The sequence below is a fragment of the Spinacia oleracea genome, chromosome 1, assembly GCF_020520425.1.
Source record: "Spinacia oleracea cultivar Varoflay chromosome 1, BTI_SOV_V1, whole genome shotgun sequence".
Taxonomy (NCBI): Eukaryota; Viridiplantae; Streptophyta; class Magnoliopsida; order Caryophyllales; family Amaranthaceae; genus Spinacia; species Spinacia oleracea.
Window position 1 is genome coordinate 89,623,877 of NC_079487.1, and position 72,089 is coordinate 89,695,965.

Sequence of the window (72,089 nt, forward strand, 5' to 3'; positions counted from 1 at the left end):
AGAACATAGAAATTAATATTTTAATTTCCTACGCAACAACTCATGGTCTCCAACCCATGTTGCCATTTCAAAACACGATGCTCTATAGCTCGTCCTTATCAATGGTTAACTCCAAGGGAATCTTGCTTGATCCTTTGCCAGTGTTTATGCGTGTAGCATCAATATTTAGCATATCTTTATTTCCTTGAATCAAGAACTATTCCTATGTACCTTTTTAAGTACCATAAGTTTTTCTTGATCTCAATCTAGTTGATCTTTACTTAGATCAATAGAGATTGGTATATGTTCGTCATGCCTAAAGTCATACGATACGTTTTTGGCGATCCTCATATTATATCATACATGATAAATTCTTTTGCAGAATAATTCCCAATTGAATTCTATTCATGTAACTTTAGCTTATCTAGTTTCAGTAGATACTAAATTCAGCTAAATTCTTTGACATATAATATAGGTTAAGAATCTCATTTAGACTCTTTGATGTTTAACTTAGTAAATGCTTATACATAGTTCAAACATCCTTTACTTAGATTTATTCACATGGGTCGAATATCTCCAATGGAGACTTTCGTGTTTGATTTAGTAAATGCCATTACTTAATCTAAAACAATATTATAAGATCTTTGTAAATAGATCTTAATACCCAATATGTACTAAGTTTCGCCATGGTCCATTATTGATGAATAATTTCAAATCTAAGTCATTAGCATTTGAATGTTATTTCACAATAGAGAGATATGTGTGATACACATAGGACCAATTAAGTTTTACGTACTCCCACTAAACTTCTTATATATCTATAAGAATCATGTACATTTTATGAAACTAAAATGCTTATTAGCTTCACTAAAATACAGTTCCAATTCCCAATTGCTTGCTTAAATCTGTACTTAGATTTCATAAGTTAGCTTTCTCTTTCAAGCATTTATTTGGATCCACAAATCCTATGACATACCATGTACATAGTTTTCTTCCAACGTTTGACTGAGGAAGATGTTTTGTCATCCAATTGCCATATGTACCAATATGCAATCCTTGCTTGAATTATAGACTTGAGCATTACGATTATGCATGAGGTTTCAACACAATCCACATCGTGAATTTGCTTGTAACCTTTAGCAACTAATCTAGCTTTGTGTGTGAACACAATTTCATGTTTGATGGTTTTCATCTTTAAAACAAACTTTGCAACCAATAGGTGTGAAACTATTCTTGCAAATCAACAAAATTTCAATTTTGTCATCAAAACATTGGTTATGTTTTATGGCCTTTAACCATCTAAAACATTTGAGTCTATATATGGCCTCTAACCATTTTAGGGAATCTGGGTTTCGTCATAGCTTTCTTACAAGTCACAAACTCATTAATCTATATGATAATAATTTGACTGCAAGTTGTAGGTTTCTTCACTATCTAATAGAAGAATCTCATAGTTTCATTGACCTGAACTCTATGCCTACTTGGGTATAGAACATCAAACAACAGAATATCAATAGCCACTTGAAAGTCCTTTGAATATTCTGTTCTCCTTGAAGGACTTGTAAAGTCTTCTAAGAGAAGTCTATTCTTTAAAGCCACTTCTAAAGTCCTTAAAGAATACGTGTTCGGATTTTCTAAAGAACTTCGAAAAGCCTCCGGAATGTTCGTCTATGTTTGTTGTTCGTTCGCCTCGAAGACTTTCGAGGTCTATTTTCTCCCACTTGTCATTTTGGAAACGAATCTCCAAAAGGACATTATTTCGAGCAAACAAACATTATGTTCTCAAAAATTCGTGGTAGAAACAATACCCTTGTGTCTCATTTGAATAAATCACAATGAAACATATATCTATACTTGGGCCTTAGTTTGTCGAATGACAAACACTAAGCTCCCAATGAGTTTTGCAACTCTCTAGATATATTTTATGAAAAGTTATTCTGAAATTACTTTTCAATAGCTTTGACGAATTTGGTTTAGTTTGGTGGTAGTTGAGCATTTTGTTTTAGAAATTATAGGAAAAGTCTTTATGATTCATCATTAATCGAATCAAGTACTAATTGACTTCGATTATTCCAACTAAGATATGCCATATCTTATGGACCTAGATTGTGAAATTACAACACACAATCATTGATGATCATATTTGGTCTCAAGTAATCATCAACATGATCTAACCTAGATCTTTATGATTTCTTGCCAAGTGGATTTTATACTTCTGAATCTTTGAACTAGCCAAACGGATTCAACTTATATCACATTTGAGTAAATAAACCTATATTCACTCAAATCCATGTGAAATAATAAAGTTATAAAATCTTTCTTTAGCTCTGAACTCTATTGTCTAGGCGTTCTAACAATAGTTCATATCTTTTGTTACTTTCAACAAGTAAGACTAGTTGTCTTAAAATGATCTAGAAATCAATCAACTTTCAAAAGTCCATCAAAATAGAGCTTTTGAATGTTAACTTGTTGATATGGTCTAAGCAACAATGCCAAAGATTAGTGGAACTCAAATCAAGGGGTTGATTTGAACCTAGTAAAGTTCTTTAAAGAGTTGTTTGTTTTAATCAAGCATATTGACTCAACCTGTAATTGACCATTTCATTCAAACAAACATTGTTTTTGTTTTTCTTGAATGTGAGTCTTTCTGTGTTTGAAAACAGAAATTTAGGTATGTTGATTATGGAACAAAATAGCCATTAAGTTCCAGCCTTTGAAAGGACTTAAAACAAACTAGATGACCCTACAACTAATGTAGCATTGCCATGCTTCATTTCCCACTTGTAGGTCATTAGTGTATCCTAGCTTCCATTATTTGAGTTATTACCGAAGTAAGAACCTCAAGCGGTATATGATACCAAGGAAGTTTGATTGCTAGGTCACTTCTCTTTAAACATAAACTTATAGGTAGAAACGGAATCGTAAATTCCTTTCATTTGTTCCTCGTTTTCCTATTTCTTGTACCCTTTCTTATAGTCTTAAGAATTGAATTCTTTAGTGTTGACTTTTATACTTTGTTAGACATGTCCAATGTCACCAACAAGGTTCTTTACCATTTTAATTTATGTTGAATATTTTGTTTCAACTAGATGATCTTACCAGAAGCTTCTAAAGTTCTCTAAGCATCGATCTATTCGAATGTCTAGGGACTAGACTCATTCGAGAATTAAATGGACAAAGATGTTTAGGTTGTTAACCATTGGTAAAGCTGAGCGTTTAAGCTCAATGCTTTATGATCTCAAAACTACAGTGTATTTTGAATTCACAAGCACCAATTGGTTTGCCATTCGATTTTGATGTTCGAAAACAACCATAAAAGTCTCTATAAGAAACGTACATTTTAAATTGCTCACTTTCTCTCATTTTCGTGAATCGTTCTTGGATTCACTACCAATCGAGGAAATTTACTGTTACCTTTCTAAAAGGATTTACCGCAGTGCAAGATTTTTAATTATAAACAATAATTAAAACATACATTGAAGCATGCAAAGTCTAAACATTTATCATGAATAATAACTTGAAAATTAAAGCAATCATGCAATTCAAACAAGTTATTACATTTTATTCGAATTTATTGTTCCGGCAGGTGTGAATAAAATGATTCCAAGATCCTAAAATCATTGAAGAATTAAGCACAGTTTGTCGACTCAATTCTAAAACATCTTAGGTAAGCAAAAGACTTTTGCTAATAGTCTAGAAACTACTCTTGGTTGATAGGTACGTCTAAGAACTTATTAGGTAAACCTATCGATTTTGCCACGACATAAAAGGACTCCTTACTTATATCGTTGAGTTTCACCAAAACTAACATGTACTCACAATTATTTGTGTACCTTGCCCCTTTAGGACCAATAAGTAACACCTCGCTGAGCGAAAACTATTACTAGATTGATGTAAAGGATATCCAAGCAAGTGTATATTTTGGCATGGCACCTTTTAACTCAATTTTTAAGTTTGGAACTTAAGGCTCTTACTATGTTGGTTAGATTTTAAGTGAACTAAAATCCTTAATCATGCAACATAATCAAGCTTTTGATCTCATGCATTTTAAGACATATTTAAAGGCAATAAATAACTTAAAACATGCATAAGATAAATGTGATCTAGTATGGCCCGACTTCATCTTGAAGCTTTAACTTCAAAGTCCGTCTTGAAAATCTCCGTGGGAGGCACCATTTTCTTCAAATAGGATAAGCTATAATTAAAACTAATTACGAATATTTGATGGTACGCAGACCATATTTGAATTGAAAAACAACTTTGGTACTTTAGACCAATTACATTCAAATTAATGGTACGCAGACCATATTTTCTATCCTATTTGGGCCATACTAGTCACTTCATAACCTGCAAAACAGTACATATACAATATATACCATTCACCCATTCATTATCATGAATGGCCCACATAGCTGGTTAGTAAAACACATTATGCATCACGTAAACATTTGCAGCAATTAATCAAGGGCACCAATAATCTACAAATTATTCAGTCCTTATTAATTCTAATCAAGTTGTTTTAACCTTAAGGATTTGTAGACCTAATCAAGAGTTTATGACTAAAAAGGGCTCCCACTTAAACCAATAAATTCATATGCTTTACTAATTTTAAACATAAAAATGTATTTCTAGTCTAACCGGAAACATACAAATTTAATTAAAATTTAAAGCTCATATAAATTTATAATTGAATCCAAAAAATTTAATTTAATTTCAGTCGTATTTAAATTAATTCATGATTTTAATTTTAGTAAAATAATTAGAATAAATAAAATTTATTATAATTACAATATTCAAAATTAAAATCCAAGAAAATAATTTAAATTATTAATTTTAAAATTAATTAAAATTACGTAAACTGAAAATTTCAAATTAAAATTTCAAAACGATCTAATCGCAACGCAACAACCCTACGCAACGTACGCCCATGGGCCACACGCACACAGCCATCGCTGGCCATGTGCGCGCAGCCCATGCGCTGCGTCGCATCGCTGCTGCTGCTCTCCTTCGCAAGCCATCACGCGAGCTGGTGCTCGCTGCGCGCGCCAGCACTCGATGCACGCGAGCCATCGCTCGCTGCGCTCGCTTCTTGCGAGCCAGCGCTCGCTGTGTGCGGGCCATTGCTCGCTGCGCGCGCTTGCTGCGCGCGCTTGCCAGCGCTCTATCCTGCGAGCCATCGCTCGCTGCGCGAGGCATCGACGCTGGGCGTAGCACTCGTGGCACGCGAGCTTGCGCTCGCTGCGCGCGAGGCTCCGCACGCTTGCGCGAGGCAGTGCGCGCTGTGGCGCAGCTCACTTGCTGCCCACACGCGACTGTTGTGCCTTGCTTTCGCCCTCGCCCATTCGTCCATTGCTCACGGCCCAAGACACAAGGCAGGGCTGCTGCCTTGTGCTCGTGCACCATGCCCTTGCTCATTGCATTCGTGCCGCATGGGCGACGAGCTCCCTTGCTCGTCGTCACATGCCCGCACTATACAACACCCCTTAAGGGTAACACGTAGCGTCCATTGCTTTGTGCGTGCAAGTTATATGAACGAATCGCATAAATTTTAAAAAATTTATATTTAAAATTAATGACAAATTAATAAATTAATATTAATTTCATAATTTTAGGGCGAAAAATCGAAAATTTATTATTCAATTGATTTCCGATTAACATGGATTCAAGTCTAGGTCATAAAAATTTAAAATTTATCATAAATTTACAATTTTTATGGTGGTTTTTAATCATAGGTATCTAATTAAATTATAATTAATTATGAAAATCAAATTAATTCTAAATTATTCTAATTTTCAACAAATTAATCATAATTACAAATTAGATTGCATAATTAACAAGGCTAGGCATTCAAACTTGTTAAACATATACAGTAGGTCAATCAAAAATTCAAGATTTACCAACAAGAATTGCAAATATTTAATTTAACATCTTAAATTTACGAAATTTTGCATTCGAAAAACTAAAACCTTCGAAAAGTCATAGTTAGGCTTCGAATTTGAGAATTCTGGGTTCGGCCGAAAAGTACTTTTTTGTCAAAATTTTAGAATGCCTTTTACATGCGGAATTGACACAAAAATCACTCATTTTGGATGAGTAACGAAGAAACTGCCGAAAAACTGCGTACGTATAATTAAATAAACGCAATTTGCAATTAATTAACAATTACGAAAATTAATCACCCCTTTTAATTCTTGCAAATTTGTAATATTTAATCATGTTTATGCAATTTAGATTATGAAAATAATAAGAGGCTCGTGATACCACTGTTAGGTTATGATACATATGACAATTCATAAATCATGCGGAAAAACCATTTAGCCAGGAATACATATTATTTACACATAATCATATAGCATAGTTTAGATGCATACTCTTTGTTGCGTGCCTTCCCTAGCTGCGCCCGAACCGAACAAGAACAAGTCTTTAGGACTCCAAGTGTCGTCCCTCCGTAGATAGTCCACAGCACGTCCGGATCCGCCTTAAGATTGACCAACTAGAATCGCCCTTAAGGTACTAATAATTTTCGGCACTTTTAGGCAAGATATGTGACTGAATTTTTCTCTCAAAAACTCACTTTGAATCATTGAAAACTCGTTATAAATTGTGAACCCAGGCCACATATTTATAGGGGTATGGAAAGAGAATTGGAATCCTACTAGGATACGAATTAATTAAATTAGAATCCTAGTGGAACTCTTATTTAATTAATTTATCTTTTAGGATTAGGAATTTAATCATTAAACGAATTCTATACGCTTTAGGATTCGAGTAACACACTTCGAGTAATACGCTAGCACCGCACGCAGGCCTTGCGGCCCACGCACAGCGCCAGCCCACTCGTCGCAGCCCCGCGCGCGCGCCCCAGCTTCGGCTGGGCCTGGCTTTTGCGTTGGGCCTGGTCGCATGCTTGGCGTGTGGTTGTTGCGCTTGGCTTGCTGGGCGATGGCCCCGGCTTTGTGCTGGGCCTTCGTCTGGCAGGCCTCGTCCGATGCTAATTCGTACGATGCGCTTCCGATTAAATTCTCGATTCCGGAATTCATTTCCGATACGAACAATATTTAATATTTCCGATTCCGGAATTAATTTCCGTTTCGAACAAATATTTAATATTTCCGTTTCCGGAATTATTTTCCGATTCCGATAATATTTCCGATTCTGACAATATTTCCGTTTCCGGTAATATTTCCGATTCCGGCAATATTTCCATTTCCGATAATATTTTCCGATATGTACCATGTTTCCGTTTCCGGCAACATCTACGACTTGGATAATATTTATATTTCCGATACGATCCATATTTCCGTTTCCGGCAATATCATCGTTTCCGGAGTATTCATTTCTTGCCTGTGACGATCTCAGCTCCCACTGAAACCAAGATCCGTCGATTCCGAATATCCATAGATGGAGTATTTATTTCCATTAAATACTTGATCCGTTTACGTACTATTTGTGTGACCCTAAGGGTTCAGTCAAGAGTAAGCTGTGGATTAATATCATTAATTCCACTTGAACTGAAGCGGCCTCTAGCTAGGCATTCAGCTCACTTGATCTCACTGAATTATTAACTTGTTAATTAATACTGAACCGCATTTATTAGACTTAACATTGAATGCAGACTTGGACCAAGGGCATTATTTCCTTCAATGGAATCCCATTCATTCGTCTACGCTCATCAAGTGTTTTTGGGCACTGAGTCTTGCTTAGAGTTATTCCATGAGACATGGGTAGGTAGCCTCGCTTGGAGTCTGCCATCTTGAACCTATCAAGCACCTTATTGATATAAGTGCTTTGACTAAGTCCAATCATCCTTTTAGATCTATCTCTGTAAATCTTGATGCCCAATATGTACTGTGCTTCTCCTAGATCTTTCATCGAAAAACATTTCCCAAGCCAAATCTTGACAGAGTTCAACATAGGAATGTCATTTCCGATAAGTAATATGGTATCGACATATAATATTAGGAAAGCAATTTTGCTCCCACTGAACTTCTTGTATACACAAGATTCGTCTGCGTTCTTGATGAAACCAAAGTCACTGACTGCTTCATCAAAACGTATATTCCAGCTCCTGGATGCCTGCTTCAATCCGTAGATTGACTTCTTTAGCTTGCATACCTTTTTAGCATTCTTTGGATCCTCAAAACCTTCAGGCTGTGTCATAAACACAGTTTCTGTTAAAACACCGTTTAAGAAAGCAGTTTTGACATCCATCTGCCATATTTCGTAATCGTAATATGCAGCGATTGCTAACATTATCCGAATAGACTTTAGCATTGCAACTGGTGAAAAGGTTTCATCGTAATCCACACCGTGGACTTGCCTGTAACCTTTTGCAACCAATCTAGCTTTGAAAACTTCAAGTTTCCCATCCTTGTCCTTTTTCAGTTTGAAAACCCATTTGCTTCCAATGGCTTGGTAGCCATCTGGCAAATCGACCAAATCCCATACTTGGTTTTTAGACATGGAGTCTAATTCAGATTGCATGGCTTCTTGCCATTGCTTGGAGCTAGGGCTCGTCATAGCTTGTTTGTAAATCGCAGGTTCATCACTTTCAAGTAATAGAACGTCATAGCTCTCGTTCGTCAAAATACCTAAGTACCTTTCCGGTTGAGATCTATATCTTTGCGATCTACGCGGGGTAACATTTCTAGATTGACCATGATTCTCACCAGATTCTTCTAAAGATCTCTGAGTTTCATCCTGAATGTCATCTTGAGCATTCTCTACAGTTTATTGTTCGACTCGAATTTCTTCGAGGTCTACTTTTCTCCCACTTGTCATTTTGGAAATGTGATCTTTCTCCAAAAAGACACCATCTCGAGCAACAAACACCTTGTTCTCAGATGTATTGTAGAAGTAATACCCCTTTGTTTCCTTTGGATAGCCCACAAGGATACATTTGTCAGATTTTGGATGAAGTTTGTCTGAAATTAATCGTTTGACGTATACTTCACATCCCCAAATCTTAAGAAAAGACACATTTGGAGGCTTTCCAAACCATAATTCGTATGGAGTCTTTTCGACAGCTTTAGACGGAGCTCTATTTATAGTGAGTGCAGCTGTATTTAGTGCATGTCCCCAAAATTCTAATGGAAGTTTGGCCTGACCCATCATTGACCTAACCATGTCTAGCAAGGTTCTGTTCCTCCGTTCCGACACACCGTTCCATTGTGGTGTTCCAGGAGGAGTCAATTCTGATAGAATTCCACATTCTTTCAGATGGTCATCAAATTCATAGCTCAGATACTCACCGCCTCGATCAGATCGCAGTGCCTTAATCTTCTTGCCTAATTGATTCTCTACTTCACTCTGAAATTCCTTGAATTTGTCAAAGGATTCAGACTTATGCTTCATTATGTAGACATAACCATATCTACTGAAGTCATCAGTGAAAGTGATAAAGTAGCTGAAACCACCTCTAGCATTTGTACTCATTGGTCCACATACATCTGTATGGATTAAACCCAATAGTTCAATTGCTCTTTCTCCAACTTTAGAGAAAGGTTGCTTTGTCATTTTGCCAAGTAAACATGATTCGCATTTACCATAATCCTCTAAGTCAAATGGTTCTAGAATTCCTTCCTTTTGAAGTCTTTCTAAGCGTTTCAAGTTTATATGGCCTAATCGACAATGCCACAGATAGGTGAGATCTGAATCATCCTTTTTGGCCTTTTTGGTATTTATGTTATATACTTGTTTGTCGTGATCTAATAAATAAAGTCCATTGACTAATCTAGCAGATCCATAAAACATCTCTTTAAAATAAAACGAACAAATATTGTCTTTTATTAAAAAGGAAAATCCCTTAGCATCTAAGCAAGAAACTGAAATGATGTTTTTAGTAAGACTTGGAACATGGAAACATTCTTCCAGTTCCAAAACTAGCCCGGAGGGCAACGACAAATAGTAAGTTCCTACAGCTAATGCAGCAATCCGTGCTCCATTTCCCACTCGTAGGTCGACTTCACCCTTGCTTAACTTTCTACTTCTTCTTAGTCCCTGTGGATTGGAACATAAGTGTGAGCCACAACCTGTATCTAATACCCAAGAAGTTGAATTAGCAAGTATACAGTCTATAACGAAAATACCTGAAGATGGAACGACTGTTCCGTTCTTCTGATCTTCCTTTAGCTTCAAGCAATCTCTCTTCCAATGCCCCTTCTTCTTGCAGTAGAAGCATTCGAATTCAGAATTGGGTTGACTGACCTTCCTCTTTACAGATTTGGCGCCAGTTTGCTTAGTTGGGTTGGCCTTGTTGCCACCTTTCTTAGCATTCCTCTTCTTTCCAGATTTCTTGAACTTGCCCCCATGCACCATAAGCACATCCTGCTTATCACTTTTGAGCGTCTTTTCAGCGGTCTTCAGCATACCGTGAAGCTCAGTGAGCGTTTTATCCAGACTATTCATACTGTAGTTCAGTTTGAACTGATCATACCCGCTATGAAGAGAATGGAGGATGGTGTCTATAGCCATTTCCTGAGAAAATTGCTGATCCAGCCGACTCATATTCTCAATGAGTCCAATCATTTTGAGAACATGTGGACTTACGGGCTCGCCTTTCTTAAACTTGGTCTCAAGAATTTGCCTATGAGTCTCGAATCTTTCGACTCGAGCCAGATCTTGGAACATGTTCTTCAACTCACTGATGATTGTGAAAGCATCTGAGTTGATGAACGTTTTCTGCAGATCTGCACTCATGGTGGCGAGCATTAGACATTTCACATCCTTGTTGGCATCAATCCAACGATTGAGGGCTGCCTGAGTGACCCCGTCGCCTGCGGCTTCGGGCATCGCCTCTTCTAGGACATACTCCTTTTCTTCCTGCATAAGAACTATTTGCAAGTTCCTTTGCCAGTCAAGGAAGTTTTTCCCGTTCAACTTCTCCTTTTCGAGAATTGATCGAATGTTGAATGAATTGTTGTTTGCCATATTTAAAACTACAATTGAAAAGAATAAACAAATAAATAACCATTCACAGTTTCTCTTAATAAACTTAAATTCTAGCATACATGCATAATTCAATGTTTATTAAGCATTTTATTCAAGTTATGTGTTCCGGCAGGTGTGAATAAAATGATTCCAAGATCCTAAAATCATTGAAGAACTAAGCACAGTTTGTCGACTTAATCCTAAAACATCTTAGGTAAGCAAAAGCCTTTTGCTAATAGTCTAGAAACTATTCTTGGTTGATAGGTACGTCTAAGAACTTATTAGGTAAACCTATCGATTTTGCCACGACATAAAAGGACTCCTTACTTATATCGTTGAGTTTCACCAAAACTAACATGTACTCACAATTATTTGTGTACCTTGCCCCTTTAGGACCAATAAGTAACACCTCGCTGAGCGAAAACTATTACTAGATTGATGTAAAGGATATCCAAGCAAGTGTATATTTTGGCATGGCACCTTTTAACTCAATTTTTAAGTTTGGAACTTAAGGCTCTTACTATGTTGGTTAGATTTTAAGTGAACTAAAATCCTTAATCATGCAACATAATCAAGCTTTTGATCTCATGCATTTTAAGACATATTTAAAAGCAATAAATAACTTAAAACATGCATAAGATAAATGTGATCTAGTATGGCCCGACTTCATCTTGAAGCTTTAACTTCAAAGTCCGTCTTGAAAATCTCCGTGGGAGGCACCATTTTCTTCAAATAGGATAAGCTATAATTAAAACTAATTACAACTATTTGATGGTACGCAGACCATATTTGAATTGAAAAACAACTTTGGTCCTTTAGACCAATTACATTCAAATTAATGGTACGCAGACCATATTTTCTATCCTATTTGGGCCATACTAGTCACTTCATAACCTGCAAAACAGTACATATACAATATATACCATTCACCCATTCATTATCATGAATGGCCCACATAGCTTGTTAGTAAAACACTTTATGCATCACATAAACATTTGCATCAATTAATCAAGGGCACCAATAATCTACAAATTATTTAGTCCTTATTAATTCTAATCAAGTTGTTTTAACCTTAAGGTTTTGTAGACCTAATCAAGAGTTTATGAATAAAAGGGGCTCCCACTTAAACCAATAAATTCATATGCTTTACTAATTTTAAACATAAAAATGTATTTCTAGTCTAACCGGAAACATACAAATTTAATTTAAAATTTAAAGCTCATATAAATTTATAATTGAATCCACAAAGTTTAATTTAATTTCAGTCGTATTTAAATTAATTCATGATTTTAATTTTAGTAAAATAATTAGAATAAATAAAATTTATTATAATTACAATATTCAAAATTAAAATCCAAGAAAATAATTTAAATTATTAATTTTAAAATTAATTAAAATTACGTAAACTGAAAATTTCAAATTAAAATTTCAAAACGATCTAATCGCATCGCAACAATCCTACGCAACGCACGCCCATGGGCCACACGCACACAGCCATCGCTGGCCATGTGCGCGCAGCCCATGCGCTGCCTCGCATCGCTGCTGCTCACCATCGCAAGGCATCACGCGAGCTGATGCTCGCTGCGCGCGCCAGCGCTCGACGCACGAGCATGCTGCCGCAGCCCATCGCTGGGTGCAGCGCTCGTCGCACGTCGCAACACGCACCCGCACGCCATCGCTGGGCGCAGCGCTCGTCGCACGCACAATAGCGCTCGCACGCCATCGCTGGGCGCAGCGCTCGTCGCACGCACAATAGCGCTCGCACGCCATCGCTGGGCGCAGCGCTCGTCGCACGCACAATAGCGCTCGCATGCCATCGCTGGGCGCAGCGCTCGTCGTACGCACAACAGCGCTCGTTGCGCGCGAGCGATCGATGCTTGGCGCAGCACTCGTGGCACGCGAGCTTACGCTCGCTGCGCGCGAGGCTCCGCACGCTTGCGCGAGGCAGTGCGCGCTGTGGCGCAGCTCGCTTGCTGCCCACACGCGACTGCTCGTGCCTTGCTCTCGCCCTCGCCCATTCGCCCATTGCACACAGCCCACGACACAAGGCAGGGTCGTTGCCTTGTGCTCGTGCACCATGGCCTTGCTCATTGCATTCGTACCGCATGGGCGACGAGCTCCCTTGCTCGTCGTCACATGCCCGCACTATACAACACCCCTTAAGGGTAACACGTAGCGTCCATTGCTTTGTGCGTGCAAGTTATATGAGCGAATCGCATAAAATTTAAAATTTATATTCAAAATTAATGACAAATTAATAAATAATATTAATTTCATAATTTTAGGGCGAAAAATCGAAAATTGATTATTCAATTGATTTCCGATTAACATGGATTCAAGTCTAGGTCATAAAAATTTAAAATTTAACATAAATTTACAATTTTTATGGTGGTTTTTAATCATAGGTATCTAATTAAATTATAATTAATTATGAAAATCAAATTAATTCTAAATTATTCTAATTTTCAACAAATTAATCATAATTACAAATTAGATTGCATAATTAACAAGGCTAGGCATTCAAATCTTTGTTAAACATATACAGTAGGTCAATCAAAAATTCAAGATTTATCAACAAGAATCGCCAATAGTTAATTTAACATCTTAAATTTACGAAATTTTGCATTCGAAAAACTAAAACCTCCGAAAAGTCATAGTTAGGCTTCGAATTTGAGAATTCTGGGTTCGGCCGAAAAATACTGTTTTTGTCAAAATTTTAGAATGCCTTTTACATGCGGAATTGACACAAAAATCACTCGATTTGAATGAGTAACGAAGAAACTGCCGAAAAACTGCGTACGTATAATTAAATAAACGCAATTTGCAATTAATTAACAATTACGAAAATTAATCACCCCTTTTAATTCTTGCAAATTTGTAATATTTAACCATGTTCATGCAATTTAGATTATGAAAATAATAAGAGGCTCGTGATACCACTGTTAGGTTATGATACATATGACAATTCATAAATCATGCGGAAAAAACCATAAAGCCAGGAAAACATATTATTTACACATAATCATTTAGCATAGTTTAGATGCATACTCTTTGTTGCGTGCCTTCCCTAGCTGCGCCCGAACCGAACAAGAACAAGTCTTTAGGACTCCAAGTGTCGTCCCTCCGTAGATAGTCCACAGCACGTCCGGATCCGCCTTAAGATTGACCAACTAGAATCGCCCTTAAGGTACTACTTATTTTCGGCTAAATGGGCAAGAGTTATGGCTGATTTTTCTGCTTAAAAATCCTAGCTTTGAATACTTGAAAAAGTTATGTATAAATAATGACCCTAGGCCCTTATTTATAGAGGTATGGAAAAGGAATTGGAATCCTATTAGGATACTAATTTATTTAATTAGAATCCTGCTAGGACTCTATTTAAATAAACTTTATCTAATAGGTTTAGGATTTAATCTTTTATCGAATCCCGATAGCTTTAGGATTCGAACACGAGCATCGCACGAGCACCGTACACCCGCGCAGGCCTTGCGGCCCACGCTGAGCGCACAGCGCTCGGCCCATGCTACTGTCCGCGCGCGCCCTTGGCTTCGGCTGGGCCTGGCTTGCGCTGGGCCTGGTCGAGGCTTTGGCGTGTGTTGGTGATGCGTGTGGCTTGCTGGGCGATGGCCTGGCTTCGTGCTGGGCCTTCGTCTAGCGAGCCTCGTCCGATGCTAATTCGTACGATACGCTTTCGATTAAATTCCCGATTCCGGAATTTATTTCCGATACGAACAATATTTAATATTTCCGATTGCGGAATTAATTTCCGTTTCGAACAAATATTTAATATTTCCGTTTCCGGAATTATTTTCCGATTCCGATAATATTTCCGTTTCTGACAATATTTCCGTTTCCGGCAATATTTCCTATTCCGGCAATATTTCCATTTCCGATAATATTTTCCGATACGTACCACGTTTCCGTTTCCGGCAACATCTACGACTTGGATAATATTTATATTTCCGATACGATCCATATTTCCGTTTCCAGCAATATCATCGTTTCCGGAGTATTCATTTCTTGCCTGTGACGATCTCAGCTCCCACTGAAACCAAGATCCGTCGATTCCGAATATCCATAGATGGAGTATTTAATGCCATTAAATACTTGATCCGTTTACGTACTATTTGTGTGACCCTACGGGTTCAGTCAAGAGTAAGCTGTGGATTTAATATCATTAATTCCACTTGAACTGAAGCGGCCTCTAGCTAGGCATTCAGCTCACTTGATCTCACCGAATTATTAACTTGTTAATTAATACTGAACCGCATTTATTAGACTTAACATAGAATGCATACTTGGACCAAGGGCATTATTTCCTTCAACGGGGTCACTCAGGCAGCCTTCACGGTCTAATGCTCGCCACCATGAGTGCAGATCTGCAGAAAACGTTCATCAACTCAGATGCTTTCACAATCATCAGTGAGTTGAAGAACATGTTCCAAGATCTGGCTCGAGTCGAAAGATTCGAGACTCATAGGCAAATTCTTGAGACCAAGCTTAAGAAAGGCGAGCCCGTAAGTCCACATGTTCTCAAAATGATTGGACTCATTGAGAATATGAGTCGGCTGGATCAGCAATTTTCTCAGGAAATGGCTATAGACACCATCCTCCATTCTCTTCATAGCGGGTATGATCAGTTCAAACTGAACTACAATATGAATAGTCTGGACAAAACGCTCACTGAGCTTCACGGTATGCTGAAGACCGCTGAAAAGACGCTCAAAAGTGATAAGCAGGATGTGCTTATGGTGCGTGGGGGCAAGTTCAAGAAATCTGGAAAGAAGAGGAATGCTAAGAAAGGTGGCAACAAGGCCAGCCCAACTAAGCAAACTGGCGCCAAATCTATAAAGAGGAAGGTCAGTCAACCCACTTCTGAATCCGAATGCTTCTACTGCAAGAAGAAGGGGCATTGGAAGAGAGATTGCTTGAAGCTAAAGGAAGATCAGAAGAACGGAACAGTCGTTCCATCTTCAGGTATTTTCGTTATAGACTGTATACTTGCTAATTCAACTTCTTGGGTATTAGATACAGGTTGTGGCTCACACTTATGTTCCAATCCACAGGGACTAAGAAGAAGTAGAAAGTTAAGCAAGGGTGAAGTCGACCTACGAGTGGGAAATGGAGCACGGATTGCTGCATTAGCTGTAGGAACTTATTATTTGTCGTTGCCCTCCGGGCTAGTTTTGGAACTGGAAGAATGTTTCCATGTTCCAAGTCTTACTAAAAACATCATTTCGGTTTCTTGCTTAGATGCTAAGGGATTTTCCTTTTTAATAAAAGACAATAGTTGTTCGTTTTATTTTAAAGAGATGTTTTATGGATCTGCTAGATTAGTCAATGGACTTTATTTATTAGATCACGACAAACAAGTTTATAACATAAATACCAAAAGGGCCAAAAAGGATGATTCAGATCTCACCTATCTGTGGCATTGTCGATTAGGCCATATAAACTTGAAACGCTTAGAAAGACTTCAAAAGGAAGGAATTCTAGAACCATTTGACTTAGAGGATTATGGTAAATGCGAATCATGTTTACTTGGCAAAATGACAAAGCAACCTTTCTCTAAAGTTGGAGAAAGAGCAAATGAACTATTGGGTTTTAATCCATACAGATGTATGTGGACCAATGAGTACAAATGCTAGAGGTGGTTTCAGCTACTTTATCACTTTCACTGATGACTTCAGTAGATATGGTTATGTCTACCTAATGAAGCATAAGTCTGAGTCCTTTGACAAATTCAAGGAATTTCAGAGTGAAGTAGAGAATCAATTAGGTAAGAAGATTAAGGCACTGCGGTCTGATAGAGGCGGTGAATATCTGAGCTATGAATTTGATGACCATCTGAAAGAATGTGGAATTCTATCAGAATTGACTCCTCCTGGAACACCACAATGGAACGGTGTGTCGGAACGGAGGAACAGAACCTTGCTAGACATGGTCAGGTCAATGATGGGTCAGGCCAAACTTCCATTAGAATTTTGGGGACATGCACTAAATACAGCTGCACTCACTATAAATAGAGCTCCGTCTAAAGCTGTCGAAAAGACTCCATATGAGTTATGGTTTGGAAAGCCTCCAAATGTGTCTTTTCTTAAGATTTGGGGATGTGAAGTATACGTCAAACGATTAATTTCAGACAAACTTCATCCAAAATCTGACAAATGTATCCTTGTGGGCTATCCAAAGGAAACAAAGGGGTATTACTTCTACAATACATCTGAGAACAAGGTGTTTGTTGCTCGAGATGGTGTCTTTCTGGAGAAAGATCACATTTCCAAAATGACAAGTGGGAGAAAAGTAGACCTCGAAGAAATTCGAGTCGAACAACAAACTCTAGAGAATGCTCAAAATGACATTCAGGATGAAACTCAGAGATCTTTAGAAGAATCTGGTGAGAATCATGGTCAATCTAGAAATGTTACCCCGCGTAGATCGCAAAGATACAGATCTCAACCGGAAAGGTACTTAGGTATTTTGACGAACGAGAGCTATGACGTTCTATTACTTGAAAGTGATGAACCTGCGACTTACAAACAAGCTATGACGAGCCCTAGCTCCAAGCAATGGCAAGAAGCCATGCAATCTGAATTAGACTCCATGTCTGAAAACCAAGTATGGGATTTGGTCGATTTGCCAGATGGCTACCAAGCCATTGGAAGCAAATGGGTTTTCAAACTGAAAAAGGACAAGGATGGGAAACTTGAAGTTTTCAAAGCTAGATTGGTTGCAAAAGGTTACAGGCAAGTCCACGGCGTGGATTACGATGAAACCTTTTCACCAGTTGCAATGCTAAAATCTATTCGGATAATGTTAGCAATCGCTGCATATTACGATTACGAAATATGGCAGATGGATGTCAAAACTGCTTTCTTAAACGGCGTTTTAACAGAAACTGTGTTTATGACACAGCCTGAAGGTTTTGAGGATCCAAAGAATGCTAAAAAGGTATGCAAGCTAAAGAAATCAATCTACGGATTGAAGCAGGCATCCAGGAGCTGGAATATACGTTTTGATGAAGCAGTCAGTAACTTTGGTTTCATCAAGAACGCAGACGAATCTTGTGTATACAAGAAGGTCAGTGGGAGCAAAATTGCTTTCCTAGTATTATATGTCGACGACATATTACTTATCGGAAATGACATTCCTATGTTGAACTCTGTCAAGATTTGGCTTGGGAAATGTTTTTCGATGAAAGATCTAGGAGAAGCACAGTACATATTGGGCATCAAGATTTACAGAGATAGATCTAAAAAGATGATTGGACTTAGTCAAAGCACTTATATCAATAAGGTGCTTGATAGGTTCAAGATGGCAGACTCCAAGCGAGGCTACCTACCCATGTCTCATGGAATAACTCTAAGCAAGACTCAGTGCCCAAAAACACTTGATGAGCGTAGACGAATGAATGGGATTCCATATGCATCATTGATTGGTTCAATAATGTATGCTATGATATGTACACGCCCGGATGTTGCGTACGCACTCAGTGCTACGAGCAGATACCAGTCAGACCCAGGAGAGGCGCATTGGACTGCTGCCAAGAATATTCTGAAGTACCTGAAAAGGCACAAAGATGACTTCCTGGTCTATGGTGGAGATGATAAATTAATTGTTAAAGGCTATACGGACGCAAGTTTCCAAACCGACAAAGATGATTTCAGATCACAGTCTGGGTTTGTCTTCTAGCTCAACGGAGGTGCAGTAAGCTGGAAAAGTGCTAAGCAAAACACCATTGCGGATTCTACAACTGAAGAGGAGTACATTGCTGCACATGAAGCAGCAAAGGAAGCTATATGGCTAAGGAAGTTCATAGGTGAACTTGGTGTAGTCCCCTCCATTAAAGGACCAATAGCCTTGTATTGTGATAATAACAGAGCTATTGCACAGGCAAAGGAGCCTAGACACCACCAGAGAGTCAAGCATGTACTTCGTAGATTTCACCTTCTACGAGAGTTCGTTGAAAGAAAAGAAGTCGAGATAAACAAGATTGGAACTGATGACAACATATCAGATCCATTGACTAAACCTCTGCCGCAGGCGAAGCACAACTCGCACACTACAGCTATGGGAATCAAGCATATTGGAGAATGGCTTTGATATCCCTGTTTAATGTTTTAAAGTTTTAGAGTTTAAATCTTTGTAAAACATTATTGGTTAATCATTCACAATAAATGAAAAGAATTCATTTTTCCATTTAATTTGTGGTTTATTAAATGATGAGTCCCTTCAAATTTGACGATATATTCAAGATAGACTGTCAGGACCAGTCCTGTGACTAAGAAATGTCTATCAAGTGAACTTGAATGTCAAAGGTTGAAAATGGTCCCTAGTCGGAGTTTTCTATAAAATTGGACGCATAGAAAATGTTAGACGATTAGAATGCAAGATGACTAGTAGTTCTGTTTCTTGAACTATGTGGACATGGCAATGTCATAATCATTTGCATAGATACTTACTTTGGGAAGACTAGTATCGGACAAGACCTATGAAACTTTACTGTAAGAGATGAAAATCTGTCATAAGTAAATTTCATTAAAATTATTAGACACTAAATCCTCAATACCTGAGTGATTTGAGATTACTTGTTTGAGAACTGGTTGCTTTGACGTTGACCAACCGTCGCACCGTAAAAGGAGGCTATAAAGGCAACGCTCAGGTAATCACCTATCAAACGAAGTCTAATCTCAAGATCGCAAGATTGGGATTGTCCTCCCACAAATCGGGATGAGATGCTTAAAAGTTGTACAAGGCCACTCGGAGAGCTAGAAACTGTGAAATGCATGGCCGTGCTCGGATGAATCATAGGCTATGATTATCTGTTTATTTGATCAGTTGAACTCTGAAACCGAGGAACACCTCTGGACATAATAAGGATGACAACTCTTACCTTATGTTCAAGAGCAAGCATCGAGCGACAAAGGAATTAGGAAATGCACACTTGTCCCTAAGGACAAGTGGGAGACTGAAGGAAATAATGCCCTTGGTCCAAGTATGCATTCTATGTTAAGTCTAATAAGTGCGGTTCAGTATTAATTAACAAGTTAATAATTCAGTGAGATCAAGTGAGCTGAATGCCTAGCTAGAGGCCGCTTCAGTTCAAGTGGAATTAATGATATTAATCCACAGCTTACTCTTGACTGAACCCGTAGGGTCACACAAATAGTACGTAAACGGATCAAGTATTTAATGGCATTAAATACTCTATCTATGGATATTCGGAATCGACGGATCTTGGTTTCAGTGGGAGCTGAGATCGTCACAAGCAAGAAATGAATACTCCGGAAACGATGATATTGCCGGAAACGGAAATATGGATCGTATCGGAAATATAAATATTATCCAAGTCGTAGATGTTGCCGGAAACGGAAACATGGTACGTATCGGAAAATATTATCGGAAATGGAAATATTGCCGGAAACGGAAATATTGTCAGAATCGGAAATATTATCGGAATCGGAAAATAATTCCGGAAACGGAAATATTAAATATTTGTTCGAAACGGAAATTAATTCCGGAATCGGAAATATTAAATATTGTTCGTATCGGAAATGAATTCCGAAAACCGGGAATTTTATCGGAAGCGTATCGTACGAATAAGCATCGGACGAGGCCTGCCGGACGAAGGCCCAGCACGAAGCCAGGCCATCGCCCAGCAAGCAATGGCGCGCCACAACACAGCCCAAGGCTGCGGCAGGCCTACCGCAAGGCAGGCCCAGCGCGCAGCTTAGGCCATGGCAGCCTCGTGGGCTGCGGTAGCTCGCATGGGCTTCGTGGGCGTGTGGGCTGTGCGCTGGCATGGCCTGCATGCTTGCGGGTCATGCTCGTGTGTGTGTTTGTGTCCATGCATAATTCCTAAAACTATTAGGATTTGATGTATGATTAAATTCCTATTCCTATTAGGATTATTTAATTAAATAGAGTCCTTGTAGGATTCTAAGTTTAATTAAATCGTATCCTACTAGGATTCCAGTTCCCTTTCCAAACCCCTATAAATAAGGGCCTAGGGTCATAATTTATACGAACGATTGAAGTATTCAAAGGATAAGTTTTTGAAATAAAATTCAGCCACACTCTTGCACAATAATAACCGAAATTCCTAAGCACCTTAAGGGCGATTCTAGTTGGTCAATCTTGAGGCGGATCCGGACGTACTGTGGACTATCTATGGAGGGACGACACTTGGAGTCCTAAAGACTTGTTCTTGTTCGGTTCGGGCGCAGCTAGGGAAGGCACGCTACAAAGTGTATGCATCTATACTATGCTAAATGATTATGTGTAAATAATATGCTTTCCTGGCTTTATGGTTTTTCCGCATGATTTATGTATTGTCATATGTATCATAACCTAACAGTCTCGAGCATCAAGGTCTCCTCTGTGCAGTTGTCGATCTTCAATTACCCGGCGTGCATCTTGACTGGCCCTTGATTGGCGAGGGCGAGGTTGTGCCCCACCCCTGTCACCTAGCCTGTCCATCACACTTCGAGGCTGTGCCCTGTGGATGGTATGATATGTTGTGCTCACCTTTGAGCTGGTAGGGTGGTTTGGATGTTTCCTTGAAGGTCCTTCTCCCATTCCTTGGAGGTTGTGGATGACTTGAGCAGCCAAATGCTCTAGATCCTTTCGGGTGACCAAGTTCTCAGGGTGACCTTCGACATGGGGCTGTTGATTCTCATGGTCCTGATCACCATCGTGATCATCTCCGTTCCTCGAAGTAGGCATCAACACGTAATTGGGATGGGACTCTGATCGATGAGAGGAGGAGTGTTGCCTGGTTCGTCAAGTGTTAACCATGGCTTGTAGTTGACTTCCCCACAGACGGCGCCAACTGTTTCTGTGAAGAAAATGCTAAGTGTGAAAATAGGGGAAGCCTCTTCAACCAGGCTGTCGTTTTCCTCCAATCGGTTGTGGTTTGTCCTACAAAAACGGCAAACGTAAACTGGCTCGGGGGGGTTCCCGAGAAAACCCTCTCCGACGCTCAAGTCAGTTCTTGTAGAGAGAGAAAGTAGTGAGAGAGTCAGTGTGGGAATAATTGCATACCTGAGTAATGATTAGGTGAGACATATTTATAGTAATGCAGGATGGCATACTTAGTAAATATGGGCAAGTGTAGGGGTGCGAAATCTTGGGCTTGTAGGAGGCTGAGATATGGGCCCCTAAGTTCTGATCTGAGCCCATCAAAGGTTTGTGCTTGAGGGTATTTTTAGTAATTTCCCCTAGAAGGGTATTTTGGTAATTTGTGTAAAAGTGGGTCCCACAGGGGGCCCGAACAGGTATCTAATTAAATTAAAACTAATTATGAAAATCAAATTAATTCTAAATTATTCCAATTTTCAACAAATTAATCATAATTACAAATTAGATTGCATAATTAACAAGGCTAGGCATTCAAACTTGTTAAACATATACAGTAGGTCAATCAAAAATTCAAGATTTATCAACAAGAATCGCAAATATTTAATTTAACATCTTCAATTTACGAAATTTTGCGTTCGAAAAACTAAAACCTCCGAAAAGTCATAGTTAGGCTTCGAATTTGAGAATTCTGGGTTCGGCCGAAAAATACTGTTTTTGTCAAAATTTTAGAATGCCTTTTACATGCGGAATTGACACAAAAATCACTCGATTTGAATGAGTAACGAAGAAACTGCCGAAAAACTGCGTACGTATAATTAAATAAACGCAATTTGCAATTAATTAACAATTACGAAAATTAATCACCCCTTTTAATTCTTGCAAATTTGTAATATTTAACCATGTTCATGCAATTTAGATTATGAAAATAATAAGAGGCTCGTGATACCACTGTTAGGTTATGATACATATGACAATTCATAAATCATGCGGAAAAACCATAAAGCCAGGAAAGCATATTATTTACACATAATCATTTAGCATAGAATAGATGCATACATGTTGTAGCTTGCCTTCCCTAGTTGCGCCCGAACCGAACAAGAACAAGTCTTTAGGACTCCAAATGTCGTCCCTCCGTAGATAGTCCACAGTACGTCCGGATCCGCCTCAAGTTAGACCAACTAGAATCGCCCTTTAAGGTGCTTAGGAATTTCGGCTAGTGCTTGCAAGTGTATAGCTGATTTTTATTTCAAAAACTTACCCTTTGAATACTTCAATCGTACCCATAAATTGTGACCCTAGGCACCTATTTATAGGAGTATGGAAAAGGAATTGTAATCCTAGTAGGATGTGGATTTGCTAGTTAGAACTTTATTAGGACTCTAAATAACAAAACAAATCTAATAGGATTAGGATTTTAATCTTTGCACAAATCCTAATAGGATTAGGATTTCCCGCACAAGCATCGCACAAGCCGTGCACCCGCGCAAGCCTTGCGGCCCACGTCAGGCGCACAGCCCATGCTGCTGTGCTGTCGCGCGCGCGCGCCCTTGGCTGGGCCTGGCCTTGCGCTGGGCCTGGTCGAGGCGTGCGTTGGTGCGTGCGGCTCGCTGGGCGATGGCCTGGCTTCGTGCTGGGCCTTCGTCTAGCGGGCCTCGTCCGATGCTAATTCGTACGATACGCTTCCGATTAAATTCCCGATTCCGGAATTCATTTCCGATACGAACAATATTTAATATTTCCGATTCCGGAATTAATTTCCATTTCGAACAAATATTTAATATTTCCGTTTCCGGAATTATTTTCCGATTCCGATAATATTTTCGATTCTGACAATATTTCCGTTTCCGGCAATATTTCCGTTTCCGGCAATATTTCCATTTCCGGTAATATTTTCCGATACGTACCATGTTTCCGTTTCCGGCAACATCTACGACTTGGATAATATTTATATTTCCGATACGATCCATATTTCCGTTTCCGGCAATATCATCGTTTCCGGAGTATTCATTTCTTGCTTGTGACGATCTCAGCTCCCACTGAAACCAAGATCCGTCGATTCCGAATATCCATAGATAGAGTATTTAATGCCATTAAATACTTGATCCGTTTACGTACTATTTGTGTGACCCTGCGGGTTCAGTCAAGAGTAAGCTGTGGATTAATATCATTAATTCCACTTGAACTGAAGCGGCCTCTAGCTAGGCATTCAGCTCACTTGATCTCACTGAATTATTAACTTGTTAATTAATACTGAACCGCATTTATTAGACTTAACATAGAATGCATACTTGGACCAAGGGCATTATTTCCTTCAAGAGAGAGAATGAGTTTTTGGGAATGTTAGCTCGTTGAGACTTTAGCCTATCAGTGTACAATAAATATTATACGTCGTAGTAAAAGTTAATTCAAAATGATTAAAAGTTACCCTTATATGTGTAAAAGTTATATATTTATTAATACAAATTGTCATTAAATTATTTTTTCAAAATTACTAATAATGTATAAAATTAATCATTTAACCATTTAAATGTTCATCTATCAACATTTTTTTTGTAATATAAAAGTTAATCAAAATATATTAAAAGTTACATAAAACTAGGTAAAAGTAACAAAATACTTGTTTAAAGTTATCTTATTGTACACCTTGTACGTGCAAGACCTTTTGTTTGTTCTATTACTTTTTTTTGTAAGGAGCCAAACAAAGGAAAACTTGTTTGAAATCTCATTTTTCAAAAAATCATGCGTGCGTTTTTCCTTGAAAAATCATTTTTCACTGAAAATATTTTCTGTCAAGTAAGCAGTATATACTCCCTCCGCCCCTCAATACTCGCACCGCTTTCCTTTTTGAGTCGTCCCTTAATACTTGCACCGCTTCTATAAATGGAAATTTTTACCAATATTATATTATTTCTCACACTTACCTACTAACCTACTCCATACGAAAAATCGTTTAAAAATTTATACCCCTACTATCCCTTACACATTTCCTACTAACTATTAAAAAAATACCCCACTATCAACTAACACCCATTAAATTAATAAGTCAATTCAAGTGTTTTAAACTCCGCACTGGTCAAACCGTTGCGAGTATTAAGGGACGGTGGTAGTACTTCTTTTGAAAGTTACTTTTTTTATGGAGCGCTAAAAGCCGCCCTATATTACTCAAAATCGCCCCACTATTTTACACATATACCCTCCTTTATTTACCCCCTCATTCAACATTTACCATCATCATTTACCCTCTTACCTTCCCACCACAAACCGGACCACCACTGGCCAACACTGCTGCCACCACATCGCCGGCGACAAAATGCGTAGTAATGTTTACATGGTTAGGTCTACCGATGGAACGTCGAATTCACAAGAGTTTTTTTTTTGTCCGCAAAAAAATTCAGAAACTTATGCATTTTAAGCTTGTACCATGGTTCAGACTTATGAGTTTTTAGCTTCGACCATGGTATAGACTTATGCAGTTTAAACTCGTACCATGGACGGAGCTTAAAATTCATAAGTCTACGCCATGGTACGAGCTTAAAATGTATAAGTCTATACCATGGTCGAAGCTAAAAATTCATAAGTCTATAAATATTTTTTTTCCAAGTAGATTAAATCAAATTCAACAGCAAATCAAAACCTTAAATAATATAGACTTATGCATATTAAGCTCACACCATGGCGTAAACTTATGAATTTTAAGCTCCGTCCATGGTACGAGCTTAAACTGCATAAGTCTATACCATAGTCGAAGCTAAAAACTCACAAGTCTGTACCATGGCACAAGCTTAAAATCCATAAGCTTGTACCATGGTACAAGCTAAAAATGCATAAGTTTCTGATAAATTTTCCGGAAAATAAAATAAAATAATTCGACGTTCCAATGGTAGACTCGACCATGTAAACATTACTACACATTTTTTCGTCGGCGAAATGGTGGTCGAGGTGCTGTCGGTGGTGCTGGTCGTCGGTGGTGGACAGGGGTGGGAAGGTAAGAGGGTAAATGAGGATGGTAAATGTTGAATGAGTGGTAAATAAAGGAGAGTAAGGGTGCGTTCTGTTCAACTTATTTGACCTGAACTTATCTGAACTTATCTGATTTTATCTGATCTTATCTGAACTTATCTGAACTTATGGGAACTTCTTGAAATAAATAATAAATAATAAATAATAAATAATAAATAATAAATAATAAATAATAAATAATAAATAATAAATAATAAATAATAAATAATAAATAATAATATTAATAATATTAATAATAATATTATTATTAATATTGCAACTTATTGGAATTTATTGTAACTTATTGAAACTTATCTGAACTTATTGGAACTTATCTGAACTTATCTGAACTTATCTGAACTTATTGGAACTTATTGAAACTTATTGGAACTTATTGGAACTTATTAGACCTGAAACTTATTTTATTAAGGTGAAAAGAACGCACCCTATATTGGTAAATTGGTGGGGCGGTAAATAGTAAGTTTTTTTTTTTTTTTGGATAATAGGGTAAATTGAAATCTAAGTTTTGTAAAATGAAATAAAATTATGCAAAAAATAAAAAAGCAAATGAATTTCTCTCTCCTCAAACTCCAACTCGCAGCTGCTCTGCAATTCTGCATCTCCTTCATCCTCTTAAAACCCTAACTACTCTCCTCCAACAAAACAACCATCATCCATTTGTATCACCACCGCTAGTCGGCGGCGCATCTGCCAACCACCTCTCCTTCTCTCTGCCGCTGCTATTATCGGTATGTACTTTCTTCGCTAATCTATTTTGTATCGATTTTTTTGGAAATTTTCTGTTGATTTTTTGTATTTAAAGATCCAATTAGTGTCTAGTGTCATGTGGGGATGATGGATTTTTCCTGATAGGATGGTTTGAAATGGTCAAATACATTCTTTTGGGTTTTTTGCTGGCTTTGTTTTGGTGTTATTTTATGTGTAATTAGTCTATACCCACTTCATAAATCATAATTGTGCTTGAAAATCATATTGTCCCTTTCTCTCTCCTGCCTTGGCTTTGGGAAGGGCCTGGTCATGGTTTATATTGTTTGCAATTGATAATTGGATGAGATTGAAGTGATGGGGCAAAAGTTATAATAACGAGGGTGATCATGTTGTTTGCCATTGATAATTGGATGAGACTATAGCTAGGGTAAATGCTAAATTGTGATGGGGGAAAATTAGAATAACGAGGGTGATCAAACCTAAATACATAGAGCGGCAATACAATTAAACGAAGACGATGTAGTCACATTAAATGGGAATGAACTGTTCATAAGTGTGTGTTTAAAGTACTTTGTAACGAGGGTGTTCAAACCTAAATACACAGAGTGGCAATGTAATTAAACGAGAATGTAGTCACATTAAATGGAAATGAGCTGTTCATAAGTGAGTGTTTAAAGTATTTTGGTTCAATCTTACAGAGGAACAACAATATGTTTCTGTAGCATACCCCTGTGGAAGGGAAAATTCTATAGAATGGCTATTAGGCGAGCGTTTATGAAGGATTTTATTAGAAAGATGAGTGTAGCAAAGATGCGTTTTTTTAGGGATGGATGTGTGAAAACCTCTTGAAGGATAGAATTCAAATTGAAGGTATTTGGAGAAAGATTAAAGGTGCGGGTATTGAGGAAAAAATAAGGTATAACAAACAACATTGGTTATAGCTGCACTAATATGAAAATTGGAAAGTTGTATCATGGGGATTCTAGATGAAACTGTGGGAGACTAAAGATGACTTAAATGGGGGAGTAAAGAATGATATGAAGACTTTTGGTTTAGACGCTAATGGAGGACGATAATCCTTGTTGATGACTAATCTTATTCATGCATGCACTAGACGTCTAGACCACATTATATTGTGATCAAGGATGTGTCATTGTTGATGGTAAAGATTAATGAAATGGATACAAACATCAAGGTTCAAGGAACGAGATCAACAAATTGTTTCCATTGTGACTAAAAAACACTTGAAGCCCGTTCACAGTTTTGAAAACGCAATGTCCCCAACAATTGTATAATATGGTTTATGTAGGATAAGAAGTCAAAAGACTTGTAATTCTTAAGGGAAGGAAAGAGGCCAATTGTAGGGGAATTAACTTCAAATAAATTGCATGGCAAGAAGCTTGCTGATCTCCCAAAATCCAAGTGTCCATAGAATTCTTTGCGCAAATGACCTTAAATGGTTGAAGTCCCTTTGCATGACAATCCTTCTTACTAAAAATGTGTGTCATTGATGGAGTGCTTTGAAGTTGGAAAAGACAAGGCCATCATAGAGCTTGACTAAATTGTAACCCATTTAGAAGATGAAGGTTTTACTCTTAACATTAAATGGAAGGGGAAATAGAATATTGCTTTATAGATGCTGTAACAGGAGCACTTGAAAGGGAAAAAAGATGAATCGTGAGACTTAACTGCTCGACCAATAATCTAATTGGAGCAAAAGCCTTTTCTTTACATCATATTGAAGATTTTTTTCTTAGCAAATACGTAAGCTAGGCTAAAAGTAAGTTTCTAAAAGTTATTATCTCAAGGGTGATAAGAACAAATCCTATTGCATTAAGGAGCCTCGAAAGAATGCTTAGATGGTGGAGTTCCTGTCAAGTTTGCTCTCTCCCTCCTGAACCTGTTTTTTGAACATGTGAACTGAATAGTACACACATCAACTAGTTCAATTAACTAACAAGCAATTGCATTCTCTTATTCATTTGTAGTCAGAAATGTATTGTCAAGCTCTATCTCACATGGAGTGTGAAATTTATGAGGACTGATTTGCCTTTTGAAATCCTTGTGCATTGTACATTATGAAATTTTATAAACAAAATGATTGGTTGTATCCTACATGGTTTATTTGTACACAATATTTTCAAACTCGGACGAGCTGGTAAAAAGTAAATTAGTAATTATGTAGTATTCGTTTGATGATTGTTTAATGATCTAAGGATCTGACTTTGGATGTTGATAAGCAGCAGGCATTTATGCGGAATCAGTGTAGCGATTCCGTTTGGTGCGACTATAATGAACCCATGAGTAGACTGTATGAGGTGTTGGGTAATCACTAAGATGGTTAATGTTGATGTAAACGTGTGGTTTCTCTGTTTTTTTTTTATGGTCCCTTTATATGTTTTTTGGCTTCTAGTGGTGGACATCGAATAGACGTGCCCATAGTTTGTAATCTTTTTTTTCATGCTGCAGGTTAGCTAATAGCTATTGCTACCCTGTTTGCCGCTTTGGTTTGCATAGAAGAATTAGTAAGAACCTTCTATTGATGATTTTCTTTGCTTACATTCAAAGTTTTTGCGTTGTCTTCACTTGCTCTATGCATTTCATGTCACTTCACTGAGGAAGAAGCAGTTAGATTCTGGTACTGGTACTGAACTCTTAAAATATCTTTATAAAATAATGACTAGAAGGCCCTTGGTATTGATGTCTAAAGCTGATTTCATTATCAGGTGTTGAAGATGGCATTTTATTCAGAGGAACAAACTACTGAGGATTATCTGTTTAAGATAGTATTAGTTGGTGATTCTGCTGTTGGCAAGTCTAATTTACTTGCAAGATTTGCTAGAGATGAGTTTTACCCAAATTCAAAGTCAACTATAGGTGTAGAGTTTCAAACACAGAAGATGGAGATAAATGGAAAGGAAATCAAAGCTCAAATTTGGGACACTGCGGGTCAGGAGCGGTTCAGAGCAGTTACATCAGCATACTACAGAGGTGCAGTTGGGGCTCTTTTGGTGTATGATATCAGTAGACGCCAAACATTTGCTAACATTAGCAGATGGCTCAATGAACTCCACAGTAAGCATACATATGAGTTTGCCTCATTTATTGGTTGTTTCTACTGACTTGTTCTGGTATTTATAACGTACAGCACTAATGGTATTTATAACGTACAGCACTAATGCACGACTTCAATGTCTGTTTGTCATTTTTTTTGGTTATTTTATCTACACATGTTTATAGGGTACATAGCATTTTTACTATTTGGTTGTGAATTAATTATATTGTTTTTGTTAATTGTGACATATGCTTTGAAACTACAATGCTAAGAATGTCATCTTGTGGCTCTTGCTTTCTTTCAACCCCCCCCCCCCCCCCTACCCCCCTCTCTTCCTTCATGTTAGTCTCCACTTTCCCTTTTTTCTGGTGAATTTGCATCATGAAAATTCTCCTCTTTTTCAGTTGGATTTTGTTTCTGGTGTCGCAACTATGTATGTTTTTGAGAAATATGTCGCTTTTTTCTAATTGCATTTTTAAAAGACTTTGCATCAGAAATTTGATTCCCAGGTGTTATTGATTACATATTTAAAAGTTGCCTAGATATTAAAGCAATGATATACGCATATAGGATGCTAAATACTCCCTCCGTATTTTTTTAGGAGTCACACGTTGATCGGCACAAGTATTAATGAAACATAGTTGAATTTGATATAATAATGATGCAAGTGGGGTAGTTAACAATAAAGAAATATAAAAAAATAAGTGGGGTGTAAAGTTACCAAAAATGGAATTATTTATGATTTAAGTGGGCTCATAAGAAATTAAAAATAATAAACAATTGGGGAGTAGGTGTAAAAGTTACCAAAAATGGAATTGTGACTCTTACAAAAGTATGGTCGGAAGTAGTAATTGTGACTCCTTAAAAAATACGGAGGGATCCATCCACATTATTTTACAAACTTCCCTGAATTGGCTTTCCCGGATAAAATTGCATACTTCCTTTTCAAATAAACTTTTCTATACTTTTTCTCACTAACCCACTCTTTTTTCTCTAACCCACTCTTTTTTCTCTAACCCACGCTTCTCTTACCTTTTTCACTCTCTGCCTACCACTATCAATTCTAATCTTTCCAACCCTAACTGACTCTCTTTTTCTTTTCTTTCTTTTCAATCCCATGTCATTCTCTCCTAATTTCTTGTGCCACTTCCGCTATACAATTTATGTGAAGAAAGGAGATAAAAAATGATGTTAGTACCGGTTTATAGCTGAAGCTTATCCAGTGTTACCTAATTCTCTAATCACCCCGGGAACTGCGAACCGAAAAAGCCAATAATAACATGAAAAGCAAATTGGGTAGCAAGTTGTGAACCTTTACCCACTCATACTAGCGAACCAGGTAACAGTGAGCTTATCCATAGAGATTTGTCTAATCAATGCCTTAGTTTTTGACTAAAACAAAAAAAGTGCACTCTTTGAGTATCAACAGGTTATGCAGAATGTTATAAGAATATACTGTTCCCTCCCAAATATATATTTTCCCAATTGAATTGATAATGTAATGTTTGTTTGGCAGCGCATTCCGATATGAACGTGGTTACAATACTTGTAGGCAACAAATCTGATCTCAAGGATGCAAGAGAGGTATCAACTGCTGAAGGGAAGGGTTTGGCAGAGGCAGAAGGCCTGTTCTTCATTGAGACTTCTGCCTTAGATTCGTCCAATGTTGCTGCTGCTTTCCAGACTGTTGTTAGAGAGATATATAACATCTTGAGCCGGAAAGTTATGCAATCTCACGAGTTAAAGAAGAATGATTTGTCATCTTTGAGTAATGGGCAGACGGTCGTTCTGCAAGGAGATGAAAATGCCACCGCGGATCAGCCCAAAAAATCTGGTTGTTGTACTTCTTAACACTGAAATGTGATGCCTATGCTGTTGTTTCTCGAAATTAATATCATTTGTGGTTATTTCATTCATTTATTACTGGATACTATCATGAAAATATGGAAGACTAAAATTGTAAATTTTATTGGAGTAGTAAAATTTCTAGTCTTGGTGGTGTTGGTTGGAGTAGGGTTGATGTATCTTATTTGACAAGTCTCTCACCCACCCCAAGCTGCTGGAGGAATGTAATAGATGAAGAATCATCATTTCTGTAAAGGTACTGTGAATGAACGGCATCCTAAGAAATTGCAAACCGGGGGAATAATTAAAACCTAAAACGGATAAAGAGTCCAATCATGGGCTAGTAAGTGCAACAAAGGGAACTGAATCATTCAGAGATGTGCTATTTTGTGAGCTAATGACACCACTGAAAATTTTGTTTACGAGTTGCAAAGGAACTCAAAAACATTTACTGAAATATTTCTTACACAGGACAGTTTGCCTTGCACTCACGTAAAACATTCAAGCTATATCGGGAAGAATTAGATAAGGCCAGCCTGAAACTAGAAAAGTTAGACCAAATATATTCTCTTCACCTTGTTGTTTCTTGTAAAAATAGATCATAAGTAGATAAGAAATATTTAGAAAAGAAAGATTAAAAAAAAACATTCAGAGCAGATCAGGAAAAATTATATTATACCAGTTAAGAAACTAGAAAAATCAAACCAGTCTAGGTGAAGAGAATGTAGCCTATCATTCTCTGTAACTATATGACCTTAATTTGTACTTTCCTCCTTTCTTTTTTAGTTGACACAATTTTTTTTTTATTACGCTTATCAATATGTAGTGTCAAAAGTTATATTGTGTCATCTAAAAAAGAACCGAGAAAGTATATTATATCAAGCATGTTTCTTAATCTATATGTAACAGACTATCAGGCACATGATGCCTTCTGATAAAGATGGCAATTATATGGCCAATCATTGTCATCTTTGTGTGTACAAAATGATTTGATTTGCTATAAACAAGGGAGGGTGGAGAGCCTCATATCAGATATGTGCCTCCAAACACATACCTGAGGGCACGGTGTTAATTGTACCATTATTTTGAAAAGTTTTGAGTACCATATTTGAGAAATGAACACCATTTTTGAACTTCTGAGTACCATTTTTGAGCTCCTGATTACCATTTTTGAACTTATTTTGGTCTGATATGTTTTTGTCAAAACATATCTGAGATCGGAATATAGTTCCTCATAAACAAGGAGACATCTCACAATTCACCACTAAATCGTTAGGGTTCGTTAATATATATAATAATTCACCCAATGACTATGGTTAAAATCGTTATTTTTGCATTCGATTATATCATAATGGTTTTGAAAGAGAACAATATTCCTCATGTATAATACATATAAGAACAACATTTTAAGGTTAACTAAAAAATAGTCATATTGTAATATGTTGAAGAGCGATTTCCTTCAATATTGTTTAAAGAACGTCAAATTCCCAAAATGCGCCACTTTTTAACTTAATTCCCACCATACCGTCCACGTCAGCATTAAAACCGGTCTTTTTTTTTTTTAACGAAGCGACACTAAACCGCTATCTTAGGTAGCGGTTGAATTAAGTAAACCGCTATCTGAGATAGCGGTTTATAATCACGTACTATTTATAAATGGTAAAAAAAAAATAACCGTATCAGCTAGGGGTCAAACCCACAACCTTCTACGTAGGAAACAAATGCTCTATCCACTGAGCTACAGACACTAATGTTGATAAGTTAAATTTTAAAATATTTATAATTAATATTAATAAATGGTTAAAAAGAAATAAACACATCAAGTAGGATTCGAACCCACGACCACCTGCGTAGAAATAACACACTCTATCCACTGAGCTACAGACACAATTGATGTCACAAGAGGTTACTTCTAAAGTATATTTCTATTTAAACTGTAATTCATGTTAAAAATAATTTACAATTAAGTAAACCGCCATCTGAGATAGCGGTTTTGTTTTAATGCAAACCGCTATCTGAGATAGCGGTTTATAACATTGAACCGCCATCTGAGATGGCGGTTTGCTTTAAAACGAAACTGCTATCTCATATGGCGGTTCAATGCTGAACCGGAAAAAAAAAATTACTTCTCTTTCTCCCTTAATTACGTGGACGGTATGGTGGAAAATAACTTAAAAAGTAACGTATTTAGGGAATTATTGGATCTTTATGCAATATTGAAGGAAATCGCTCATATGTTGAATAAAAAAACACAAGAAATAAAAAATTGTAAATTACTTTGTGTTGTTTTCACATTTTGGTTTTAGTTTTATAAGAAACATATAATTAAAAACAAAAAAATAATAAAGAACGAGCCCTAATCATTTGTTAGACTGTCCTTATAAAACGTTCAATTTCCCACATAATAACCCATCAACAACCCGCTCACCCCATTAGAGCATCTTTAATGGTAACCAAATTGGTAAACTGTTTTTATTTTCCATGTCAGATTTTCATGCTACTATTTTATCCATGTGTAATTTGCTTCAATGCGCAGCAAGTTGCTTGCAGCTTTTAATCGTTTTTTTGTTTTTATTCAATTCACGTGCTTATCAAATAAATATTTTTTTCCGTTCTTTTTTTCCAAAGGTAATTAGTTTTGTAGAACTAATTTGCTTAACTTGCTCATTGCTCATATGTACTCAAATAATTGGCTAGTAGCTAAACATTTCATGAAAATTACAAGCTAGTCCCTTCACGTAACCATTGGAGATGCTCTTGAGCGCCCTTGAACGTGACCCAGTAAAAACCCAACAATTTAAAAAATTAACGGGCTGGCTCAGGGCTTTTAATAGGGCCCCGGGCCCATTAAACAGGTCTACTCTTGGAGAGTACGATATTTGGATTTTTCCGATTGGCCAAACACCTGGTAGAAAAAATTGAGGGGTAGGACTCGTAGGAGGTTTAATAAGGAGTAGCCTCGCCCGCAAAATCCACCACCACAACAGGGAGGCAAAGCGCGCTCTCCTCTCCCCTCTCCCCTCTCCGTTCTTCCAGAATTTCTGGAGCAACCTCCCTCCCAATTTGATGGGTCCCTTTTTTCTTTAACAACTGAATCTCGCTAGTTCTCATTCGTCCAACATTATCGCCAATTTTGGCTGAACTGTCCTCCGAGGAAACTTTTCTCATCCTTCAATATACAGAGTAGTTAATTTTGGGATTTGAAAATTGATTGTTTTTGGGAACCTTCTTGTGAATTTCTGCCTATATTAGAGCTGTTGGATTATTTGTAGGGATTTTTGTGTCTCGGAGGATCTGGTAACTCTGTGATTTCTGTAATAATCGGCTAGGGTTTAAGGCATGGAGGGCGAAAATCGAGATGGGGGAAGCACGTTTAGGGTTAATTTCAGTGACGAAGGAGCCGCGAAACTAGCAGCGCTATTGACGGATACGTTGAAAGAATACATGGGTGATGACGTTGATGATACTCTCGTGGTATGGATTAAATTGAATTAGATTGGATTGCATTTTTATCTGCGCGGTTCCGTTTCACGGTGTTTGTCCAGATCTTTGATTATTTTGTTTATTAAATTACTGAACTAGACCCTTGCCATCTGCAATTCATGATGTTGTTAGAACCTTTGGCCCTAATTATTTTCATTTGGAGAAGCATGGGAACTTGATTACTCATTGTTAGTCTAAAAGCATATTTCTTATGCATTCTCAATTGAATACCTTATATACACAACTTAGACTGATGATCTGCTTGTTGTTCATGGAAGCTTCTAAGCTTTTACCCTTCCATGTTGGCTGGCTCATTGAATATTATGCTGGGTTTGAGGATCACTATTCTCGTGTCAGCTTGGTAGTTGCTAGTCCCTTGTAAGAATAATATTGAACATGCCAATGAAAACATAGGTGTTCTGTCATTTTTGGATTGATTAATGAACTGATGTAGCTTGTTTTTAATTACTTAATGTGTTTTATTGAGTATCTAAGCTTTAAAGGTTGATTTTTCTTCCCTCTACTTTCTGCACTTTTTTTGCACACAGTCCTTTCATAGAGAGTAATGTAGGTATTATGCTTCGCATGATCAGACCTTTCTGGCATGGACTCAAGGCCCTAGTACAAGGCTAAGACTATGCTTTGGCTTATGGTTTAGTTTAGTTAACTTCTTGCTAGGCAAGTAGAAATTCAATCATGTAAGCTGCGGCTTGCAAATTTTAAGGTTTACCTTTATATATAGTCCTGTAATGATGAGAATTTATCTTTTCTAGATTATTTTGATTTTTTCCTTCGCTGTTTTGATTTTTTGTTTTGTTTTGTTACCTGTTGTGCATTGCTTTACTTGTGCCTTGAGCCTGGATCTTTTACCCCTCTCAGCTCTAGAAACTTTTTACGAGTATGATATTAGTTTCTTTCAAAAGTTACAGATTTTCTTAATCTTCATTCATGAAATATGTGCTTGCTTGGATATGCAGAAATATGTCATAGTCTTACTGGGCAATGGCCGACTCAAGGAAGAGGTCAAGGAGGACCTGGATGTTTTTCTGGGAGATAAGAGTGATTCTTTTGTAACATGGTAATGCTGTTGTATTTACAACTGTATGTAGAAGATACTTTCATAATAATCCCTGCCTATCTAATGATCGACTTCCCTGTTTATGCAGGCTGTGGGATCATCTTGCCTCTAACTTGGACCTGTATGTAGGATCCCCTCAATCTTGTCCAAATGAAGTGGCAAAAGCTAAACCTGAATTGGTTGAGCGTACAAGTAAAGATCATTCTGATCACCCAGTTTCAGAATCGGATAGAGGAAAGTCTAGCAAGACTTTTAGAAGCCGACACAATAGGGATTGGAAAGGACTTGTGACAGATAACAGTCAACCTCCTCTTATTCGTAGTTCAGTTACCAATAATTTACAGAATGAAGAGAAAACCTATCCCAATGCTTTGCATGGCAGGCAATCTGTTTCCCCGGAACGTCCTGTGCATAGGAAAAGATATCGCCCTGGTGAACGTCCCCGGCCAAAGGTTGGTGATTATTGTTGTTTGTGTTTTTATGTTTTATGTTCTTTGCCAGTCCCTGTCTTTACTAGTTGCGTCAGCAATAATTCTTTTCTTCTTCATGTCCTATGGTTTTCTACTGAGTTTAGATAACTCCCTAAGCCCTTGCAGTTGAAAATGGAACTGAAATTCTTTACGAGCGGTTTTATTTATTTATTCATTCCATAGGTTTACCTTGTTAAGGGGGTGTCAGTTTGTATCATGTGTTTGCTAGCTTGTAATAGATTTTGATTAAGCAGTATCTCCCTTCTCATTGGGTTCCACTTAGATCTAACCTGCTAGAGAAGGCCTGCACTATTCTTTATGTTGCTCCACTTCTCCTGATGCAGTTATTCATTTTGGCCAGAGAGAAATATCTCAAGCAACTATTGCTGCTCCTAGGAGGCTGCTGCAATTTGCTGTTAGAGAAGCAGTTGCAACTACAAGGTCCTCCAACTCTGTGTCAGAGCCAGCACGAAAGCGACTGCGGTCTGTGGTTTCTACGACGACTGGAAATTCAACAGAGGAAGTTTATCATAGGAGAATTCAGTCAGCAGTAAGGTTGCAAAATCCAATGGCAACTGCCATTAACGCTGTTGCAGAGGCATCCAAAGATGTCAGAAGGGTAAGAACTGGAAATGTCTTTGACAGACTGAGTCGCGGTGATGGAAGCTCTGATAAAGTACCAGTCTTCAAAGAACTTGCTGTCCAAGATGATGAACATGACAATTATGATCATATTCATGAGAAATCACGTCATAGATATGTTGAAAAGAGAGAGAACAATGGACATCACAATGTGAATGCATCCATTGTGAATAGCAGCACAGGCCTGGCATCTGATTCTGCATCTGATAATGAAGGATATGATGATGTCAATGTTGTTGGTGCTAGAGGAGTTGATGTCTCTGAAACTGGCACTTCTGCTAAAGCTGATGATTCATTGATGGTGCATTATAGTGTTGACCAAAATACTGATGGGGTGACACGTCAATCACGAAGAAAAGATCAAGAATTACCAGCTTCTGCCGCTAATACCAAGCATAAGATTGTTAATATCTCAGTGAATGTAAATACTTGGAAACCACACCATTACCAAGCAGCACGAGAGGTTCCAGATGTTGAGATACCAAAGTCCACACAGGAGACTGACCTTGGAGCTAGCAATTCTAATGTAAGATTAATAATAATAGCAATCCATTCACTGTTTTTGAAAATATAGATGCTTTTCTCTCTAGTTATTTTACAGCCCTGTTCATTTGCTTCAATCTTGACTAATAAAATTTAATAAGCTGCAATTTTTCTTGATATCAGGGAAATCCTGCTGCAGACACCCAGAAACTAAATCAGAAAACAGCGGGATCATCTCTTCCTGGTTAGTTTCTACTTCTGTTAGCTGAAATCTGATTCCTTATCTTTCCTCCTTTATCAAATCAATGTGCTTATTTTTTTGCCAAACAATTTCCCTCTGGCAGGGGCTCATTCAACTGGCCGTCCTTTGGAAGATGCTGATTCTCGTACAATTTTTGTCAATAATGTAAGTTCCTTACAACACGAGGTGGTATAGCTATAGCATCACTTTGGAACTGGGAAGTTTATTTACACATGTTTGATTCTTTTGGTGGTGCTTCCTTAGGTTCATTTTGCTGCTACCGAGGATACTCTGTCTCGGCATTTCAACAAGTTTGGGGAAGTGTTAAAGGTGATAATTCTGACTGATGCTGCAACTGGACATCCAAAAGGGTGAGGACACGTCCTTGTTGACTTTCTTTTATGATTATTGGAACTTCTTTTTGCCTACTATGATTAATATAATCCATGTTTCTCAAGCAGATCGGCTTATGTGGAGTTCATGCGGAAAGAAGCTGCGGATAATGCTTTGACATTGGATGGGACATCCTTTATGTCACGTATGGTCAAGGCAAGTGGTTTGCTTATATATTTTCTTTTATACATTTCTGTGTAGAGCTGAATTTGGCTCCTTTCAAACGAAGCAGTAGAAGATCATAGTACATAACTTTTCAAATATTCGATTGGGGGGTTAATTATGTGTTGCTGTAATTATTTTGGCAGTAGTGTTGCATTCACCCCCTTTTATGTTTAAGAAAGGAACTCTATGAGTAACCTCTATTCCTAGACAGCTAGACTCCTTCAGAACACATTCGCTCAAAGGTAGAGTCCTGTGACTCAAATGTCTTTGCTGTGGGGTTATCATACTCGTGGATTATTACCTCGAAAGGCTCTGATACTCCTCAAGTTTGGGGTCGAGGGTACTTTATCCTACCTATAGTTGTCATAGGAAAACATATTTCGGTTTTAATTTTCAAGGATATGTACACTAACCACTCCTTTAGCACAACAGTGCTTCCGATATTAGCCTCTCCCACAATTTTCCTAAGGGCTGAGTTACTCTTTTTTTTATACTACCTCTTTGATATTAACACTTATTATTTGCACATATAGTAAGAGAAAGGAGAGAGAAAGTGTAAAAAGGTGGGTGGGTATAAGAAAAAGATGGATAAAAAGTGAGATAAATTGTGTAAAAAGGTGGGTGTGTGTAAGAAAAAGGTGGATAAAATAAGAGAGTGAGTGGAAAGGTGCAAATGTTGTAGGGTAAGAGGGGTAAGATGGTAATTTTCATGTCAATAAATATTATAAAGCACAATGTTTATAATATTATGAAACCGACTAAAACAAAAAGTGTTAAAACCATTATGAAGCGGAGGTAGTAGTTGTTTTGAACTAGTATTAAATGTACCTTCAGGTTTGCCTTTTCTCTCTCTTAACATGAGCACCTCTCCTGTATCCCTCGTAACATGGGTCTCCTTAAACATTGGAGTTATTTATTATTTAAAGCTCACTTGCTAAATGATTTACTTCTCAAAATCCTTAACACTTGATATTAAAATGAGACCGAATAATAGAAAATGTCTTTAGGCGCATCCTCGAATATTTGGTCTTGATCCTGGTCCTCGACAAGATTCCCAACTGATCATCAAAGAATGAAGATGAGGCAAGAAACTCTATATGTTATGTTTAGTAACAAATATTGGGGGCCTCCTTGAAATTGGCATGAATAATATGGACGCTGTTTAGGGTTCTAATTCTCAAAGTTAAGGTTATAATTTTGTTAGTGTTGTTCGTTACAAGATATCTTATTAATGTTATAGAAAAAATCACCTTGGAGTGTCCAGCAGTCATTTATTGTGTGAATTATAACCTATGCTTTTAGAACCCCAAGGCCCCTTCTCTAATTCTCCACAAACTCAGAGGTTGCTTTTGTGCCCTTGAACCTTAGGTGTTAACCTTTACCTGCCGCTTCCCGATTTTTAAACTATTTAAACACTTTGCACTGTTGGCCTTGGCATAAAGCCAGTAGCCTTTCTCTTTTTGGTTTGGGTTTTTCTCGTTTTCTCTCGAGCTAAGAGAACCCAATATGCCGAGTTCCGAAAGAACTTTTGTGTGTAATATATTCCCTAGTTTTCTAGTTTTGTGAGTCACAATCATTAAGGTTTCGTTCGGCACTATTACCGATTCTCAGTTTTTTGAAAACACAAAACTAATTTTTGTTTTAGCTTTTTACTTTATTAAAACAAATTAAAAACAAAACAAACCCTCGATTATCCCCTGATAAAAAAGATACTCCAGCTCTCTATCTACACGGAAACAAAAAAAAGTTATTTCATCTTCTTTTCTTCCCCTTAATTCATCCCCTTTTTTTATCTGCATAATTCATCCCCTTTTTTTATCTGCATAATTCATCCCTTAATAGATGTAATTTTCCGTTGATAGATAAATAATTGCAATAGAGATTAATTGTGCTCATAAACCAATAATTGATGTGAATTAGAGTCGGCTGAAATTTCTTTGACTAGTAGCCCATCATAGTAAACCCAATACAGTTATAATTTTCTGGGTTTCATTGAAATTTATAGGAGTTGTTAGGAATCTAAAAAATGGAGATAAAGGGGAAAATATAGCTGTTTCAGGCAGGATTCAGTTGACGGGTATTTTGGGTTTCATATGAAAGTTATGAAAAGATGAGCAACAGAGAGAAGAAACCGTTGGCGGAGAATACTGGAGTATTCAAGTTTTTGGATAGGACGAGAAAATATGAATGAATGGGTGAGAGAAGTTATGAAAAACTAGGATGAAAGAATATGCGAGACGCAAAATTGCGGTGTCTAAGTTTATGGAAATCAAAACGCCTAAAACGTCTTTTGGTGGTTTGGGGTTTTTTTGTTTTAGTTTTGTGAAAATGGTTGGATATTTGTTTAATTACACACTTCATCCGAACACTGTTTCATTTTATTTTTGATTAAAAAAAAAAAGAAAAAGGGGAAAAGACAATAATGCAGAACACACCCAAATTGTAGGCATTAGCAACATACTCAAAGGTACGCTTGCAAGAGTTAAGAGTTATTGCCCACAAGATACTTTGAGGTCCACACTTGTGGGCACTTCTCCAATTACCTTCACGTGAACCCATTTATGATGTAAGAAAGTCATGGATTTGAATGTTCTTTTACATGACTTGGTGTTACGAATTTATGATGCATTGCTTTGAAAATTAAAGTGTTTTGTTTCACTTGCATTGATTATATGGGATTTTATGGTAAGTATTGTTTGTGTGATGGGCTTCGTAAAATTTAAAATATATTCCTAGAATCCTATTCCCTATCCTTATGCATGAGCCCCCGGGTTTAATCATAGCACCAAATACTTTAATGTACTCCCTTTGTCCCTTTTCAAATGCATCACTTGCTATTTTTTACTGTCCCAAAATTAAATGCATCACTTCCTTTTACGGTAAGTTATTACCATATTTTATTATTTCTCCCTCCTCCCTTAATCCTCACTCATTTTTTTAATTAATTTTCTCTCTCATGGTCCTCGATCAAAAAATTAAAACAACTATCATCTTTTACATGTTTTTTTTAATGGTTCCCAGTATAAACAATTATCTCACTTACCCACTTGCTCAATTTAATACTACCAATAAAAATTCTTCTAAAACTCCGTGCTTTTCCAAGTGATGCATTTGAAAAGAGAGAGAGCGAGTAACTAACAAGCTAGAGTTTGGGTTTGAGAATCTTTAGGGGTATTTTTGGCAAATCCTTTCTTAATTCTTGAGCCGTCCCTCTAAATAGTTTTTTGTTTCATCTGAGCTAGTAATGAGTCCTGCCCACATCTTTTCATTCATTGTGAAGTGGCTAGCTATCTTTGGAGGATTCTCTTTGAAGTGGGACTTCGGTGTGTTCTTTGTCTTTACAAGAGTATTTGCAAATCCACTTTGTGGGGTTCGGGGGAGTGAAGGATAACTGGTTTGGTGAAATGTTGTTTTGCGGATTCTATAGATAATTTTGCTGGAATTGGCTGTACGCTTAGAAGTGCTTCTGTCACGAGTATTTTGTTGTAGTAACTTTGTTAGCGTTTCTATCAGATTCAAAGAATTTCTAAGCAGATGAAATGTTTAAAAAATTAAATTTATCTATATGAAAAAATCAAATTAGGCAGAAGATGATAAAAATGAGAGCTAGTTGAGGTGAAGTTCGCACTTGTTTAAAAATAAAATGTGATTACCAAGACTTGAACATGTAACCTCCAAAAATATTTCTAAGCGGGTGTACTATGTAAAATGACATGAACTAACCAGTAACCAATAAGGCACAAGCTATCAGTGTGATATAACATGAGTTGTTGTGGGGCATGTGCCCATTTGCTAAAGGGTGGATCCACCCCTGGACCCTGTTCTTTATGGTCTAATATGGTTTAAGGCGGCTGGGGCGCAAGTTAATGGGGGAGATACAGAGGAATTGGGCTAATTTTGTAAATTTGTTCAGTGATTATTTGTGAGGACAACTTTCTCTTTCTGTATTTCCATGTGTGCAGTTGTAGTTAATATATTTAGTATTCAAAATAAATTTGTTATAAGCTATATTTTCTCCGTTCTTTATTACTTGCATCATTTGGTGTTTCACCCTTACCAATACATAACTGATAACTCCAATAATTAATATCTTAAAACATGTTCTATAACTCCGCGATACGTAGCTTGTAAGATCATTTAAAAAATAATTTGTGATTCTCTTGCCAAATCCCCAAATAGCATTTAACATTTGGTTTCAGACTTCAGAAGTTATGACTTCTATGAGGCTTTAACCGCCCTTAAACCTGTGTCGGAGAATCTCACTTTTCAGGTGTTAGAAAAATCCCTTGGCCCCTTTAATGTCTATGTTTTAAAACTCTTCTCTAAATCCCATGTATAGGGTGATTATATCCCTTGATTTTATGGTCTCAAACTTGGCTTAGGGCTCCCTTCTTTGTGCTTCAGTCTTAGATATCGTGTACATTTTTTAATAGCTGAATGGCGTTCGTTTTGATTCAAATTATGAGTTGGATAATCTTTTCTTGACTGGAGGAACACATCCTAATTTGCCGAATCTTCTAAATGCTATCTTTTTTGTGTTCAAAATCTGCAATTTAGAGTACTTTGAATTTTAAGGCCCCATGCCTCCTCCTCACTTGGTTAACTGGTTTTGATGTTCCTATGTGTGATCACAAGGATATAGCTATGGTATTATGATATTTTAGGGGGGCTTCTCAATTTCCTATATTAGGCCACCCGATTAGTTCACCAAAATTCTTCGGTTAGTATTTCTTATTTTCTTGTGGAAATATTGTCCAGGAGATTCTCTAACATGCTAACCATTTTAGTGACCGGATTATTTTTAGGAAGTCTTTGCAAAATTATTTTTTATTGTAGCCTCTGCTTAGAGCATTGCAGCAGTTGTAACTCTACCTTCCTTCGAAATCAGAGTTTTACGCCTGTGTTAATGTGTTTAGAAAGCATTGCCCTGCTGTATTTTTTTTAGTTTAGCAATTAAATATTAGGTAGGAAATTTTGATTTAACCAGTCATCTGTTTTTTTTTTTATTTTACTGATGCCTGTTTTTTTTGTGATGTTAACTAGTTACCTCTCTTCTTACCCAAAAAAAAACTAGTTACAGAAACTACTAGTTACAGAAACTAGTTATTGTCCTATTTTCGGAAACTTGCAGTACAGCTACAGATATTTTTCCCCTGCTATTGTATATGGAACTTATCTATGGAGCGGTAACGCGCATGAATAAACAAAGAAATATACTGTAATATAGTATATGGAACTTTTGGGGGTATTCCATAATAACCAGCTCTTATTTTATTCTATTTTGGCAAATATCTTTTACCAACTTATCCCTTTCTCCCCAACACAATTTTTACACATTTCCACTCACTCTCTCTTACTTTATCCCCTATTTTCGTACACCTCCCCACCCACTCATCCTTTTTCAAATCTCCCTATAAACCAGAGCCTTATAGTAAGTGAGTCAAACAATAAAAACAGAAGAATTTTATATTATGGCCATGCTTGTAAATTTGATGAAACCATTGAACCCTAGAAACTTGTCATGAAGAAAGTGGTGTGGATATAAGTTGGAAACTGATTTTGGCACACCTTATGTTGATTTTGGCAATACACCTTGTGAGTAGAGCAAGGAAAACTATGTCTCAGTCGGTGTGCCAAAATCATTTCCTTTATAAGGTTGTACGAAGTGCTGGTAATTTTGCTGTTAATTTGTAACTGTTATGCATAACTGGCAGTGAAATTCAGCATAAATTTCTATCAATTGCTATGCTACATGATCTAATCGTTGAATATGCCTAATCAGGTTTTGAAGAAAAGCTCTGTCCAGCAAGAAGCCAATCCTGTGATGATGTGGCCTCGTATTACTCGTGGTTCTCCATTCGCTGCTCCTAGATTTGCTCAAGCTCCTTTCCCAAAGGTCTTTCCTGGTACACAGAGAGCTCGACCACCTGTTAAACCAGGTATGAGGAGTATGCAGTGGAAGCGGGATACCCAGCAAACCTCAGTGGAGAGTGTGGCTTCTGTTCCCGGAAACTTAAATGCGGGTCGTGGCCTCACCTATATCCGTACAGATGCCAAGTGAGATTGGAATCCCGGCGCCACGTAATTGAAATATTTAGGTTTGTTATGGAATGTTAGAGAGAAGCCTTTTTTTCACAATTTCAACAAATTCAACCTAAGCTGGGGTTGGGGTGATGGATTAGGTTGAGGATGGTTCAAGAAGACCACTTGCTTTTCGTAACTGTTTGTCGCAATGGTGGATAGACAAAAGGAGACACTTACAATTGCACGCGATGAACTGTAAAAAAGAAGTTTTTGGCGGGAAGGAAAAAGGATGACATTGAAAATCCTGATAAATGACTGAGCACACTTTTTGCAAATTGTTGAGGTGATATAGTTGGGTGAATGAGTAATTTTGGCTTTGTTTTCTGTTGGTTTGGGATTGAAGTAATGTGGAAAAGAGGGAATGCAAGAATGGATCCATAGCAGCCATTTTATCTTTTTGGAACAACTTACTAGACTTGATAAGAAAAATTACTGCAATGTACAGTTATTTTATCGTTGATCATCTGTTATTTCATTATCGTTTTACATTTGCAGTTAGCATTGGTAGAGTGCCTTCACTGGCGGCGGTGAGTGAGCTTATCAGCTCGTTGGTCTTTGACCAGTACATGACTTACGCTGTAAAAGAGCTGTGTTTTCTTTTGCTAACTTATTATGGGTGTGAAATTTTTAGCTTAGAAAGATTTGACCAACGAACCGTGACTCATACGGAGTAGTACACTAAAAGAAACACTCTCTAAAAGAAAAAAAGAACCTTTTCTCTCGACAAAACAAGGCCAATCCTATCAAAGCTAGGCGGCTCATTGGCGACCTATGAGGCTGGACTCATGGAGGTTGTCGGCGAGCCTCCTGCGACTTCCATAGATCTCGTGTGTTGTTCTTTAATAAGGTTTTTCCAGCGGTTGCCCCAAGGAGGAAGTAGTGGTTTCCCTTTGGTTATGGTTAGACTTACGGATCAATTGCGGTGTTGACGGTATCTAGTGTAGATTTTGGTAGCTAGCAAGTGTAGGAATCAACTTTGCCGTGTTTGAAGTGGGGAGATGTTTATTCTGATTTTATTGCAACACCCTATGTCCGTTCCCAAAGCTTCCTCAAACGTCGTTGTTCGATAATTTCGCCGGTAAAAGTAAAGTTTGAGGTTAGAGTTTTTAATTTTGGGTAGGGGCTTGTTAAATTAGAAGGTTGGTTGCTGTTTATTACCCAACTGTATCACAATCGTCTCGTAGTGACGTAGTGTCTGATAACGTCGATCTTGACGATAAAGGTAAATATTAGATTAGAGTTTTTAGTTTGGTATTATCGTTCTTGCCACTGTCTCTTTGATTTTGGATGTTTTGTGGCTTCTTTCGTTTCCTCCCTGCTACAAGGGTTAGTTTTTTTTTTGGTAGTAAAGAGTCACCTCATTAGATTAAACTAGTACCTACAACAAAAACATAATTGTTTGTGGTTGGAGGCTTGGAGCTAGCTTCTATCGAATGGACAAAGTCTATCAAACTATTACAGCCATATATGACAACGTCATTGTTAATTCTTATCAATACAACGATCTAAAAAAGGTGGGGAGGGGGGTAACATTGGCTCTTTGGTGATGCTTTGTCCAAGTAGTTCTAGCCTTCCTAGCGACGTAGTCTGCTTCTTTGACCTTTTCTCTTCTCACGTACTTCAAGCAACCTCTGTCTAGTCGAAGCATGAACTCCCTGCATGTATTATATATGTTAGACAGCCAATCGGTAGGGGTGAGAGCACAATTGATCCCATCCACTAACTCTTTTGCAGTTCGAAATTATTTTGGTTCTAGGCAAGTTCTTCTCCTCCACCCATCTTAGCGCCTCAACAATTTGGTTTAATTAGCTTTTTACTGGTTCTTAGTTTAGGCTTTGTTGTTGGATAGCTTCTTGCTGCTTTTACAATGATGGTTAAAGGTTGGATGATCTGAGTGTGGATGTCCAACTTTGTGGTATACAAAGGTTATCGGTTTAGGTATTACCCTGTTGGTTGTCTTTAATGAGTCAGCCAACCTAGTTAGTGGGCTTATTCTTGGTGTTAAAATATACTACATTCGAATGTAGAATGTCAGGTATTAGGATGGAGAAAGAAGGTTGTAGTGAAGGAAATATTCATTTGGTCCAAGTTTGTATTTAGTGCATTTAATGCAAAGTCTAATAAAATGTGGTTCAGTATTAATTAAACAAGTTAATTTTTCAGTGAGATCGAGTGATCTGAATGCATAGCTAGAGGTCGTTTCAGTTCAAGTGAAATTAATATTATTAATGTCACAACTTACTCTTTTTTTTTTTTTGACATAGGCTTAATTTAACATAAATTAAAAGGTTTTACAAACTAAATAAAGCATTAAGGTCCTTATGGACTATTACACATACTACGAAACCAACCGAATGCATAAGCTTATTTGCAAGGATAGCCGGCTCTTTTCGTGGCGGTCCTTCATTGTTGAAATCTTGTTTACACCACCTTGTTATGCCAAGATTACTGGTGGCTATGATTTCATTGTGGGAGATTGAGCAGTAGCTTAACTGGTTACCACATGGAGGTTCCCTAAGTTCCCTAAACATCCTGTAGAACACGAGAAACAACGAAAGAAGCAAAATAGTAACAAAGTTGAGGGTAATTTGGTTCAAACTCGTGAAAGTTACACAAGCGATTACAGTCACTAAAAGTGACTTGGATAGCATACTATGAATCCCCAAGAATTGGGGAGCAGCGCTCAAATATTGGTTTTTGAAAGCGTCAAAAACAACTCTTGACGCTAACCTAAAAAGAGGACTAACAAAAGTTGACCTCACAGACCACACAACAACCAAATCCCTTATACCCCGACCCTTCCTAAAACCCACAGCTCCTTCCCTCGTCGAGCTAATTGAATGCCCACCTCCAATCCCTTCCAGGGAGATGATGTTCTCCTCCATTACACACCTAACCCCTCTAACAAAGGAACACCCTACTGCAGAGGAGAGGAGAACATCACAAATCTCAACCTCCCCATCACTATTAACCAAACTAATTGCTACTTCAATCCTCTTAAACAACCATACCCACAAACTATCACCTATCGAAACAGACAAAGGAGATAGAAACCACAATTGATTACCACTACAATCAACAATCAGACAAGAACCTTTACCATAAATAACGAAAAGAACTAACAACACAAATATCCCCAACGACCTATGCACCCAGAATAACCACAGTAGAACAACCAAACAAGCTAACATATTCATAATCAAGGAGGGTACAGAAAGTGTAGGAAAGTAAATAGCCACAAACTGAATCCCAAACCTAACCTTTACCTTTACCGGCAAGATCGGGATTTTTCCGACACTACGAGACGGCGGCGGTTAGAAAACCTTTAGAAAACAGTAGCTTAAACTTCCAAACTCACAGATCACAACCCAAACTCCGAAATTCTAACCCGAATCCTACCCCCTAAAAACTTAACCTTTACTTGCGAATTAATAGTGGCGGCTCTTTGCCTTTACCAACAATTAAAAGCGGCGGCGATTAGGAAGTAAACCCTACCCCTAAAAACTTAACCTTTTACCTGCAAATTAAAGCGGCGGCGGTTTGCCTTTACCGACAATTAATAGCGGCGGAGATTAGGAAGTAATCGGAATGGATGAAGTTGAAATCTGGAACAAAAAACCTCCGAAAATGAACAAACCAAAACACCCTTGAATGGTTGAACGAGCTAAATCAACAAACACCTAGATCCGGCGAGTTCCGATGAGAAGGGCGTCATACTAAGAGGAGGTGAAGCTTCCGTCAAAACACTTGACTCCTTCTTCCCCTTCTCTACCGGAATTCCAACAACTACTAACTAGAGGCTCCAAATTCAAAACTAGGGTTTCAAGATCTGGAAAAAATTTCCTCTAGAGAAATCAACACTTAATTAGACAAGAAAGCAACTAATAATGCTTGCTGGCGACCCAAGATGAACGGCGAACTCAGGCCGTCGACAAGCAAGGCGGCTAGGGTTTGGGTTTTTTTTGGTAGAGGGAAGGCAGAGAGTTTGTAGAGAGAGAATAGGTTTTTGATTGATCACAACTTACTCTTGACTGAACCCATAGGGTCACACAAATAGTGCGTAAACGGATCAAGTATTTAGCTGAATATAATATTCAGTAAATACTCACATAATGGATAATGGGAAATGATGGATGTTGGTTTCAGTGGAACAAACCATCAAAAGGCAAAGACGACATTATTTGGTCTAAAACGTATATATTACCGGAAACGGAAATATGGCTCGTATCGGAAATAAAAATATTACCATAATCGGAAATATTACCGGAAACAGAAGTATAGTTCGAAATGGAAATATTATCGGAAAGGGAAACATTATCGAAATCGGAAATATTGTTCGAATCAGAAATATTGTCGAAAATGGAAATATTGTCGGAATCGGAAATATTACCGGAAACGAAAATATAGTTCGAATCGGAAATATTACTGGAATCGGAAAAAACGAAGCTCGATCCGTGCAGAAGCACGTGCCAAAGGGTCGAGTGCAGCACGACCCATGAAGAGTACAAAGGTCGGCCAAGCGTCAACGCAAGCCAGCCCAACGTCAGCGCCCATGGTGCAGAGCGCAAGCGCCAACGCTCATGTTGCAGAGCGCAAGCGCCCACACGCGTAGCAGCGCACGCCAGCCTGCAAGGCAGGCCATCGCATAGCGCGCATGGGCCTGCGCCAAGGCATGGCAGCCCACGACTGCTTGGGTGCCAAGGCAACTTTCTATGCAAGTTACTTGAGCCACAAGCAACCGGTTTTGGTTGAGATTTGGATTCTAGTAATAGTTTCCTAATCTAACTAAAGTTGTTAGTTTCCTAGATCTACCCTAATTCTAGTTTCCTAATCCTAGTGCAATTGGGATTGTGGAAATTCTAAAATATTTCATACACTATAAATATGAGCCTAGGGAGAATTTTTTATCAATACATAATAACACACATTCCACACATGTGACTCACAATTCAAGGGAGAATCGTGACTTTGTCTATCACCTAAAAGCGAGATCCCGAAATCCTAAAAACCTCATACTAAGATTCTAGTTGGTCGAACTTAAGGTGAATCAGAATGTGCTGTGGACTATCTACGGAGGGACGACACTTGGAGTCCTAACTTGTTCTTGTTCGGTTCAAAAGCAGCTAAGGGAAGGAAGGCATCACAAATTGTATGTATTCCTAACTTATGCTAATTGATTTTGTGATTTACATGGATTCTGGAAACTATAGTTTTTTCGCATGTCAATAAGATTGTTCATAACCTAACAGTGGTATCACGAGCCTCTTGTATAATTGCATAATCAATTAAAACATGGATTAAATTTTATAAATTTGCAAGGAATTAAAGAGGTGAATTTATTTCGAGATAATTAATTGCAAATTCTAAACGATTATTTAATTATACGATCTTTTCATGAAATACCCATGAGTTTTGACGTTATTCACCAAATGCTCATCAATTTTCAATAATACATAAAATACCCGTAAACAAAACTTAATACCCTAGATACCCCTGGATGATGTTATTAACCCTAATTGACTCAATTAACATCTTATTAACCCACCCATTAACCTATTTCTTTCTATCTCCTCTCCCCCTTCCTTCTTCCCTGACCTTTATCCCTTTCTTCTTCCATTTCCTCCATGGCTTCCATGGAAGCCACCTTCAACATCGTCCGACCACCGCCAACCACCACCCAACATTAATTAACCTATCGCCGAACACCACCAACGACCACCCACCATTAATTAACCTATCGTCGAACACCACTCCTCGCCCATCGTACCCAGCCACCTAGTTATGTTCACCAAATTTAAATAAGAACTAAACTTTACCATCAAACTTTCAACAATACAAAAACCCAACTGTAACCTCAATCTTCTCCACATTCAAATCATCTCAATTTTGTTCTATATCAAATCATCCAAAAAAGAGGGGGGAGGGGAGAAAAAACGATTCTAAATTCCAATTTTTTTAAGGAAAGGAGGCTCAGATCTACATAGCATCAAACAAAAATTTGGTGAGGCAAATCAATCAAGGTGAAATCTACCATGGCGGCAAAGCAAAACTGAAAGAGGGCACATTTGAGGAGGGAGAAAATCTCAACCCAACAACATGCAAAACACCCATAAAATTGCTGCAAAGCCAAATGGCAAACCACCCAAGATACGCAAACTCGACGGTAGCACCAACATCAACATTGGAGTTTGAATTGGCAGTAATGACATCAGAATTAGGGATAAATTTTATCCCGGCGGAATCTTGGGCGGAATAGCAATGCCACCATCAACAATATTTGAGTTCTCATCCATAGGGGCGATGACGGCGATTGCTGTGTAGTGGCTGGCTTTCCTGGAAAAAATTGACAAATCCTAGAACAAACAATAACAAAATCAGGAGGATCAAATTGACGACCAGAAAGTGACATGAGTTAGGGATTGAAATATCCAGTGGATCACCCGATAACCGACCACCCGCTTTAAATAAATGGATGAAAACTCGCAATAAATGGGTGAAAGGCGGGTGACGGGTGAACCAGGTGACGGATGCGGTCCGGATTCGGGTGAAAAAATTTGGTCCATCACCCGATCCATCACCCTTTTAGCACCCGACCCATCACCCGTTAATATGTAAATATATGCGTAAAAAAAATAAGTAAATTGCAAAATTTCTAAACCCTAATACATTAAGGTTCCGCTCATAGTCTCAAACTCAGACTACTCTCAACTATCTCTCTCCTCCTATTTTCATACCACTCAAGCGGCGGTCCGGCGGATCTCCAAACTCTCCTCCACCTCCAATCAAGCTGCGGTCCGGCTTCATCTTTTCTTCTTCCATGTGTTTTGTCTCCACTTTCAGGTATTTCTCCTTCTAATTCCACCTTACACTAGTGGAAAAAACCCCTGTTGTAGCCCCCTTGTTGAGGGGGGCATACATAAGTGGGCCTCAATAACCACTTAGTCAACGCGGGTCAAATGTTTCCCTAACAGATTGAGGCGGGATTTTATGGTGTTCGCTTCTATAGATCCTGTTGAAGGGGGCTTTTGATTGCCCGCCTCAATAGACACTAGTCTAAAGGGGCGGGCTTATGTTTGTTCGCTTCAACAGGGCTTCACAACATTTAAAACAATTAAAACCTCCTCACCGCCAAACAGATAAGATCTACGTACAATCCATTCAAATCTCTAGCTATTCCAACGCATCTGAAGGCGAGTTCGCACCGCTCCTCACCGTGCGGCTCCACCACCACCACCTTCCTCGCCTCCTCTTCCATAGTACGTAGTTTCCCCCGACCGTCGTCTTTCCTACCTCCGACTCTGTTTCACACAATCTGTCAAGGTTAGTTTCTAATTGATTCTTGTTTTGCTCGGTCTTAAAATTCAGTTTCCCTTCAATTAGTTGAGAGCATAATGAGTTGATTATGCAGAGAATTTAGGCTAATGTTCTAATCTTGGATGAATTTACAAAATAGGGTTTGATATTTGTGGTTTTTCTAGTTTAATTGTTAGTTTATAATTGATTCTTTTTTGTTTTTATTACTGCTTTTTTTATATGATGAGATGATGGTACTCAATATGATAATAATGCTAAAGTTGGGCAAAAATTTATCTTTATGTATTATATTACCGTAAATAAACAAAGTTTATGAGTTAAAAATGAAAAAAAAAGGATTATTCTGCTCAATATGGGTGAAATCCATCTTTATGAATAACATCTGGAACAATCCAGTAAAAGAAATTATCACATATATGTTTGAATATAGAAAGTCAAATCCTGTATTAAATTTATCTTGGGTTAATTATTTCGTAACTAATTTAAAACCTAAACATGAGCATCGCTGGGCTCTATTGATTGAGTTTTGGAGGATGGTTTTTACAGACATTTTATCTTTGGATAAGATTGCATCATTAGAGAACAAAGATCCTTTAGAAGATGAAGATAAATCATCTAACAACAAGAGTGTTGGGTAATCTTGCTTTAGCTGTGGGATTGACTTATCTTACTTTCACTGGCCAACTCCTCAAACTACTCTACTTAAATCTGATGCCAAGCTAGTTTATACTTAAATCAATTTTAGTTTATTCCTGTGAAATCTTATGTGAAGCTAATAAATGTTAATGTTAACACATAGTTCCTCTTTTGTTTGGTTTTAAAATTGAGGTGAGGTCTTACCACTTTTCAGATGTATAGTTCTTGTGTCAAAATTAAGAATTTGTGGCTTAATTTATCTAATTCTGTGTAAAACCTTGTGTTATTAAAAATGAGTCGTCGTTGGATGTACGGTGACCATACTACGGTGGAATACTTGAGTGGGGTTGAGGAGTTCCTTAGATGTGCTTTAGCACACCAACGGAGTACGAAAGCCGCAAAGATCTATTGTCCTTGCCGTGATTGTAACAATGTAAGGCGGTTAGCTGATATTGATGAAATTGAGGATCATTTATTTCGTCGTGAGTTTAAGCAAGATTACCATGTCTGGTTTTGGCATGGTGAGAAAATACTTGATCGTCCAAGTTCTAGTGTGAATGAATTTGATGTTCTGGCAGAGAGTGATGAGAGTGATGAGAGTGATTCTGATATTTCTGAGAATAATGAGATGGATGATGATGAGCAAGAAGATAATGAAATAAATGAAATGATGGATGCGGTGAAAGATCACTTGAATGAACGACCTCACATATTCGAGCAAGTATTAAAGGCAGCTGAGACGCCTTTGTACCCTGGGTGTACAAAATTCAACATGTTAGAATGTGTGGCATCACTTTCCAACTTGAAAGCGGAGAGTGGTTGGACCGATGAAAGTTTCACGAAATTATTGAAACAACTAGGTCTTTGGTTTCCCGATGGCAATGACATTCCCATCTCTGCCTATTATGCCAACAAATTGACGAATCCCTTAGGCTTAGAGGCCGTCAAGATAGATGCTTGCCCAAATGATTGTTTTCTTTACAGAAAAGAGTATGAAAATTTGGATAAATGTCCAACGTGTTCTATATCGCGTTACAAGCGTAAAGGGGCCAATTCAGCTAAAAGGGGACCGCCGGCCAAGGTATGGTGGTATCTTCCGATCATACCTAGGTTTGAGCGCTTGTTCTCCGTAAAGAAGAATGCTAAGTATCTGAGGTGGCATGCGGAAGGGAGGAAGAAAGATGAATTCCTTAGACATCCGGCTGATTCTCCTCAATGGAGAAATATTGAAAAGAAGTATCCTGAATTTGGCAAGGAGGTTAGAAATCTGAGACTTGCTCTATGTACAAATGGGATGAATCCATACGGCTCTCTGAGTAGTCAGCATAGCACTTGGCCGGTTCTTCTTGCAATTTACAATCTTCCTCCATGGTTGTGTATGAAACGCAAGTATATCATGTTGTCACTCCTCATCTCAGGGCCTAAGCAGCCTGGACATGACATAGATGTGTATCTCGCTCCACTACATAGATGATTTGAAATTGTTGTGGAATGAAGTTGTTCCAATGTTCGATGCTCACACTAACTCAAACTTTACATTGCGGGAAATGGTTTACTGTACCATAAATGATTTTCCGGCCTATGGAAACTTGTCTGGGTACAAAACCAAAGGACAACAAGCATGCCCTGTATGTGAAGAGGACATGAAGCCCACACGGTTGGATCATTTCAAGAAAAATATCTACCCAGATTTCAGGAAGCACCTTAGTCGATATCATCCTTATCCTAAGAAGAAGAAGGAATTCAATGGGTTCACCGAGGAAGGAGTAGCTCGTACACCTTTGACAGGATCACAAGTTTATGAACGTATCAAAAATGTTGAAACCAAATACGGTAAGTGCTTCAAGTCCAAGTCTAAAAAGGGTGTTTTATGGAAGAAAGTGTCTCCATTATGGGATCTTCCCTACTGGAAAGATTTTTCGGTTAGGCATTGTCTCGATGTAATGCACAAAGAGAAAAATGTGTGCGATGCTATCATCGGGACTTTGCTAAACATACCAGGAAAGACCAAGGACAATGAGAATGTGCGGAAAGATATGAAAAAGAAGAATATTCGACCAGATTTGTGGCCTGTTAAAAAAAAGGATGTTACAAAGACCTTTCTGCCTACAGCGTGTTACACAATGTCGAGAAAGGAGAAGAAGAAGTTGTGAGTGCTTACATGGCATTAAGGTTCCCTCGGGATATTCGTCGAATGTTAAGCGCCTAGTGTCTCTCTCGGACCTTAGGTTGATTGGTATGAAGTCTCATGATTGTCATGCACTGATTAATGTATTTTTGCCAATTGCACTTAGTAGGATATTGCCGAAACACGTGAGACATGTTATAACAAAACTTTGTTTGTTTTTCAATTTCGTATGTGCTAAGGTGATTGATCCGGAGTGTAACACCCCGTATTTTTAAGCCTGATTTATTTTTCTGTAATTACGATTATTAACGTAATTACGTCCTAAATTTTTCCGATATATTTTAATTATCTTATTATGTCTATCATTTTATTATGACATAATATCATTATTGAAGCCTAATTTTATTTTTGATAAATCTGATTTCCATTTTTGCCTTCAAAATTCTAAGGAGACCAAAGTCTCAATTTTCCTTCCTCTTCATACGTGTAATATGGAGTATTTGTCATTCAAGTTTTTGAATTTTCTTCTTCCCATAAATCAGTCCAAATACATGAGCTTGCAAAATCAATTTTCTTCTTCCTTCATACGTGTAAGTTGAAGCATTTTAAGAGTGACAAATGTTCAAGAATTTCTTCACATTCCATGACTCATCTATGTTAATAATCAGTATAAATAGCACTTCAATTTTTGACATCTTCAACCTCACAATTCCATCTCCATTTATGAATTTGTCGATTAAAATTTTCATTGTTTCTTCTCCTCTAATTCGTGGGAATTGACATCCATTTCCATTTAATTGGAGCTTCTAATTTCGCCCAAAAATACCCACAAAGAATATCAATTTAACCTAGAAATTTATAAACCCAAAAACCCAAATCGTCTTACCATTTACAACCCATTTTCTGTTTCCTCTGTTTCACCACCGTGGCACCGCCAGCGCTGCCACCACCTGATGCCGGCGACTTCTTCCTTCGCCGCCTCGTCTCACCGGTGATCTGTCTTCCCGGCGTGGTTGTCGTATGTGCTTCATCGCTGCTTTGATTTTTCGTTGGTTGCTACTATATTTTTTTTCCTCTCCTGACAAATTGATGTCAAGTAAAAAGGGGTTGTAACATGAGTGGGCCTTTCTGAGCATTATTAAGGAAGCATCAATTGCTGTAGGTTTCCTTATTTCAAGTGGAATGGTGGACCGTGTTTTTCTTTCAAGAGTAAAACATTTATGGGCTTTAATTAATCAAAACTAAAGGAAATCAGTTATGGTTATTATGGAAAAGTAAGTGTTCTAATTTTAAGTGGAGATTTAATTGGAGATTACCCATAACTTATTATAAGCAAGTGATTAACATTAAATCTTTATTATGTGATATTGAGGTTGTGACTAATGGAGGCCACTAATGGTGAGAGCTTAAGAATGTTGATTATTGGAATCTATGTAAGGTGGTTAAGGATAACCGATCGAGGTAACTATTGTTAGGTTATGATACATATGAATAAACATAAATCATGCGGAAAAACCATAAAGCCAGGAAACATATTATTTACACATAATCATTTAGCATAATTCAGATGCATACACTTTGTTGCGTGCCCTCCCTAGCTGCGCCCGAATCGAACAAGAACAAGTCTTTAGGACTCCAACTGTCGTCCCTCCGTAGATAGTCCACAGCACGTCCGGATCCGCCTTAAGCTTGACCAACTAGAATCGCCCTTAAGGTTACTAGGAATTTCGGCTATTTGGGTTGCAACTGTTTGGCTGATTTTTGCTTGAAAATCTTACCTTTTGAATACTTCAAATCTCGATCTAAATATGTGACCCTAGGCACCTATTTATAGAGTTTATGGAAAGGAATTATAATCCTACTAGGATATGGATTTATTAATTAGAATCCTATTAGAACTCTAAATAATAAATTTAATCTTTTAGGATTAGAATTTAATCAATGCACGAATTCCGATAGGATTAGGATTCGTTACGAACACGAGCGTCGCACGACCACGAGGGAAGCACGCACCGCGCAGGCCTTGCGGCCCACACGCATGAGCGCTGCCTCGCAGCCCACGAGCACGCTCAGCGCGCGCGCCAGCTGCCTTGCTGGGCCTGGCCTTGTGCTGGGCCTGGCGAGGCTTGTGGCCTTCGTGTTGGGCGCTCGGCTTGCTGGGCGTGGGCCTGGCTTCGTGCTGGGCCTTCGTCTAGCAAGCCTCGTCCGATGCTTATTCGTACGATGCGCTTCCGATTAAATTCCCGGTTCCGGAATTTATTTCCGATACGAACAATATTTAATATTTCCGATTACGGAATTAATTTCCGTTTCGAACAAATATTTAATATTTCCGTTTCCGGAATTATTTTCCGATTCCGATAATATTTCCGATTCTGACAATATTTCCGTTTCTGACAATATTTCCGATTCCGGCAAAATTTCCATTTCCGATAATATTTTCCGATACGTACCATGTTTCCGTTTTCGGCAACATCTACGACTTGGATAATATTTATATTTCCGATACGATCCATATTTCCGTTTCCGGCAATATCATCGTTTCCGGAGTATTCATTTCTTGCTTGTGACGATCTCAGCTCCCACTGAAACCAAGATCCGTCGATTCCGAATATCCATAGATAGAGTATTTAATGCCATTAAATACTTGATCCTTTTACGTACTATTTGTGTGACCCTACGGGTTCAGTCAAGAGTAAGCTGTGGATTAATATAATTAATTCCACTTGAACTGAAGCGGCCTCTAGCTAGGCATTCAGCTCACTTGATCTCACTGAATTATTAATTTGTTAATTAATACTGAACCGCATTTATTAGACTTAATATTATATGCATACTTGGACCAAGGGCACTATTTCCTTCAGTCTCCCACTTGTCCTTAGGGACAAGTGTGCATTACCTAATTCCTTTGTCGCTCGATGCTTGCTCTTGAACATAAGGTAAGAGTTGTCATCCTTATTATGTCTATAGGTGTTTCTCGGTTTCAGAGTTCAACTGATCAAATAAAAGATAATCATAGCCTATGATTCATCCGAGCACGGCCATGCATTTTACAGTTTCTAGCTCTCCTAGTGGCCTTGTACAAATTTTAAGCATCTCATCCCGATTTATGGGAGGACAATCCCAATCTTGTGATCTTGAGATTAGACTTCGTTTGATAGGTGATTACCTGAGCGTTGCCTTTATAGCCTCCTTTTACGGTGCGATGGTTGGTCAACGTCAAAGTAACCAGTTCTCAAACAAGTAATCTCAAATCACTAAGGTATTGAGGATTTAGTGTCTAATAATTTTAATGAAATTTACTTATGACTGATTTTTATCTCTTACAGTAAAGTTTCATAGGTCTGTCCGATACTAGTCTTCCCAAAGTAAGTATCTATGCAAATGATTATGACATTGCCATGTCCACATAGTTCAAGAAACAGAACTACTAGTCATCTTGCATTCTAGTCGTCTAACGTTTTCTATGCGTCCAATTTTATAGAAAACTCCGACCAGGGACCATTTTCAACTTTTGACATTCAAGTTCACTTGACAGACATTTCTTAGGTAGAGGTTTAGTCAATGGATCTGATATGTTGTCATCAGTTCCAATCTTGCTTATCTCGACTTCTATTCTTTCAACGAACTCTCGTAGAAGGTGAAATCTACGAAGTACATGCTTGACTCTTTGGTGGTGTCTAGGCTCCTTTGCCTGTGCAATAGCTCCGTTATTATCACAATACAGGGCTATTGGTCCTTTGATGGAGGGGACTACACCAAGTTCACCTATGAACTTCCTTAGCCATATATCTTCCTTTGCTGCTTCATGTGCAGTAATGTACTCCGCTTCAGTTGTAGAATCCGCAATGGTGCTTTGCTTAGCACTTTTCCAACTTACTGCACCTCCGTTGAGGCAGAAGACAAACCCAGACTGTGATCTGAAATCATCTTTGTCGGTTTGGAAACTTGCGTACGTATAGCCTTTAACAATTAATTCATCATCTCCACCATAGACCAGGAAGTCATCTTTGTGCCTTTTCAGGTACTTCAGAATATTCTTGGCAGCAGTCCAATGTGACTCACCTGGGTCTGACTGGTATCTGCTTGTAGTACTGAGTGCGTACGCAACATACGGGCGTGTATATATCATAGCATACATTATTGAACCAATCAATGATGCATATGGAATCCCATTCATTCGTCTACGCTCATCAAGTGTTTTTGGGCACTGAGTCTTGCTTAGAGTCATTCCATGAGACATGGGTAGGTAGCCTCGCTTGGAGTCTGCCATCTTGAACCTATCAAGCACCTTATTGATATAAGTGCTTTGACTAAGTCCAATCATCCTTTTAGATCTATCTCTGTAAATCCTGATGCCCAATATGTACTGTGCTTCTCCTAGATCCTTCATCGAAAAACATTTCCCAAGCCAAATCTTGACAGAGTTCAACATAGGAATGTCATTTCCGATAAGTAATATGTCGTCGACATATAATACTAGAAAAGAAATTTTGCTCCCACTGACCTTCTTGTATACACAAGATTCGTCTGCGTTCTTGATGAAACCAAAGTCACTGACTGCTTCATCAAAACGTATATTCCAGCTCCTGGATGCCTGCTTCAATCCGTAGATTGATTTCTTTAGCTTTCATACCTTTTTAGCATTCTTTGGATCCTCAAAACCCTCAGGCTGTGTCATAAACACAGTTTCTGTTAAAACGCCGTTTAAGAAAGCGGTTTTGACATCCATCTGCCATATTTCGTAATCGTAATATGCAGCGATTGCCAACATTATCCGAATAGACTTTAGCATTGCAACTGGTGAAAAGGTTTCATCGTAATCCACACCGTGGACTTGCCTGTAACCTTTTGCAACCAATCTAGCTTTGAAAACTTCTAGTTTCCCATCCTTTTCCTTTTTCAGTTTGAAAACCCATTTGCTTCCAATGGCTTGGTAGCCATCTGGCAAATCGACCAAATCTCATACTTGGTTTTCTGACATGGAGTCTAATTCAGATTGCATGGCTTCTTGCCATTGCTTGGAGCTAGGGCTCGTCATAGCTTGCTTGTAAGTCGCAGGTTCATCACTTTCAAGTAATAGAACGTCATAGCTCTCGTTCGTCAAAATACCTAAGTACCTTTTCGGTTGAGATCTATATCTCTGCGATCTACGCAGGGTTACATCTCTAGATTGTCCATGATTCTCACCAAAAACTTCTAAAGATCTCTGAGTTTCATCCTGAATGTCATCTTGAGCATTCTCTAGAGTTTGTTGTTCGACTCGAATTTCTTCGAGGTCTACTTTTCTCCCACTTGTCATTTTGGAAATGTGATTCTTTTCCAAAAAGATACCATCTCGAGTAACAAGATGTATTGTAGAAGTAATACCCCTTTGTTTCCTTTGGATAGCCCACAAGGATACATTTGTCAGATTTTACATTTGTCAGATTTTGGATATCGTTTGACGTATACTTCACATCCCCAAATCTTAAGAAAAGACACTTTTGGAGGCTTTCCAAACCATAACTCATATGGAGTCTTTTCAACAGCTTTAGACGGAGCTCTATTTATAGTGATTGCGGCTGTATTTAGTGCATGTCCCCAAAATTCTATTGGAAGTTCGGCCTGACCCATCATTGATCTAACCATGTCTAGCAAGGTTCTGTTCCTCCGTTCCGACACACCGTTCCATTGTGGTGTTCCAGGAGGAGTCAATTCTGATAGAATTCCACATTCTTTCAGATGGTCATCAAATTCATAGCTCAGATATTCACCGCCTCTATCAGACCGCAATGCCTTAATCTTCTTGCCTAATTGATTCTCTACTTCACTCTGAAATTCCTTGAATTTGTCAAAGGATTCAGACTTATGCTTCATTAGGTAGACATAACCATATCTACTGAAGTCATCAGTGAAAGTGATAAAGTAGCTGAAACCACCCCTAGCATTTGTACTCATTGGTCCACATACATCTGTATGGATTAAACCCAATAGTTCAGTTGCTCTTTCTCCAACTTTAGAGAAAGGTTGCTTTGTCATTTTGCCAAGTAAACATGATTCGCACTTACCATAATCCTCTAAGTCAAATGGTTCTAGAATTCCTTCTTTCTGAAGTCTTTCCATGCGTTTCAAGTTAATATGGCCTAATCGAGAATGCCACAGATATGTGAGATATGAATCATCCTTTTTGGCCTTTTTGGTATTTATGTTATAAACTTGTTTGTCGTGATCTAATAAATAAAGTCCATTGACTAATCTAGCAGATCCATAAAACATCTCTTTAAAATAAAACGAACAACTATTGTCTTTTATTAAAAAGGAAAATCCCTTAGCATCTAAGCAAGAAACAGAAATGATGTTTTTAGTAAGACTTGGAACATGGAAACACTCTTCCAGTTCCAAAACTAGCCCAGAGGGCAACGACAAATAATAAGTTCCTACAGCTAATGCAGCAATCCGTGCTCCATGTCCCACTCGTAGGTCGACTTCACCCTTGCTTAACTTTCTACTTCTTCTTAGTCCCTGTGAATTGGAACATAAGTGTGAGCCACAACCTGTATCTAATGCCCAAGAAGTTGAATTAGAAAGTATACAGTCTATAACGAAAATACCTGAAGATGGAACGACTGTTCCGTTCTTCTGATCTTCCTTTAGCTTTGGACATTCTCTTTTGTAATGGCCTATTCCATCACAATAAAGACAGCTTGATGTGGACTTGTCCTGCTTTGATTTAGCATTGCCCTTGGACTTTCCACTTTTCTTGAACGGTCTCCCTTTAGCCTTGAGTAAATCTTTGGCTTCACAGTCCAGTATTATCTCAGCCTTTCTGACAAGGTGAACAAATTCTGCAACTGTTTCTTCTCTCGGTTCACTTAGGTATAGTTGCTTGAAGCGACCAAACCCACTGTGCAGTGAATTGAGCAAGATAGAGACTGCCATCCTTTCGCTTATTGGTGTTCCTAGCAGACTTAGGCGATCGAAATATGAAAGCATAAGATCCACATGGAACCTTAGTGGGACGCCTACCCTTTGTTTATTGCGAAGGAGCTGAACATGTGTTTCTTGGACTTCCATCCTATAACACCTGTTGGGAGAACTAACCTTTTGACCAGACATTGATTCAATCAACTCAAGGACGTTCAGGTCCCTGTCCTCCGTGCTTCCACGATAGATATCCCTCAGATTCTTGATGAGCGTAAAAGGTTCATAAGCTACAAACCTTCTAGCCCATTCATCGGGGATATTGTTCAGCATGAGACTCATAACCTTTTTGAGGTCCGCATCCCAGGCGGAAAATCTTTCAGGGGTCATGTCTCTGGCATAGTAGCTTGGCATGGGATGTAACAGTACATACTCAAGTCCATTGAGTCTGACTATTTCAACTAGCTTAGCTTCCCATTCAAGAAAATTTGTTAGGTTCAGCTTGACCATAAGCTCAGAACCCATGATGATGTTTTGATTGTTGTTTGCCATAGTAAAACTACAATTGAAAAAGAATAAACAAATAAATAATCATTCACAAATTCTCTTAATAAACTTAAATTCTAGCATACATGCATAATTCAATGTTCATTAAGCATTTTATTCAAGTTATGTGTTCCGGCAGGTGTGAATAAAATGATTCCAAGATCCTAAAATCCATTGAAGAATTAAGCACATTATGTATTTAGACTCAATTCTAAAATCTTTTAGGTAAGCAAAAGCCTTTTGCTAATAGTCTAGAAACTACTTCTTGGTTGATAGGTACGTCTAAGAACTTATTAGGTAAACCTATCGATTTTGCCACGACATAAAAGGACTCCTTACTTATATCGTTGAGTTTCACCAAAACTAACATGTACTCTCAATTATTTGTGTACCTTACCCCTTTAGTATCGATAAGTAACACCTTGCTATGGCGGAAAACTATTACTAAGATCGATGTAAAGGATATCCAAGTAAGTGTTATTTTGGCATGGCACCTTTTAACTCAATTTTTAAGTTTGGAACTTAAGGCTCTTACTATGTTGGTTAGATTTTAAGTGAACTAAAATCCTTAATCATGCAACATAATCAAGCTTTGATCTCATGCATATTTAAGACATATTTAAAAGCAATAAATAACTTAAAGCATGCATAAGATAAATGTGATCTAGTATGGCCCGACTTCATCTTGAAGCTTTAACTTCAAAGCCCGTCTTGAAAATGGATTGGAAACTCCGTCTTGAATTTCATCGTGGGATGCGCCATTTTCTTCAAGTAGGATAAGCTATAATTAAACTAATTACAACTATTTGATGGTACGCAGACCATAATTGAATTGAAAACAAATTTGGTGCTTTAGACCAATTACATTCAAATTAATGGTACACATACCATATTTTCTATCCTATTTGGGCCATACTAGTCACTTCATAACCTGCAAAACAGTACATATACAATATATACCATTCATCCATTCATTGTCATGAATGGCCCACATATTTGGTTAGTTAAAACACATTGTATGCATCACTTTAATATTTGCAGCAATTAATTAAGGGCACCAATAATCTACCAATTATTCAGTCCTTATTAATTCTAATCAAGTTGTTTAACCTTAAAGGATTTGTAGACCTAATCAAGAGTTTATGACTAAAATTGCTCCCACTTAAACCAATAAATTCATATGCTTTACCAATTTTAAACATAAAAAATGTATTTCTAGTCTAACCGGAAACATACAAATTTAATTAAAATTTAAAGCTCATATAAATTTATAATTGAATCCACCTATTTAATTTATTTTTCAGTTGAATTTAAATTAATTCAAGGTTTTTAATTTTAGTAAAATAATTAGAATAAATTAAAATTTATAATAATTATAATATTCAAAATTAAAATCCAAGAAAACAATTTAAATTATTAATTTTAAAATTAATTAAAATTACATGAATTAAAAATCTCAAATTAAAATTTAAAACGCGACAATCGTAACACGACGAGCACTTGGGCTTGCGCCCAAGCCCCGTCGAGTGCACGACCAATCGCTGGCCCATGGCACATCGCAGCAGCAGCCACGCGCAAATGCAGCAAGCCAAGCCACGCTTGCACGCAGCCTGCTTGCCCGCATGCATCGCAGCAGCTACGGAAGGAGCGCTCGCTCGCTCGCGCGCAAGCAAGCCCTCGAGGCATCGCGTGTTGGTGCGCGGATCAGCGATCGCTGGGCGACCCAGCTCTTGCCCTCGCGCGCGCGCCTCTCCATGTGCCACGCCATCGCCATTCGCCCATCGCCCATAGCACACAGCACACACGCACATGCTCCCTTGTCTCGTGCACGCGCCATGCGCTAGGTTGCTCGCTGCATTCGTACCGCACATGCTCCCTTGTCTCGTGCACGCTTCCATTGCTTTGTGCGTGCAACATTCATGAGCGTTTTCATAAAAATTTAAAATTTTTAATTCAAAATTAATGACAAATTAATAAAACATATTAATTTCATAATTTTAGGGCGAAAAATCAAAAATTTATTAATCAATTAATTTCCGATTAACATGGATTCAAATCTAGGTCATAAAAATTAAAAATTTAACATAAATTAACAATTTTTTTTGGTGGATTTTAATCATGGATACCTAATTAAATTATTAATTAATTATGAAAAACAAATCAATTCTAAATTATTCGAATTTCAACAAATTAATCATAATTACAAATTAGGTTGTATAATTAACAAGTATAGGCATTCATAATTGTTAAACATATACTGTAGGTCAATCAAAAACTCAAGATTTATCAACAAGAATCGCAAATACTTAATTTAACATCTTAAATTTACAAACTTTTGCGTTCGAAAAACTAAAACCTCCGAAAAGTCTTAGTTAGGCTTCGAATTTGGGAATTCTGGGTTCGGCCGAAAAATATTTTTTTGTCAAAAGTTTAGAATACCTTTTACATGCGGAATTGCCACAAAAATCACTCGATTTGGATGAGTAACGAAAAAACTGCCGAAAAACTGCGTACATATAATTAAATAAACGCAATTTGCAATTAATTACGAAAATTAATCACCCCTTTAATTCTTTGCAAATTTGTAAAATTTAACCATGTTCATGCAATTTAGATTATGAAAATAATAAGAGGATCGTGATACCACTGTTAGGTTATGATACATATGAATAAACATAAATCATGCGGAAAAACCATAAAGCCAGGAAACATATTATTTACACATAATCATTTAGCATAATTCAGATGCATACACTTTGTTGCGTGCCCTCCCTAGCTGCGCCCAAACCCAACAAGAACAAGTCTTTAGGACTCCAACTGTCGTCCCTCCGTAGATAGTCCACAGCACGTCCGGATCCGCCTTAAGCTTGACCAACTAGAATCGCCCTTAAGGTTACTAGCTAGGAATTTCGGCTATTTGGGTTGCAAGTGTTTGGCTGATTTTTGCTTGAAAATCTTACCTTTTGAATACTTCAAATCTCGATCTAAATATGTGACCCTAGGCACCTATTTATAGAGTTTATGGAAAGGAATTATAATCCTACTAGGATATGGATTTATTAATTAGAATCCTATTAGAACTCTAAATAATAAATTTAATCTTTTAGGATTAGAATTTAATCAATGCACGAATTCCGATAGGATTAGGATTCGTTACGAACACGAGCGTCGCACGACCACGAGGGAAGCACGCACAGCGCAGGCCTTGCGGCCCACACGCATGAGCGCTGCCTCGCAGCCCACGAGCACGCTCAGCGCGCGCGCCAGCAGCCTTGCTGGGCCTGGCGAGGCTTGTGGCCTTCGTGTTGGGCGCTCGGCTTGCTGGGCGTGGGCCTGGCTTCGTGCTGGGCCTTCGTCTAGCAAGCCTCGTCCGATACTAATTCGTACGATGCGCTTCCGATTAAATTCCCGGTTCCGGAATTTATTTCCGATACGAACAATATTTAATATTTCCGATTCCGGAATTAATTTCCGTTTCGAACAAATATTTAATATTTCCGTTTCCGGAATTATTTTCCGATTCCGATAATATTTCCGATTCTGACAATATTTCCGTTTCCGGCAATATTTCCATTTCCGATAATATTTTCCGATACGTACCATGTTTCCGTTTTCGGCAACATCTACGACTTGGATAATATTTATATTTCCGATACGATCCATATTTCCGTTTCCGGCAATATCATCGTTTCCGGAGTATTCATTTCTTGCTTGTGACGATCCCAGCTCCCACTGAAACCAAGATCCGTCGATTCCGAATATCCATAGATGGAGTATTTAATTCCATTAAATACTTGATCCGTTTACGTACTATTTGTGTGACCCTACCGGTTCAGTCAAGGGTAAGCTGTGGATTAATATAATTAATTCCACTTGAACTGAAGCGGCCTCTAGCTAGGCATTCAGCTCACTTGATCTCACTGAATTATTAACTTGTTAATTAATACTGAACCGCATTTATTAGACTTAATATTATATGCATACTTGCTCCAAGGGCACTATTTCCTTCAGTCTCCCACTTGTCCTTAGGGACAAGTGTGCATTACCTAATTCCTTTGTCGCTCGATGCTTGCTCTTGAACATAAGGTAAGAGTTTTCATCCTTATTATGTCCAGAGGTGTTTCTCGGTTTCAGAGTTCAACTGATCAAATAAACAGATAATCATAGCCTATGATTCATCCGAGCACGACCATGCATTTTACAGTTTCTAGCTCTCCGAGTGGCCTTGTACAACTTTTAAGCATCTCATCCCGATTTATGGGAGGACAATCCCAATCTTGTGATCTTGAGATTAGACTTCTTTTGATAGGTGATTACCTGAGCGTTGCCTTTATAGCCTCCTTTTACGGTGCGATGGTTGGTCAACGTCAAAGTAACCAGTTCTCAAACAAGTAATCTCAAATCACTCAGGTATTGAGGATTTAGTGTCTAATAATTCTAATGAAATTTACTTATGACTGATTTTTATCTCTTACAGTAAAGTTTCATAGGTCTGTCCGATACTAGTCTTCCCAAAGTAAGTATCTATGCAAATGATTATGACATTGCCATGTCCACATAGTTCAAGAAACAGAACTACTAGTCATCTTGCATTCTAGTCGTCTAACATTTTCTATGCGTCCAATTTTAAAGAAAACTCCGACCAGGGACCATTTTCAACTTTTGACATTCTATCTTGAATATTTCGTCAATTTGAAGGGACTCATCATTTAATAAACCACAAATTAAATGAAAAATGAATTCTATTCATTTATTGTGAATGATTAACCAATAATGTTTTACAAAGAATTAAACTCTAAAACTTTAAAACATTAAACAAGGACATCAAAGCCATTCTCCAATATGCTTGATTCCCATAGCTGCAGTGTGCGAGTTGTGCTTCGCCTGCGGCAGAGGTTTAGTCAATGGATCTGATATGTTGTCATCAGTTCCAATCTGGCTTATCTCGACTTCTTTTCTTTCAACGAACTCTCTTAGAAGGTGAAATCTACGAAGTACATGCTTGAATCTTTGGTGGTGTCTAGGCTCCTTTGCCTGTGCAATAGCTCCGTTATTATCACAATACAGGGCTATTGGTCCTTTGATGGAGGGTTGTAACATGAGTGGGCCTTTCTGAGCTTTATTAAGGAAGCATCAATTGCTGTAGGTTTCCTTATTTCAAGTGGAATGGTGGACCGTGTTTTTCTTTCAAGAGTAAAACATTTATGGGCTTTAATTAATCAAAACTAAAGGAAATCAGTTATGGTTATTATGGAAAAGTAAGTGTTCTAATTTTAAGTGGAGATTTAATTGGAGATTACCCATAACTTATTATAAGCAAGTGATTAACATTAAATCTTTATTATGTGATATTGAGGTTGTGACTAATGGAGGCCACTAATGGTGAGAGCTTAAGAATGTTGATTATTGGAATCTAAGTAAGGTGGTTAAGGATAACCGATCGAGGTAACTATTATGTCCAACATTTAAGCTTTATATGCCCGTATGTGTGATTATATGATTATTATGTGAGTTATGTGCTAATGGCATGATGTATGATTTAAAGTTTATGAGTACGATTATGATAATATGTTTTTTTTATGATGTTAAAGACATTGTTCGGAAATAATGATGATATTTATAAATTTATTTTAAAGAAATACGATGTTGCTTTTGTCGGCCTGGAAAAGTGAACTGAACTAGTAAAAGGGCAAGTTAGAGGTAGAGGCCATGTTAAAGTTAAAGTTTGGGAAACAGTTCCCCCCCTGAAAGATGAAAGAAAAGCCCCGCCAAAGCCTGTACTTGCCAATGAGCTGTAAAGGAAATGATTCCTTGCCGACACAGTTTTCAAGTTAACGAGATTAAGTTAGTTATTTTTGAATAATAAATGCTAATGATTGATATATGTGCCAAATGATTTTGAAAATAAAACCGTTTTGACGGGCTAGAGTAATATTACTGAGTTTTCCACTCATTTTTGTATTTTCTGTGTTTTTCCTGTTTTCTATTTTTATGACGGTGTACAGGTTCGATTAAGGAGCTCAAGTTGCTCAAGTCAAAGTTATTACTGGAGTTGGTAGTTTATTATGGGGATATTGAGATGAGAATTATTTATTAAGGAAATCCTGTTATTGAGGTTGTTATAAGAACATTGATTTATATTTATTTTATGGGAAAGTTGTATTATTCATGGAATATATTTAAGGATTATTTTATTTGTGGGCCCATACCCACAGGTCCCAGGATTAATTAAGCCTAATTTCGCTGCTAATGATCAGTTAAGTACGGTTTATTATCGATAATTAAGGAGCCGAAAAGTCGGGGCGTTACAGTATGGTATCAGAGCGGAGCCCAGCCAGAAGTGCTCTGCACTGCCTGGGTATGATCTTTGGGATATGAGAAATATTTTGAGGTTTAATCGTTATTTGGGTTAATTAGATACTAAGTTATGAGAACATGAGTTTTAAGAGAAGTGGTAAAAATTTTGGGTTGTTAAAAGAGTATGTCATATTATGATTATTTGAGTTTAGACTGACTTTGAGTTTTGAGATATCCAGTTTCGAGGACGAAACTTTTTCTAAGGGGTAAGGATGTAACACCCCGTATTTTTAAGCCTAATTTATTTTTCTATAATTACAATTATTAACGTAATTACCTCCTAAATTTTTCCGATATATTTTAATTATCTTATTATTTCTATCATTTTATTATGACATAATATCATTATTTAAGCCTAATTATATTTTTGATAAATCTGATTTCCATTTTTGCCTTCAAAATTCTAAGGAGACCAAAGTGTCAATTTTCCTTCCTCTTCATACGTGTAATATGGAGTATTTGTCATTCAAGTTTTTGACTTTTCTTCTTCCCATAAATCAGTCCAAATACACGAGCTTGCAAAATCAATTTTCTTCTTCCTTCATACGTGTAAGTTGAAGCATTTTAAGAGTGACAAATGTTCAATAATTTCTTCACATTCCATGACTCATCTATGTTAATAATCAGTATAAATAGCACTTCAATTTTTGACATCTTCAACCTCACAATTCCATCTCCATTTATGAATTTGTCGATTAAAATTTTCATTGTTTCTTCTCCTCTAATTCGTGGGAATTGACATCCATTTCCATTTAATTGGAGCTTCTAATTTCGCCCAAAAATACCCACAAAGAATATCAATTTAACCTAGAAATTTATAAACCCAAAAACCCAAATCGTCTTACCATTTACAACCCATTTTCTCTCTCCTTTGTTTCACCACCGTGGCACCGCCAACGCTGCCACCACCTGATGCCGGCAAATTCTTCCTTCGCCGCCTCGTCTCAACGGTGATTAGTCTTCCCGGCGTGGTTGTCGTATGTGCTTCATCGCTGCTTTGATTTTTCGTTGCTTGCTACTGTATTTTTTTTCATCTCCTGACAAATTGATGTCAAGTAAAAAGGGGTTGTAACATGAGTGGGCCTTTCTGAGCTTTATTAAGGAAGCATCAATTGCTGTAGGTTTCCTTATTTCAAGTGGAATGGTGGACCGTGTTTTTCTTTCAAGAGTAAAACATTTATGGGCTTTAATTAATCAAAACTAAAGGAAATCAGTTATGGTTATTATGGAAAAGTAAGTGTTCTAATTTTAAGTGGAGATTACCCATAACTTATTATAAGCAAGTGATTAACATTAAATCTTTATTATGTGATATTGAGATTGTGACTAATGGAGGCCACTAATGGTGAGAGCTTAAGAATGTTGATTATTGGAATCTAAGTAAGGTGGTTAAGGATAACCAATCGAGGTAACTATTATGTCCAACATTTAAGCTTTATATGCCCGTATGTGTGATTAAATGATTTATGTGCTAATGGCATGATGTATGATTTAAAGTTTATAAGTACGATTATGATAATATGTTAAAGACATTGTTCGGAAATAATGATGATATTTATAAATTTATTTTAAAGAAATACGATGTTGCTTTTGTCGGCCTGGAAAAGTGAACTGAACTAGTAAATGGGCAAGTTACAGGTAGAGGCCATGTTAAAGTTAAAGTTTGGGAGACAGTTCCCCCCTGAAAGATGAAAGAAAATCCCCGCCAAAGCCTGTACTTGCCAATGAGCTGTAAAGGAAATGATTCCTTGCCGACACAGTTTTCAAGGTAACGAGATTAAGTTAGTTATTTCCGAATAATAAATGCTAATGATTGATATATGTGCCAAATGATTTTGAAAATAAAACCGTTTTGACGGGCTGGAGTAATATTACTGAGTTTTCCACTCATGTTTGTATTTTCTGTGTTTTTCCTGTTTTCTATTTTTATGACGGTGTACAGGTTCGATTAAGGAGCTCAAGTTGCTCAAGTCAAAGTTATTACTGGAGTTGGTAGTTTATTATGGGGATATCGAGATGAGAATTATTTATTAAGGAAATCCTGTTATTGAGGTTGTTATAAGAATATTGATTTATATTTATTTTATGGGAAAGTTGTATTATTTATGGAATGTTTTTTAGGATTATTTTATTTGTGGGCCCATACCCACAGGTCCCAGGATTAATTAAGCCTAATTCCGCTGCTAATGATCAGTTAAGTACGGTTTATTATCGATAATTAAGGAGCCGAAAAGTCGGGGCGTTATAGTATGGTATCAGAGTGGAGCCCAGCCAGAAGTGCTCTGCACTGCCTGGGTATGATCTTTGGGATATGAGAAATATTTTGAGGTTTAATCGTTATTTGGGTAAATTAGATACTAAGTTATGAGAATATGAGTTTTAAGAGAAGTGGTAAAAATTTTGGGTTGTTAAAAGAGTATGTCATATTATGATTATTTGAGTTTAGACTGACTTTGAGTTTTTAGATATCCAGTTTCGAGGACGAAACTTTTTCTAAGGGGGTAAGAATGTAACACCCCGTATTTTTAAGCCTGATTTATTTTTCTGTAATTACGATTATTAACGTAATTTCGTCCTAAATATTTCCGATATATTTTAATTATCTAATTATGTCTATCATTTTATTATGACATAATATCATTATTGAAATCTAATTTTATTTTTGATAAATCTGATTTCCATTTTTTCCTTCAAAATTCTAAGGAGACCAAAGTCTCAATTTTCCTTCCTCTTCACACGTGTAATATGGAGTATTTGTCATTCAAGTTTTTGACTTTTCTTCTTCCCATAAATCAGTCCAAATACATGAGCTTGCAAAATCAATTTTGTTCTTCCTTCATACGTGTAAGTTGAAGCATTTTAAGAGTGACAAATGTTCAAGAATTTCTTCACATTCCATGACTCATCTATGTTAATAATCAGTATAAATAGCACTTCAATTTTTGACATCTTCAACCTCACAATTCCATCTCCATTTATGAATTTGTCGATTAAAATTTTCATTGTTTCTTCTCCTCTAATTCATGGGAATTGACATCCATTTCCATTTAATTGGAGCTTCTAATTTCGCCCAAAAATACCCACAAAGAATATCAATTTAACCCAGAAATTTATAAACCCAAAAACCCAAATCGTCTTACCATTTACAACCCATTTTCTCTCTCCTCTGTTTCACCACCGTGGCACCGCCAACGCTGCCACCACCTGATGGCGGGGACTTCTTCCTTCGCCGCCTCGTCTCACCGGTGATCCGTCTTCCCGGCGTGGTTGTCGTATGTGCTTCATCGCTGCTTTGATTTTTCGTTTCTTGCTACTGTATTTTTTTTTCATCTCCTGACAAATTGATGTCAAGTAAAAAGGGGTTGTAACATCAGTGGGCCTTTCTGAGCTTTATTAAGGAAGCATCAATTGCTGTAGGTTTCCTTATTTCAAGTGGAATGGTGGACCGTGTTTTTCTTTCAAGAGTAAAACATTTATGGGCTTTAATTAATCAAAACTAAAGGAAATCAGTTATGGTTATTATGGAAAAGTAAGTGTTCTAATTTTAAGTGGAGATTTAATTGGAGATTACCCATAACTTATTATAAGCAAGTGATTAACATTAAATTTTTATTATGTGATATTGAGGTTGTGACTAATGGAGGCCACTAATGGTGAGAGCTTAAGAATGTTGATTATTGGAATCTAAGTAAGGTGGTTAAGGATAACCGATCGAGGTAACTATTATGTCCAGCATTTAAGTTTTATATGCCCGTATGTGTGATTATATC

The 72,089-nt window shown here is 37.7% G+C and overlaps 2 protein-coding genes across 4 annotated transcripts; both read left to right on the plus strand.

The window, feature by feature from the left end:
* Positions 1-26,316: 26,316 nt before the first annotated feature.
* LOC110778128 (ras-related protein RABA5a) lies at positions 26,317-31,564 on the plus strand. 3 transcript variants are annotated; one of them, XM_021982688.2, is made up of 5 exons: positions 26,317-26,516; positions 28,966-29,021; positions 29,119-29,134; positions 29,223-29,571; positions 31,068-31,564. In XM_021982688.2, the coding sequence occupies exons 4-5, from the start codon at positions 29,232-29,234 to the stop codon at positions 31,400-31,402; spliced, it is 675 nt and encodes a 224-aa protein (XP_021838380.1). In that variant the 5' UTR covers positions 26,317-26,516; positions 28,966-29,021; positions 29,119-29,134; positions 29,223-29,231; the 3' UTR covers positions 31,403-31,564. The 3 variants fall into 3 exon arrangements, with proteins under 3 accessions (XP_021838380.1, XP_021838379.1, XP_021838378.1); XM_021982687.2 differs by lacking the exon at positions 29,119-29,134; XM_021982686.2 differs by having other exon boundaries at positions 26,318-26,516; positions 28,966-29,134.
* A 2,729-nt stretch (positions 31,565-34,293) lies between these two features.
* On the plus strand, positions 34,294-44,923 carry LOC110778127 (protein gar2). The gene is made up of 9 exons (XM_021982685.2): positions 34,294-34,870; positions 35,857-35,957; positions 36,046-36,409; positions 36,789-37,595; positions 37,736-37,796; positions 37,897-37,958; positions 38,058-38,164; positions 38,255-38,342; positions 44,134-44,923. The coding sequence occupies exons 1-9, from the start codon at positions 34,736-34,738 to the stop codon at positions 44,410-44,412; spliced, it is 2,004 nt and encodes a 667-aa protein (XP_021838377.2). The 5' UTR covers positions 34,294-34,735; the 3' UTR covers positions 44,413-44,923.
* Positions 44,924-72,089: the final 27,166 nt, after the last annotated feature.

Bases quoted from the DNA above. Each gene is read 5' to 3' on its own strand.
- LOC110778128 (XM_021982688.2), top strand. From the start codon at position 29,232: ATGGCATTTTATTCAGAGGAACAAACTACTGAGGATTATCTGTTTAAG. The intron at 29,572-31,067 runs GTAAGCATACAT...TTTGTTTGGCAG, and splicing joins ATGGCTCAATGAACTCCACA to CGCATTCCGATATGAACGTG.
- LOC110778127 (XM_021982685.2), top strand. From the start codon at position 34,736: ATGGAGGGCGAAAATCGAGATGGGGGAAGCACGTTTAGGGTTAATTTC. The intron at 35,958-36,045 runs GTAATGCTGTTG...CTGTTTATGCAG, and splicing joins AGTGATTCTTTTGTAACATG to GCTGTGGGATCATCTTGCCT. The intron at 38,165-38,254 runs GTGAGGACACGT...TTTCTCAAGCAG, and splicing joins GCAACTGGACATCCAAAAGG to ATCGGCTTATGTGGAGTTCA.